The 72089-nt window shown below is 34.3% G+C and overlaps 1 protein-coding gene across 1 annotated transcript; it reads left to right on the plus strand.

Moving 5' to 3' along the window:
- The first annotated feature begins 13372 nt into the window (after positions 1-13372).
- LOC149787913 (uncharacterized) lies at positions 13373-52915 on the plus strand. The gene is made up of 3 exons (XM_089975684.1): positions 13373-13518; positions 49763-49848; positions 51292-52915. Exons 2-3 carry the CDS (start codon positions 49779-49781, stop codon positions 52761-52763), a joined length of 1542 nt encoding a protein of 513 aa, XP_089831810.1. The 5' UTR covers positions 13373-13518; positions 49763-49778; the 3' UTR covers positions 52764-52915.
- Positions 52916-72089: the final 19174 nt, after the last annotated feature.

Here is a 72089-nt window from a genome sequence, read left to right on the forward strand (position 1 = left end):
TCATGTTCTTATACATGATCGATAATACGTGGTAACATTAACAGTTAACTAATCGTGTTCTTATACATAATCGATAGAACGTGGTATCATTAACAGTTAACTAATCATGTTCTTATACATAATCGATAATACGTTGTAACATTAACAGATAACTAATCGTGTTCTTATACATGATCGATAATACGTGCTAACATTTACAGGTAACTAATCATGTTCTTGTGCATGATCAATAATACGTGGTAACATTAACAGTTAATCAATCATGTTCTTATACGTGATCGATAATACGTGGTAATATTTACAGGTAACTAATCATGTTCTTGTGCATGATCAATAATACGTGGTAACATTAACAGATAACTAATCGTGTTCATATACATGATCGATAATACGTGGTAACATTGAGAGTTAACTAATCATGTTCTTATACATGATCGATAATACGTGGTAACATTAACAGTGAACTAATCATGTTCTTATGCATGATCGATAATACCTGGTAACATTAACAGTCAACCAATCATGTTCTTGCACATAATCGATAATACGTGGTAAAATTAACAGTTAACCAATCATTTTCTTATACTTGATCGATAATACGTGGTAACATTTACAGGTAACTAATCATGTTCTTGTGCATGATCAATAATACGTGGCAACATTAACAGTTAATCAATCATGTTCTTATACGTGATCGATAATACGTGGTAACATTAACAGTTAACTAATCATGTTCTTATACATGATCGATAATACGTGGTAACATTAACAGTGAACTAATCATGTTATTATGCATGATCGATAATACCTGGTAACATTAACAGTTAACCAATCATGTTCTTGCACATAATCGATAATACGTGGTAAAATTAACAGTTAACCAATCATTTTCTTATACTTGATCGATAATACGTGGTAACATTTACAGGTAACTAATCATGTTCTTGTGCATGATCAATAATACGTGGTAACATTAACAGTTAATCAATCATGTTCTTATACGTGATCGATAATACGTGGTAACATTAACATTACGTGATAACATTAACAGTTACCTAATCATGTTCTTATACATGATCGATAATACCTGGTAACATTAACAGTTAACCCCGAGTGGCCGAGTGGTCTAAAGCACTCACCGTTCCGGATCACTGCCATCACACCTCTGTCTGCGCGGGTTCAAGTCCAAGGCTCGGCTAGCGTGGGTACGTGGGAAAGCCTGCCAGTAGCTTCTCGTGTGTCGGTGGTTCTTCTCTGGGTTTTCCAGGGTTCTTCCTCCACCAATGATAATGACCGCAATGTATAGCCTATCTTGTGCTGAAAAATGGCGTTAAACCCTAGAACAACAACAACAATTAACAGTTAACTAATCATGTTCTTATACATGATCGATAGAACGTGGTATCATTAACAGTTAACTAATCATGTTCTTATACATAATCGATAATACATTGTAACATTAACAGATAACTAATCGTGTTCTTATACATGATCGATAATACGTGGTAACATTAACGATACGTGGTAACATTGACAGTTAACTAATCATGTTCTTATACATGATCGATAATACGTGGTAACATTAACATTTAACTAACCATGTTCTTACACATAATCGATAATACGTTGTAACATTAACAGTTAACCAATCATGTTCTTATACATAATCGATAATACGTGGTAACATTAACAGTGAACTAATCATGTTCTTATACATGACAGATAATACGTGGTAACATTAACAGTTAACCAATCATGTTCTTGCACATAATCGATAATCTCGGTATCATGCTAATCAAACAAAAATTAGGTATATAAACAACGACATTGCATCTCGCTTTGCTTATGATTAGGACAATTTCACTGCAAATGTTATTTGGAACATTGCTTGTAATTTTTAATGTGCCTTTACCATACGGCTGGTTACGTATTGCATGTTCTAACTAATATTCGTCTCGTTGCATGTAACAGATCATTAATGCTGTTCGACTTATTAAATCTAACAAATTCTAACTGATGTTCGCATTGTTACATATAGCAAGTTTGACTACTGCTCGGCTTGTTACATTTAACAGGTCTTGGCTATCATTTGATGTGTTACATATAACAGGTGTTGACTGCTAATCGGCTTGTTACCTATAACAGGTCTTTATTAGACAGACTAATACATATAACAGGTCTTTACTATCAGGCTTGTTAGACATAACAGGTGTTGACTGCTAATCGGCTTGTTACCTATAACGGGTCTTTATTAGACAGACTAATACTTATAACAGGTCTTTACTATCAGGCTTGTTAGATATAACAGGTGTTGACTGCTAATTGGCTTATTACCTATAACAGGTCTTTATTAGGCAGACTGATACATATAACAGGTCTTTTCTATCAGGCTTGTTACATATAACAGGTCTTGACTGCTAATCGGCTTGTTACCTATAACAGGTCTTTATTAGGCAGACTGATACATATAACAGGTCTTTTCTATCAGGCTTGTTAGATATAACAGGTGTTGACTGCTAATCGGCTTGTTACCTATAACTGGTCTTTATTAGACAGACTAATACATATAACAGGTCTTTACTATCAGGCTTGTTAGATATAACAGGTCTTGACTGCTAATCGGCTTGTTACCTATAACAGGTCTTTATTAGGCAGACTGATACATATAACAGGTCTTTTCTATCAGGCTTGTTACATATAACAGGTCCTGACTGCTAATCGGCTTGTTACCTATAACAGGTCTTTACTACGCGGCTTGTTTCCTTTAACAATTCCTGACTGCTATTCGGCTTGTTACATATAACAGGTCTTGACTGAAATTAGAAACACGACTGGTCAGTGGCGCTTGACATTTAAAACCGCATTTTGAGATTCATTAGCTAATCATCACGGTCAGATATATCTCGTTGGTAACTGAATGTTACAATGTTATTAACATTGTTCTGTACGGCAAAACTATCCATCCAAATTTATGTACTTTGGTGCAAATGATACAAAAACAATTATTGTCTTTGAATCGACACATCTCAATTCAAATACGCATGATCGGAATTAATTTTTAAATCTGATTACACATCATGCATGACTGCATCCTTTTCTTGGCAAGACTAACTGTTGAGATGACTTGACTTATTATTACACACAAAGGTTGACCTCGCATGCATATCTAAAACAAATGTAGATTATGTCACGGCATGTATATTATTCCCACATTTGCAGCATATCTTGTCCCTAATCGTAAATCTATATCTGATACTTAGGTAACCTACAGTGTGCTAGTAATCTCCTCCATGTATTAAAGTTGAAGCTTATCAAAACACACCTTCTGACGATATTTCAATACATTATCCAAAACTGAGGCATAATGAAAAAGATTATACAATGTAACGCATCCATTCCAAACATTTAATTAGCAAGAGGTTTTTGTAAAATCTCATTGCGAGTAGCTATAACATTATTTTTCTTAATATACACACTTTTTAAAAAGTGTTCCATTAAATTACAGAAGGGCAGATGAGATTAGAAAAGTATTACTTTATTGAGCATCTACACCAGTCCACCAGCCACTGATATTGCTTTCACCGCTTCTGTGAGTTACATTTCATGATGTATGATCACCTAGTGATTATATAGAAAGTATTTGGTTGTATTTGCGCGTTTAAGAACCTCATTGCTTCAAAAGCAATGAGGTTTTTAAAAGCGCAAGTAAAGCCAAATAATTTCTACGTAATCACCAGGTGATCATACACCACGAAATGAAATTTTAGACCAGCAGTTTTCCTGTTTCACATTTGTATACCTCATCAGTATTCTTTTCCAAGCCGACGTGTGTATCTTACGGCATTCGAAACGAACCACTACCAAACACCTAATAAACAGAATTATTCCTATTCTAAATTACAACACACGTATATATTAGAACATCCAGAGAATTTCTTAAGTTAAGGAGTTCAGGAGGGCCCAATTTACAAAACTAATACGTTTCCTCCGAGATTTTTGGCTAATTCCTCAACTTGCGAAATATCCTCCCAATACCATCTCAGGATACTCAACAATTAATTACTACAATCACACGAAGCTATACATGAAAATGAAATACAGTAATAGGTCATACCCTATGTTGATTACAATATTTCAGGAACTTTTCCGGAAAGTGGGAGAGAGGAAAAAGCTTAAACCTTATAAAGCACAATAGCAAAATGTTTCTAAGAATAGGTCTGAGAAATGTTTTACGTCGACCACATGTATAGCCTACAAATTATCAAGAAAATTATATAAGGAGACTGATCCGGTGGCCAGGTGGTTAGAGCGTCCGCTTCGGATATCTGTGTGGTAGAAGAAGCTATCATAAACTTCGCCATGAAGACAGATTAAGACAACGATAACAATATCCCCTCCCATAAGTAAAACTACGATGGAATCTTACTAAATAAATCCACCTCCTCTTTTCAAAGGATAACAAGGCTTCTACCATGAGCCATTTCAACAGGATGGGCAGCGTTCGATTAGTGGCTATTGTAACATATTATCATCGATGTATTCCTTAAACAATAGGAGATAAGATAATATTGATCAAAGCTGACACCACCAAAACGACCAAGAGAAATAAATTTGAAATTATATGTGTCCACACGAGAGTAATTTGAAACAAACAAAGCCCAAAGAGCCAGAACATATCCACTGTTCTATGATAACAATCTTTCTTTTAAAAAAAAAACTACTGTAAATGTTTAGTCCTTACAATCTTTTGAAATAGTAAAACTGGATCTAAATAAAAGATAGCAATATAAAATTAAACTAATATCAAATACAGTTCTCCCTTTCTTTCCCTTATTTAACCAAACATAGATAATAAGAGTTCCCGAGAAAACGGAGGAGTACATAATTAGTACAAATGAATCATTTCATATCCATCAAGTAGAATAAGCGAACGCAAAGAGAACAACTTCCACATGCAGAGCGAAGATCATTTTCAACTTAATGAGAGAGTCAAGGGGCTATATAATGCTCTAATGGTTGCTGAAACTTGAACAGAACATGTTAAATCAGACACTGCAACGTATGATAACAAGACAGAAAACAAAGATAACGATATCTGCAAAAAAGGTTGGTGCAGACAAAAGTTGACTTGAAAAAAGAAACTGAAAAAGTTTTAAGATAAAAGAGCAGGTATAGCTGAATATTCAAAAGATCTCAAGCATAACTTTAAAGGAAGCATTTAAAATAGTCTCTTTAAGATTTTAGAAATTAGCACCCATCTAAAATGTAAAGCATTGGTGCCCAATTCAGACTGTCGCCACCCATATCTGTATCGACCTTTAAATTAATTTAAGCGTCATTTTCTAATACCAACCACTATCCTAATGTTTGAAATTATTTTTGCTAGTCTTAAGACGCGGAAGTGCATTAATTTTGAAATGTATTTGTGCTATTTTAATAACAATGAACCCGACATCCATATAAGATATAACACTCATGTATAGTACTAGAACAAACTCTGTTTTTAAATAAAATTATTCATCTTTTATAAGAAGAGTAACCAAGCAAATCGTGCTATAATAAATTTATAATGAAATCTATATAATAAAAAGACACAGAAAAGACAAACTAATAAGGCAAAATGGCTGTAATATATATATATATATATATATATATATATATATATATATATATATATATATATATATATATATATATATATATATATATATATATATATATATATATATATATACCTAAATTAAATAAGGTCTTTTGTAAACCTAGGCGAATAACAACTGCAGAGCGCCACCATACTGCATCATTATCTTATGTCAGTGAGGCGAGGCGTGTGTGGTTATTGACACAAATATCTCCATTGGCTATGAAAGTGTCAATCGTAGAACCGTACATCGTTAAAGGATTGTCTTTGTAATATTTACACACCAAAAAACGCTTAATTTTTCGAGTCCCTGTAATGTAAATGTACCTGCAGTCTGAAAAAAACCTAATAAGTATTACGTGCGTGACTCTTTGCGGAATTATATTCACATGCACTGTTTCTGATTAAATTTAATATACTTTACAGAGAGGACTCATACGATTACTAACATGTATATCTTGCTCATGCAGCTGAATCACACACACACACACACACACACACACACACACACACACATATATATATATATATATATATATATATATATATATATATATATATATATATATATATATATATCAGCGATCATTAGAGCGTGAATCGTACGATATTGACTCGTGATTTTAATAGCTATACATTGTAAACCGTTTCAGATTTATTTTTATTATAACCTAAATAATATTTTGATTGGTAATAAAAAGGTTTTGTTATACATCAAGCGCGAATATAGATTTTATTGAATCTCGTGTTGAATCTGGTATATTTTAAGTTTTTTTTTTATCAAACACCGTAAAAAAAGATGGATCACTTGCACGTTTATAATACATATTGTTATGCCGGTGTATCTGGTTTAAGATGAGCCAAGCAGCTCAAGTGACTGATCGGAAATGTTTGTGAAATTATAGTGTGACTAACATTATGAAATGAATTATATTACGATATAAAGTACTGTTGGTGTAAGCTGAATCTGGTAGTAGAACACAAATTTGTTCATAAAGCTTGTTAACATAAGTTATGACTAACAGGAAGCAGCAAGTAATTACATGTGATTTTCTAACTGAAAGTACTTTTAAATACAGATATACAGAACCGAAGCATGCACGTGCACGAGAATGCAGTGTGTCAAGCAACTAATTAGCAATAAAGACTAAAATACTCATGTATATCTTGTTATTTCTTATGTGCAGGGTTAACATGGTTAGTACTAAATCATGCAAGCTAATGGTGTTCAATATGTTCTAATTTATTCTTTATTCATTCATGGGGGGGGGAGATAACAAAAAAAAGAACCTAATCTGGGTTCAAGGTTTACTATTGTTGATGCAATATAGTCCTTGGTGCTCAATGTATCTAAGGTTTGGGTGCAGATGCACCCAGAACATGTGGTTCTGGTAAACAGTTTCAGGTTTGGGTGCAAGAGTGCACCATGATTTATACCCATCTTGGTACAATGGTTTGCTCACAAGCAGACGACAAAGTTCTATTTATTAAATTTCACACTAAACGTGAAATTCTATAAAAGGAATAAATTATCAATATAATGTTTGTTAATTTAGAATAATAAATTATAGGCGCACTGAATTGCAGCTGTATGTTATTCACCTTCTACTTAAATGACAAAATAAATAAGTTCAAAACACTTCATTTTACTAAGTCACAAAATAACACCCTGCTAGTGTTATTTTATGCAATGGAATTAGTTAAACAACTTTAAAATGTGTTTTACCATAGCCACATCTGATTTTAAGGTTGGTTGAGCCATTTTTGTATTTAGCGCCTAGGACAAAAACTGGAAAGTGACAAAGTTCGTGAACGCTGACCTCTTTTTATACCATTATTTTTGGCCAATCAGAATCTAGCACTTGCGATCATCGGGCAAGAAAGAATTACTGAGCAATCAAAATCAAGCATCAAATATTCTATGCTGAAAGTGACGTAATCGCATAAAAATGAAGACCCAACAACACGGGACACGCAAAAGAATTAATTCTACAGATTTCCACACGAATGATTAGAAATAAAATGAAACTAAACAAGGCATCGTACATTTAAGATGTAAGTAGACAAGCTATGTGATCAAAATGTCAAATCAGTTCAAAATACGTTTCTTCCAACATGCGTCGACAACACATCCTAGCGGTAATACACAACATGTGCTCCGGATGAATGAACGTTCAAATCATGTCTGCCGAAATAAGTCTACATATCTGTGAATTAAAACTCGGACATTTTAAGCATAAAAGGTACATATAACTAATATGGTCATTCCTAGTTGCATGAAATAGCTCACTTCATGAACAAGATATATATATATATATATATATATATATATATATATATATATATATATATATATATATATATATATATATATATATATATATATATATATTACCATGGTGCAGTGAGTGAACGGGAAATGCCATGCTGTAAACATGCTAAAGTTGACGCTATTGACTTAAACCAGATATACCGGCATAACAATATGTACAGTTAGTTTTGCATTGATGTCTTCAGAACAATCATAATTAGATATTTACTGTATGCTTTTGTTATCTAACAATTTTAACAATGCAAAACAGTTAGTATTTTACCTAGTATATATCATAATACAATTCAGTTACATGCAGTTTGCGTTTTTCTCTTCTTGATAATGTAATGTATTTATAGGTTGCTGCATTTGTATGGGAAAATATGAAAGAGTTTTGGGATGGAATACTGCACGACCTTGGGAGTGAGTATATCCTTCCGCCAAAACGAGTTCATATTTTCCCATACAAATGCAGTAACATTTTTATTATATGCTCATTTTTTTAATTCTACCTAAGGTTTAATTATATAAACAAAATAAACTACAAGAAACAACGTAAATGAATGAATGTCGTATTCCAAACTAAATAAACAAGCGCAGATTTGTCATTACACTATAACATCATTATTAATGCGCACATAACTCCGCCCAGATAAATTTGAACATAGTCGCGCGCTCGACATAACTTTCGAAAGAAAATGGCGTTTTGTCTACTTAAAATTGAAATTTGGAGTCATATTGTGTATGGATGCGCATTGCAACAAGTTTTCCATATGATCTGAAATGAATAGATTTTGGTATTTGTTTTGATTGTACGAAATTTCGTGATTATGAACTGGATTCATCGGTGCAAATTGTACATGAAATACATCGGATTGAAGCAGCGCGGGAGAAGCGTGTTTACATCTGCCAGCGTGTTTGTTCTGTCATTCACTATTTGAAACCATTATGTGGGAAACATATGAAGTGTTTCAATTGCAATTATCAAAAAAGATGCCATTGAATTTAATGTTTATTCATTTTGAGTGCAGTAAGGAGGATGTAATTGCACTTGAAATATAGTCGAAATTACAGTACAATTTCGAAATGTGTAATCAAGATTGAGAACTCATGACATGGCTTATGCAATTCGGATTTGCAGAACTAAGAAAGTACATTTTGAGGAATTTCAAAATGCATAACTGTAAGTATATTTATTACTAACTAAAGGAGACAGTTTATGACTTTATAAACTTACATACTAATTGTAGGTGCCAAACAATTTTATAAAATCTGGCATCTATCGCCAAAATCCGAAACATTGTATCAAAAAAGTTAACGCAGAATGTAGCAAAACAGCTGGTATGTGGCAGTCCACGAAACATCAGCTTTAGTTCATTCAGAAACAAATTTAATCAACCAAAACGTAAAGCGTCTGCTACACGAGAGTACATGATTTGTTTGCAAAGTAGTTCATAATACACCATTGGGCATACGTGTCCTGCGTGTGAGTGCAATATGAAGGTGTGTAATATTGTACAATACTTGACGATTCTGATATTGTAAAGCTAACGGAGAAAAGAATGAGCATATAATAATACTGGTTGATGAATATACACAATTATATTACCAATCCTAAAGGTAGTGGTACTTGCAAGTAATGATTAATCTAAAAGTAAGTGTTGCAGAGTTATCCTGTACAGATGTATAGATTCCAATACCTTTGTTGTCTACAATGGTAAACATGTATTCTGCATGTCTTGACAAGTGTCCAGGTGACATGCATACTACACCAACAATTTGGCTTTCCTGAGCAGTTTGTACATAAGGGGTGAATTTCAACCAAACAATATTTTGTTTTACTCTCAGGTTGACTGATACTGAAATTATGTTTTATATGTTCTTTTAAATATACAGCAATACAACCAGAATAACGTTTTGCACTAAAATCTGTATCTCTGATACTTATGTAACACGTTAAACCACTAATGTCGATTTTATAATGGATCCAGGTCTCGACCAGAGCAATATATATAAATCACTTATAAAATTAATAAATCCTTACAATCCAAATTAGACTGTTTACTAGAAAGTTTCCTTGTTAAACCTGAAACAGCCCAGATTCAAAACGTAATTTTATTTTTTGTCGGCACATTACTTATCACATGGGTAAAATGGCCTCGGCAGATCCCTACCTATCATGTATGCTTATTATAGCATGCAATGCATCATTACACTCATATTCAGTTATGTTTATAACCAGTCAGTCATATTTCAAGAAGACTACCTTTCGTTTTCTGAGTTCCTTAACGAGGAAGGGATACAGATATGTTCAAACTTGACGTACTCTTTCTGGGAAGTCTTCAGATGCTCGGATATGTGGTTGAGTTACTTAATCATTCTGATATTATTTGTCAGTTCCGGTTGCAATATTTACCTGATGAAATATAAAAAGAATGTATCCACAATAATATACATGACATATGTTTAACTACAAAATCACCGCTTCTTTGTGTGTCAATAACACGTACTGAGAACTAGACTGATTGGGTTATTTTGCTTAAAAGGATTTTGGTCATTTGCATTTCTCTCCGGCAACTTTCGTCATGCATGCAGCAATTCGATACTTTTTAACTATATATCTATTTATGCAAAACTTTTCGAAATTGTTCAGTATGGTATATCATTCCGAGGGCATGATTTTAGGGCGTTGTCTGTGACCATTACACAGTCCTCGTTCATCTGTTAGTACCAAACCAGTCCATTCTTGGATATGGAATCTTTTTATAGTTCAATTTTAAAGCAGATAAATCGGTAGTAAGCATAAGTTGGATAAAACCATTGTTCTGTAATCATTGTACCACTCCTTCTATGACCTTTATGTCTGACCTATGTAATCTTGACAAATGACGTAAATCCACACGCTTCATAGAGACTGACATTATTACATCTTTGGTGCGTGCGATCAAACTGAGGAAAATATTAAGAGAGATAGAGATGCACACGCATTGGCGTTTCATGAGAAAACGCACAGTCTTCCCATCAAAACTTCAAAATTCGTCGACGAAGCGTTACGTTTACTGGGTGTGCAAGTGATAGAATAGTTGTACTGGCCACGCAAATATTTAAGGGCTAACATTAGGTGAAAAGCCCAAAACGTATCGACTGTTTCTTCTAATTTATGCAAATTAATACAAAATTTAAATTAAATATTACCTCTTTTTCGATGTCAGATATCCCTACTCACTATTAATCCGCCTTTCTCTCTCTCTCTCTCTCTCTCTCTCTCTCACACACACACACACACACAAGCACACACTTTCACACACACACACACACAAGCAGTCACAAACATAAACAAACTAACGATAAGAAAAACACACAATAATAGTATTTATTTGTTCGTCCATTAATAGCATGTCAACACTTGTTTCCCCTTCTGCGATAGTGCAATAATATATTTCCGACATGATCATGCACTAACTAATTGCAGCAGTAATTTGTGAATGAAATTGTTTAATGTAACGTAAGTGTTCAGAGTTTTGTTACTTGACAACTTACTAAAAAAAATCTGAATTTCTGGGATGTTCTACTTCAGTCATTAGACCATACCTTTTTACCACTGGTCATTACCACATACATTCCAGCCATTGGACATTACACCATATTTTCTGGCCATATAACTTCAAATGAGCATGTCTAACTGATAGGAATGGTAATATTACATTCTGGTAATTGCTTATATTTTAAAAATATTTAATAACGGCAAGCAGAACAAACATTTCTTCTTAATTTATTAAATTTCTCCCGAAATTAAGTAGCTCGAATATATTATTAAAAGTTAGTTAGAAACAATAACTACAAATTTGTTTAATGAATAATATGACACGAAACAGGAATAAAGATGGGTTCGATGTGTGATTTGGGTATTAGAACCTGCAGTTATAACGTGTGAGACAGCATTAGTTGACGTCAAGTGTCCAAAATATTATCAGTTAGACACTTCGAGAGTCTTTATTTGTTAGACAACTAAATATAGAGTATCACAGTGTGTATGCACGTAGGAAAAGCATCACAATTGACAGCCGAATTTGGGTACCCCGAAGGTAAATATTATTTTACTTTATTTATTTATTTATTTATTTATTTATTTATTTATTTATTTATTTATTTATTTATTTTTATTTCGCAAAAGGGGAGTGAAAATTTTTTTACCAAAAATGTATTCATAGTACAGACTAAAAGTTTTACGATGTCAAATTTGGTTTACATGTAAATTTTTGGTACTGTGAATTCACTAGTTTTCGTAGGACACTAATAGTTTGGATATAATGGTTGCCTTAAGCCACGAATTATAAAAAAATAAAAAAAAACATGGAACCAAAATTTGGTTATAAAAGCAGCATTACCCTATATCCACCCCAAAATTCTGAAGGAAAACCTTTAACCTCGACAGAATGTAATCAATCGCAAAACGCAAAACCATGAAAATCGATACCCACAAGAAATGAATTCAAAGTATTTTTATTTTGGATACAGGAACTGTGGTATCTCAGCGGTTAGCCTTCAGGAATCATGACGGATATGTTGCGGGTTCGAATCCTACCACAGAATCAGCCTTATACAGTTCCAGTGGTGTGCACATGGGCAAGGGAGTTTACCGCAAAATGCATAGGAACTGTACTTGTGCGGTACACTACTTACTCGTTCTTGTACACTACTCGTATTTGGACTTAAATAATCTGAAAAGGAAACTCTATCATATTAAAAGATACAAGCAAATTTGAACTAAGTGGCATATACGATTTATATAACCAAAAAGAGAAGCTAGATTCATTTGTAATAAAATCTAATCTGGTAGAAAGTATATTTTACACTGTTATATATTATTATTAGTGAGTTTTGAATATCTACTACATATTTACGTCATCAACTCATTATACAAAATTATGCACTGATCATTTCAACGAGTCAAATATTTAAAACCTTCCATATATAAACACAAAATTACTACTGAACGTGCCATTTTTTCTGACAAATATCGATTGGCGTACGAGAATCACGTTTGCCAATATCTATTGCACAAAAGTATAACCGCAGCAGCTATCAAGAGCAATCCTGAATTTTAAATTATTCTTCAGATTTCAGGCCTGCACAGAGAGTCGAGAAAGGTCCCAGCAGCCCGTAAATTCTGTCTAATTTGCAATTATCTTCTATAGAAATGAGCTAGACATATTGTGCGAGTTAATGTCTGGAGTGTTTCATTTATGAAAATATATTGCAGGTTGTTTGATTCTTACTTTGATTCACAGGGTTTTGAAGTTGTTATAGCTGAGATTCGAAATCTTATTGGTTGACAATGGACACAAGCCACGCCTCCTATTAATCACCCACGTATGCCTTCTGGCTATAAGGCTAGATGAATAAAGGGTTGACAAAATTCAGCCTTATCTCTAGCGAAAAGAAGACCAAGATTTACCTCAGATGGCTCGACTCTGGAGAACAAACTAAATGAAAATTCGGGCAACATTTTGATTAGAAAGAAGACCGTTTTGCTAAAACTATATCACCAAGGAAAGAATACAAGGTAAGCGAATTTCACCTACTTTTTGCAATTTGTATGGTTATAAAGCATTATTGTAATAAAGTACGTCATTATAAGTATGACCACTTAGATATTTTGTGAAACGTCGTGTAACTAAAGCTCTGTACGGATTCTAAAAGGCCATAATAAAGTATATGGCCTTTTCTTTCGAATTCGAATCACGTATTGTGTCTGCTAAAACATTGATTTCCTCTTATCACGTAAATCTGGTATTTGGGTTATTTATATGAATCCCGACCTAAATTGAAAATTAACGAGTTTTCATTTCATCTTATCACTCAATACAGATCTCATATATTCATTACTGTAATTATCAACCAACATTACTCTAATAATTGTCACATATTATGTGACCTCTCTAGTGCTATCAGACATTGTACTATATTTGATGATTTATCAAATATTTCTGCGATTTTTCTTAATTAGAATAATTCAAAAAAGGGTCTAATTTTGCCTCCTAATCTAGCCCCTATTTGCTAATTTTGTCTTTCAATCTAATACAACTGTCTCCAACAGAATTTAAAAATTTAGCATCTGTTCCCATACAGTGATCCAATTCTATTCTTAAATGTTTGATTTGCCATTTGAAATAAGGTGAAATATATAAAGGAACAATGCTTAGATATTTTGGATAGGATGCACTTATATAAAGTCAAAAACTTTCAGCCAAATTATATTTTTTTAATTTTCTATAGAACGAAGCCCCAACATAACATGCTCACACAATCAAATTATAAAATCGTACTGTGTAAAATTACTGATAAACTTATTTCTTTGCAAAACCTAAACAAATACATTTATTTATATTAACTGCAAATCTGGGCGGGTTTTGTTTGGGCCTGTTGGTCGTGTATTGAAATGAAATAATGGGACCTTCTTTTGATCTTTCGCTTTCGTATTTTTTTATTCCACTGGCTAACTTAGAATAGCCGGCTATGGTCTGATAATAAAATTGTGAATTTTTATGTAAACTGTTCCTATTCTGAGGATGTATTTATAACTGAATGGGTTCCTAAACAATAATTCCATAATTGGGTCATGCCTTTTACACAAGGACAATTTCCGTGCTTTATAGATTATCTGTTCCTGCGTGTTTACCTTCTATTTTGTTTTTCAAATTCATTCGTAGTTTAGAGTCATGCAGGGTCATACATATTGTATATGTTCAAATAATAATCGTTATCCGTGTCAATCAGCATATGCTTTTAGATATCTTTGTTTTATTTTATACTGTGTTTCTTCTAGAGACTAATATTTTTTTACCATGCGTATGCTTTCAATTGTGTAGCTCTTTTTGTAATGTGTTTCATTTAGAACAACCATACACATGTGCAAATTAAACCTTTGACACCAAAATTATGAACGTGAGGTTAAAGTAAGACTATTTGGATTTGATCTTGCATGTTTGCCTAAGTTACCCCTTAGGAACTGTATGTCTTCCTGTCAAGATATTCATAATGATGCTAATAAAGTCAAAACCTCTGCAATCTACGGAAAATCCACAAATTAGCTCAAAAATACACATTTTATTGACTAATTAATAGTAACATAGACAATCATTCTTTCAAAGAAGTCATTTTCACAATATGTCAACACATCCTGTCCTGAAATTAGCTGAACCATACTAGAGGTATCGTAACAATGATGCAGTTAACACCGCACTTTATCTTACTACAAATACACCACCCACACAAAAACAACAACAACAAAAAATGGAAAAAGTATAGCTTGTTAATATCAAGTTCAAACTATTAACTCTTGAATGTCTAGACTCTGTAGATACAAAGATGGGTAGAAGTCGACGAAAGAATGTAAATTTTAAAATAAATATACAGTGAGCTGACATAGGATTCTGCAAATGTAGCAGTAATCTATTTACTACAAAGTACGTGTCTCCCAAACAAAGGACACGCAGAATGTACACAGAGTGAGATCGCTATTGTTAATTTCTGTCCTTTGCTTGTTCGTTATTCTTCCGGTCGGGGATGCTATTGTCTGAGCAAACATTGTTAAACGTGCTTCTGCTACGAGAACGTCGTTTCTTACTGTCGTTCCTGCGTGAATAGTTTGTTTGTATTAGAATACGTTTATTAAACACGAATCCACTCATCGTTCAACTGTCGTACTTTTGAAATATTCTCTTCATAAAGTGACACTGCCTGCATTATTTTGCCTATGAAATCTGCTTTATTTGGTTTCCATCTTAAAGGTTATGATCTAAGAGCCTTTTAGAACCATTAAAAGCTAACGGCTAAGAATGCTAAGGCATTAAAGTTTTCAAAGTTCTTTGCGCAATCTGGAAATAAGTAATTAATTCCACGCTTATAGTGTCTCAACTAAAAACGCTGTTCAGCAATGAAAGCTTTCCCTTTGCACACAGAAACTACATCAACGCTTGTTGAGAAAAGTAAAATGCGTGAGAGAGAAAAAAAGGAAAGAGAAATATCAGAAAATTATGGATAGACAATTCAGCAGATGGGTCCGAAATATGCTGACAAAACAAAAGCTTTACTATACAGAACATCATTATGTAAACGGAATGAAGATACCAATGATTCTTTTCATACTTACATGTTTAAAGGCTGACACGTCTTCCTATATTTTTGCATATAGTTTCGTGTTACTGTAGGTTTTTGATTTGATTCTTTGAACTAGTATCAGAACACATCATTTTAACCCACACTGAACTCTACTGTATGAAAAACTCTTTCACTAACCGACATGTTTGATGGTCTCTTAACATCGAGAATTATATAAACGTATGCGGTGAAACTAGCAGGCTTATTGTGAGGTATGTATCACGTGCAATATTATTCATTAGGTATTTGTTGAACAATAATAATGTATTTCCACCATACTGCAGTCGAGGTCCATGCGTTAACATACCTCTGCACCATTGTCGATAAAAATGCGCATCTGCCCTCTGGCAATTTACCATACAATTTTGGATGTTATTCCTACGCCATCTACAATAAGGACGGAAAATGTGTGTTTAGTGTCTAACAAAATAGTTCCTAACACTTGAAGCCTTTACTTTGTTTCTTGTGATGACTTCACAATGTCAGGTTTCGGAGGAAAGTAAATCTTGCATGAAATCGCAAATCTCATACGGCCTAACAAACGTGATCGGTTCTGAAAAACAACTAACATTTTAATTATCAGTGTTAAATTAGGCAACCTAGTCAATGTGCATTTTTCGGCTGTTCACTCGTTTGAATTATCATTAAGAGCGATGTCTTGTTTGCAAAATAAATATGATCATGTATAATCAACATTAATAATCACTTTTATCTAAACTTTTGTACACAATTTTCAATTTTCAATTTTAACAACGTGGGGATATTGTTATTTACGTTGCTATCGTGACATCCCAACATTACAGGTAGTAATTCGTTATGAAGTCAATCGATTATAAACAATATGGCTTGTAGCACATTTATTTAACTAAATTTAAACAAATCAGTTGTATAACCAGGTTTGTTTTCTGTGAACGATTGGCGTATCACAGATTTTATTACGCTTCATGATCACACAGGGTAGAGGACCAGAGACACAAAAACATGATTAGTGTTGGAAAAGAAGAGGGAAGGTAGAGGGGTGAAAACAAAACCAGAACGTTTAGTCTGGTTGCAATATACACATAAAACGATTTCGTCAGTGTTTACACTTTCATTCAGTTCTCTTGTTAGGCAGTTTATAGTAAGTCTAACAGATTAGACCATGAACGATGCTAGAGAGGGATCATACGTGCTGTTTTAGGGATCACGCATGTTTTTGTTTTCTTTTTTCAAAATATTGAAACTGTTAAAGAAGAATGGGAGACATCAGCGTTTAAAATAATTTAGTGTCTGTCTCCACAAATGTTTACGATATAGAAGAATATAATTTTGAGGAAACTTGTAAACAAAAATGTAAAATATCTTTAGTAACCGGCTTAAATAGGTTCTAACTTAGCTTGGAAACAAAATCGCAAAAACAATTGTACATGTCTGTAACGGTACAAACATGCAATCTTCATGTTAGCCTTACAATAATGAATCCTTTCTGGGGATGTGCAGTAAACGCTTTGTCATCATTTTATAGATAATGTTCAAATTGATTAAATAAGCTAGGTTTTATTTTGTCTGCTCTGCCTACACATGGAGTATAATTTGTTTTTTTTAAAGGTTGGTGTGTACTGTTTATTTCTGATGCTGAGATCTCAGCCTTCAATAGCCTGACAAAACGGGGTATTCTAGATTACTTGACTCCATTGAAGAAAATACTAAAACAAAGTATCAAATAATTTCAACAAAATACTATTCAGTATAATTATAATTTCGGCATTATGACATATATGTTGACTCTAAATGTAATAAGAAAGTAAGCTTGCCTATGAAAGATTTACTGATGCGTATCTAATGTAAGACATTCAAAAGTGGGATACAAATTGACATCTGTAACTCCTCAATAGCATTCATTTTTACAAAATAGAAGTAAAGTTTTAAAACTAAATGCCTTTCAGATGAAAATGCAAAGGAATCGGTAATTTATTTAACGTTTGCTTGCAATCTTGTGCGAACTGTTTGGAATGATTTATATACTTTCCTACAGATCACTTTTAGCTTAAAAATTGAAATAAAGCTAAATAATGTTATCCAAAGAGCAGTGAGTCAACATATTGTTATGACATCCTGGTAAGTATTGCAAAATAGTTCATTTCTATAATTAAAAATATAATATGACAATAACAAGTTAAGATTCGAATCCTTTCTCATGACCCTAGGAAAAATATTTGAAAATAAACTGAACTGAACAAAATAAATGGGACAAATGAATCTTTTCTTAGGAAATGATCCCCTTTTCACAAAAGCTTTCCTAATATCGGTTAATATTCCAAGTCTCAGATTAGAGCAGTATTTAGTTGAACTTGAGAATACAATGCAAAACATAATGAATCTCACCATTCCGTTCATATTGATGATTGCCATATATCCTTATTCTTCAGGATAAAGTATTTATTTTTAACACAGCAAAAGTTTCTGCACACCTGAAAATATATTATCAAAGTATTTATGCCTTAAGTCCTGTACATCGGTAATAACTCAGAAAGTTGCTTTCCGTGTTTTGTATTTTAAAACTCTACACGTGTACATTGTGCCACCATTATACATATGTCTGTAAGGTCTTGATCCGAAGGTAGTCCAGAATGTACCCTGTGTATCATTATCTTGTGTTTGGGGGGTCAATGTCCGTCGCATCCCAGGGGTCGTTGAATCATGCCAGGCGAGGTCTTCAACATACCCAAGGGATTCGGCAAAGGTTGATACCAGAAATATATGTATGTATGTATGTATGTATGTATGTATGTATGTATCCATGCATGCATGCTTTTGTAGGAGCATTTTTTTACATGAATGTGAGAAGAAAGAAACCTTTTAAATTGTCCAGTGCAACTTAACGTTTCCCCAGTGATGAAGCAGATTAGGTATATTGGTTTTGCTAAATTCTTAAATAACTAATATATATACTTTGACAAATCGCTCAACATAATATCTGTCGTTTCTGTGGAAAGAAAGTTGCTACAAGATGTTGTGAATATAAAATACTTGAAATTTCACAGATTCTTCGATTGATATGAAAATAAGAATACACACAAGTTAGCAAAAGACGAGGTGAAATTTCAAAATGTGCACATCGTTGTTGCGATCTTACTGCGTGAATGTGTTTTATTAGTGCATGAGAACACATTTTTCGTCTTTAGTTGTACAATTTATATCTACTCTGCGACAGAAGAACGTAAATGGCTTGCATGTTTTCAGCAAGAATACATGCAATACGGAAGGCAAAATAATTTGTTTCGTGTGCAGTCTGGAAAAAACATAAGTATGGCAATCTGCTAGATTATTGTGACCATTGAAATCATGGATATTGTCATATTGACACACACCGCCCGTCAATGACGCGCGGTCGTCCTTATGTAACAAACAAAGAGGCATTTATGTCCATCAGTACAGTACACTTGTTACAAGCGGCACGTCTTCAGAAAATTGTCAGTTGATGCTTCTTGACGAAATTTCAGAATATCGAAAACCGGGTGCATCATGTGTGATGACATGGAAACTTTGCATAGTTTTGTCTGCTTCCTTTTTCTCTTACATTTCCTAAAACCATCTTGAAAACACTGATAAAATTCTTTAAACCATTTTCGGTCAAACTATCAGAAAGTTTCCTTCTTCGACTTAAGTAAATTGATCTTCTACCGCTATATGAGCTTGATGGGGATATGTGGAGACGTTTGATTTTGGACCGGTAAAATCAAGTTATGATTCTATGTAAATTGCTGGAACAAAATGGATATTTCTAACCAGCAAAATGCGAAAGAAAACACATCAGAAGCACTGTATTCTTTTTATGGAGCTATAAATATATAATAGAATTGTTTTTATTTGCTGCTTGAAATCAAACATATAATTTCTGTCTTCCTTAAAATGTAGAGTAGAGCAATATCTTTCCAACACTTAAACATAAGGCATGTAATTATATTGATGTATCCTGATAGAGAGCAATTAACGGAAGACTAAACGGATTCAGTAGCGCATACGCTGTGTAAAATGGCTTTTTCAACTGAGTTAATAGGTCTGAGATACGGTATTCGCATCACGATTGCAGTATCAATGTTAAATCCACGCTAGGGCTATTTTCAAGTCTCTTTATTCGGTCCTTAATTTATTCGACTAGGAATCGTTCCAATTTATTGACGATTGGAAACCCGTGTTCAAAAACCACACTACATGGAACTGGTCTAGAGAGAATTATTATAATTGAGCCGCTCAGTTTTACTTTGAGAGCGCAGAATTCTGATTATCGCTACATATTTTCTTCATTTGTCAAGATTTAGCTATTTCGTGTGAACTGTAAGTGTGGATAGCGTATCTTCTTTAATATATATTGTTATACCTTTAAACTGAATCATCAAGTCAAAGCAGGAATGCGTAGAAAGCTCGGTGGGTTGTTAAGAACATTTTACGCTTACCTACACTAAGTTGATCGCAGAAAATATAACGGAAGACATGATTTTTTAAAATAGTTTTGTCTATTTGTCAAGCGTTAATGTATATATATATATATATATATATATATATATATATATATATATATATATATATATATATATATATAGGCATTGCTATAAATTCGGTTGAAGATGGGGTAAAAGATAATCATAATAAATTTAAATTGCTTTCATAATATACATCTTTGAGGAATTATAAATGTTACACTTAGTACCGCTGACAAATGGAAAACAAAAATTTAAAAATTAACGCAGAAATGAAATAAGCATCCATTATGGCATAACCCGTCACACGAACCCGAAATACGAGAATCATTTTTTTATCAGAACAATTAAAACTCCAATTAAAAAAAAAAATCATAGAAATATTTAAAACGAAATTACTTAAGAGAGTGTCCATGTAATGTGATGTCAGAGAGAGAGAGAGTATTAACTAGTCCATGATATGTGATGTCAGAGATGGAGTATTGACTAGTCCATGTTATGTGATGTCAGAGAGAGTATTGACTATTCCATGTCATGTGATGTCATAGAGAATATCGACTAGTCCATGTTATGTGATGCCACAGAGAGTATCGACTAGTCCATGTTATGTGATGTCACAGAGAGTATTGACTAGTCCATGTAATGTGATGTCAGAGAGAGTATTGACTAGTCCATGTTATGTGATGTCAGAGAGCGTATTGACTAGTCCATGTAATGTGATGTCAGAGAGAGTATTGACTAGTCCATGTAATGTGATGTCAGCGAGAGTACTGACTAGTCCATCTAATGTGATGTCAGAGAGAGTATTGACTAGTCCATGTAATGTCATGTCAGAGAGAAAATTGACTAGTCCATGTAATTAATGTCAGAGAGAGTATTGACTGGTCCATGTAATGTGATATCAGGGAGAGTATTGACTAGTCCATATAACGTGATGTCAGAGAGTATTGACTAGTTCATGTTATGTGATGTCAGAGAGAGTATTGACTAGTCCATGTAATGTAATGTCAGAGAGAGAGAGTATTGATTTGTCCGTGTAATGTGATCTCAGAGACAGGATTGACTAGTCCATGTAATTAATGTCAGAGTTTTGACTAGTCTATGTAATGTGATGTCATAGAAGGTATCGACAAGTTCATGTAATGTGATATCAGAGAATTCTGAGTTGTCAAAGTGATCTGACGTCAGAGAATACTGATTATTTAAAATTATGTGACTTTACGTATAAATGATTAGTTTGTGATGTGACGTCAAATAATTCTGATTCGTCAAATTGATGTGACTTTGCAGAATAATGATTAATAAAAGTGGTCTGACATCAGAAAATACAGATTAGTCAATGTGACGTGAATTATGAACTGCAATAAGTAGTTGACACCTAAAAGATGACAGTATCGGACATTGAAATACTGTTATTATATTCAAGATGATGGCTACAAAATTAAATATGGTCAACAACTAAATAGGAATCATACAATTACCCCTAGAGCTTTTTTTGTATATGCCACAAAGGTACAATTTCAAATATTATCAAAGATAACGAGACCAGACGTAACTAAAAGATAAATATAGATCGACATTTAAATATGAAACATAAAATTAAATTTATAGTCATATCTAAAACTCGATGTATAATTTTCTAATTACTATTTCTTATATCAAAATCGTATTTTTTGAAAGGTTTACATGTCAAATACATGTTTAGGTTTACATGTATAAAATCAAATACATGTCTAGGTTTACATATATAATGTCAAATACATGTCTAACACTAAATTAGATTACGTTGACTATTTTCTTTTCTCTTATGCTTCCTATACATTTCCATTTCTAAGAAATGAAGAGAGACTTACAACACACCAGTCATTGTACATTTATTATATGCTCATTTTTTTTCTCCGTTAACTTTAAATTGTCAGAATCGTTCAGTATTTTACGATATTGCACACCTTCATATTGCATTCACGTGCATAAAGGAACTAATTTCTATTGTAAACAAACATCGGACGCAGACGCTAGCACTTTTGATTTGTGAACAAATCATGTACACTCGCGTACTAGGTGCTTTACGTTTCAGTATATGAAATTGGTTTCTGAATGAAGCAAAGCAGATGTTATGTGGACTGCCACCTACCAGCTGCTTTGGCACATTCCGCGTGAACGTTTTTGATACAATGTTTCAGATTACAGTAGACGCCAGAAATGGTCCTTACAAATAACATGAAAGTGACAAGGCATAATCCGTCTTCTTTAGCTGGTAATAAGAATGGTGGAAAATATACTTACAGTTTTACATCCTGAATTTCCTCAAAATGTACTTTTTTTAGTTCTGCAAATCCGAATTACATGCGCCATGTCGTAGGGTCTCAATCTTGATTACACATATCGTAACTGTACTGTAATTTTGAATATAAGTGCAATTACATCCTCCTTACTGCACTCAAAATGAAAAAAGCATTACATTCCATATCGTCCTTCTGATAATTGCAATTAAAAGACTTCATAATTTTCCCACATCATGATTTTAAATATTCAATGACAGAAACAGAAACACATTTGCAGATGTCAACACGCTTCTCCCTAGCTTCTTCAATCCGATGTAGTTCATGTAGAATTGTCACATATTAATCCAGTCCATAATCACAAAATTTCGAAGAATAGACAAAAATACCAAAATCTTTTCATTCCAGATCAAATGGGAACGTTGTTGCAATGCGCATTCATTCACAATATGACTCCAAATTTCAGTTGTAATTAGAGACGCCATTTTCTTTCGAAAGTTATGTAGAGCGCGCGATTAAGTTCAAATTTATATCGGCGGAGTAATGTGCACAGCAATAATGTTGTTGTGTAATGATGAATCTGCGCTTGTGTATTTAGTTTGGAATACGGCATACATTCAGTTACTTTATTTCTTGTAGTGTATATTGTTAATATAATTAAGCATTAGGTAGTATAAGAAAATGAGCATAAAATAAAAATATTACTGCATTTGTATGGGAAAATATGAACTCGTTTTGTAGGATGGTTGTACTGCACTCCCAAGTTCGTGCTTTATTTACAGCCGAAAAACTCGTTTATATTTCCCCATACAAATGCAGTAACCTATAATTATTATATGCTCATTTCTTTCCCCGTTAATATTACATTGTCAGAATCGTGCAGTATTATCCGATATTGAACCAGCGCAACAATACTCATTCACATGCATAACACATGCATAAAGTAACTACTTTCCATTGTAAATAAACTATGGGTGCATACGTCAGTACTTTTGATTTGTACACAAATCATGTACACTCGCGTAAGATGCTCTTTACGTTGTGGTTGTTTAAATTTGTTTCTGAATGAACTAAAACAGATGTTTCGTGGACTGCCACATACCAGCTGCTTTGGCACATTCCGCGTTGATACAATGTTTCGGAGTTAGGCTAGCTACATTATATAAAAGACGCAAGATAAGGTCCTTACAAATAAATGCAAAGAACAAGTCATATACTCTCTTCTTTAGCTGGTGATAAGAATGGCAAAATAAAATATACTTACAGTTTTACATCCTGAATTACCTCAAAATGTATTTTCTTAATTCTGCAAATCCGAATTACACAAGCCATGTCATGGGTTCTCAGTCTGGATTACACATTTCGAAATTGTACTGTAATTTCAAAGATAAGTGCAATTACATCCTCCTTGCTGCACTCAGAATGAAATAAGAATTAAATTCCATAGCGTCTTTTTCATAATTGCAATTGAAAGACTTTATATTTTACCCACATTATGATTTCAAACATTCAATGACAGAAACAGAAACATATTTGTAGATGTCAACACGCTTCTCCCTAGCTTCTTCCATCTGATGTATTTCATGTGGAATTGTCACATACAACTCCAGTCCATAATCACGAAATTTCCTAGAATCGAGAAAAATACCAAAATCTATTAATTCCAGATCAAATGGAAAAGTTGTTGCAATGCACATTCATTCACAATATGACTCCAAATTTCAATTTTAACTAGACACGCCATTTTCTTTCGAAAGTTATGTCGAGCGCGCGACAAAGTTCAAATTTATCTGGGCGGAGTTATGTGCGCAGTAATAATGTTGATTTGTGTAATGATGAATATGCGCATGTGTATTTAGTTTGGCATGCGGCATACATTCATTTACGTTGTTTATTGTATTGTATTTTGTTTATATAATCAAGCCTTAGGTAAAATAAAAAAATGAGTATATAATAAAAAGGTTATTGCATTTGTATGGGAAAATATGAACTCGTTTTGTCTGAAGGATATACTGCACTCCCAAGGTCGTGAAGTATTCCATCCAAAAACTTGTTCCTATTTTCCCATTCAAATGCAGTAACCTTTAATTACAGCACACCATTCATTTTACATTTACAGCACACCAGTCATTTAATATTTACAGCACACCAGTCATTTAACATTTACAGCACACCAGTCATTTAACATATACATCACACCATTTATTTTACATTTACAGCAAACCAGTCATCTTACATTTACAGCACACCAGTCATTTTACATGTACAGCACACTAGTCATTTAACATTTACAGCACACTAGTCATTTAACATTTACAGCACACTAGTCATTTAACATTTACAGCACACTAGTCATTTAACATTTACAGCACACTAGTCATTTTACAGTTACAGCACACTAGTCATTTAACATTTACAGCACACTAGTCATTTTACAGTTACAGCACACTAGTCATTTAACGTTTACAGCACACTAGTCATTTTACAGTTACAGCACATTAGTCATTTAACATTTACAGCACACTAGTCATTTTACAGTTACAGCACACTAGTCATTTTATATTTACAGTATACCAGTCATCTTACATTTTAACAGAACATTGGTCATCGTATTTGTATAGGACACCAGTCAATTTACATTTACAGCACGTTATCTTAATTTTTACAACACACTAGTCGTCTCGACTGGAAGCGGGAGGTCGTGGGTTCGAACCCCGGCCGAGTGATACCAAAGACTTACAAAATGGTACTAAAAACTGCCTCGCTAGGCGCCCAGCATTAAGAGGTTAGTGTTAGGACTGGTCAGCCTGGTGTCAGGATAATGTTACTGGGTTGGACATCATGATAAATGTCTTCGGCATGATGCCCCAGTGCTAGACATCAATATAAACTGCCACACTGCAGACATCGTAGCGATATGACTGATTTTTTATATAAAAGCTACGTTAAAAATCCTAATCTCTCTTTCTCTCTCTCTCTCTCTCTCTCTCTCTCTCTCTCTCTCTCTCTCTCTCTCACACACACACACACACACACACACAAACACACACACACACACACATCTACATCTTTATGTTTCACAGCACACCAGTTATCTTACATTTACAGCACGTTCGTCATCTTACATTTACATCTCACTATCAATCTAACGTAAAGGACGTTAGTCAAGACTGCTATAATATATTAGTTGTGTACAGTAAATGGTAGTAACTATGTCAGCATGCAAAGTTGTGACACTAAAGATCTTGTAAAATTTGATATTACTGTAGCGGCTTTTATGCCTATACTTTCACAGGAAAGACATAAAAAGAAATGTTCTGTGTTATTCTATTTTCCTCATTTTCTTTCATACAGTATAATAAAGATAGATATAGAATCAGGCTCCTGTGCAACATTAGGGTTGAAGCGTTGTTTTGATTGTCCGATACATCTTGCATTATTTCGTCATTTAATTGTCAAAGCCATGATAACGTTATGGGGAAGGCTAGAAAATTGGACAGGGATCATGAAAACTCGACATTCGTTTCCCGTTGACATTTTTTTCCCTAGATATTGGCTGCCGTGTCAATTCTTCATTGAAATATCGGCTAAGGAAGTGTAGCAAATGCGTCACGAAGGCAATTACCGCATAATGTTATTATTTATTGATGTGAAGATAGAGCATAAACTCTTCCTAAAACGAATTGCGTAGCATCTGGAGATAAATTGTCAAGTCAGATGCATAGCTAACATTAATCTCAGGCTCATATCCGCCTCTAAAAATATGGACTTTGCCTTTCATGCGCTAGTACATTGCTTACGATGCAGTTATCACTGTGTCTTTCCTAAGGCATACGTGATTGAACGATCACTCGAAATGTGGATTAGTAGCTCACACTGTTATTGTGTTATTTTATCTACTCTTCATGCCTATTCACAGTGTAATCACATTTTACTAGTAACACAAAAAACCGTTTGTTGTGCTGCAATTAGTTGAGTCCCTCTGTATATTTCGATATCAAATAACTAGTATGTGTGCCTCTGTATACTTTCGATATCAAATAACTAGTATGTGTGCCTCTGTATACTTTCGATATCAAATAAATAGTATGTGTCACTCTGTATACTTTCGGTATCAAATAACTAGTATGTGTCCCTCTGTATACTTTAGATATAAAAAAGCTAGTATGTGCGCCTCTGTATACTTTAGATATCAAATAACTAGTATGTGTGCTTCTGTGTACTTTAGATATAAAAAAACTAGTATGTGTCCCTCTGTATACTTTCGATATCAGATAACTAGTATATGTGCCTCTGTATACTTTCGGTATCAAATAACTAGTATGTGTCCATCTGTATACTTTAGATATCAAAAAACTAGTATGTGTGCCTCTGTATACTTTAGATATCAAATAACTAGTAGGTGTGCCTCTGTATACTTTCGGTATCAAATAACTAGTTTGTGTGCCTCTGTATACTTTCGGTATCAAATAACTAGTATGTGTCCCTCTGTATACTTTCAATATCAAATAACTAACATGTGTGCCTCTATATACTTTCGGTATCAAATAACTAGTATGTGTCCCTCTGTATACTTTCGATATCAAATAACTAGTATGCACAAATAGAACAAATGTATCCTGGTCTGCAGGGAGTCGAATCAGTCCGGTCACATCAAACTGGAATGAAAGCAACACATTAAAGTCATTCGTTTAGTTATGCATTATCGTCATTTACAGATTATTATTATTATTATTATTATTATTATTATTATTATTATTATATCTGCAATACACCAATTCTTAACCTTGGTATTTTTTGCACTGACATAGTCGACTGGAATTATCCCCAAAAAATATCCGATCCAGACTAAGCTTCTGAATACCAATTAATGTTGAATTAGAAATATATGTTCCATAAATAGAAATACCAACGTTAAGTTACGGGCTGATTACCTTTAGATTTATTAGTGTGAACGTTCCGCTCGCGAGTACACTAGCAGACTTCAATTCAGCCAAGTGCCCAAGTTCTTTAAAAATGAATGGGTTTTCATCAAGTGGTTTTTTTATGTTGACTCTCAGGTTGGCAGCACTAGGTATGTATAGTGTTCAAGGATGAAAGTATAAGCAACAAAATATATAAACTGATTGAATTGTGAAATGACAAAGGATATACGTGTAACGCCCTCGCCAAGAATCGAAACCGGCAAGCATCCGGCCAGTTCTTTTACGTTTAATGTAATACGGAGAACATTCACGCGCGGACAGGACCACGAGCCCAAAAAAGCGTAACATTACCAGAACGCTATACCATCTGAGTTACCCTTACACTCCCAGCCCCTCTCATGGCATTTTGAAAATGTAGCCTTTGATCTCTCTCTCCCTCTCTCTCTCTCTCTCTCTCTCTCTCTCTCTCTCTCTCTCTCTTCGAACGTAAACAAAATATGGCTGCCGAGAAGAACGAAATTTGTTTTGATCTCTTTAAATATCAATTTTGTTTGCTTGATCATACACCAAAACATTGGTTTTGGGCTCTAGTATACTTTGTATTTTAAGACACACACATCCTTTTGCATATTAGAATTATTATGTATTTTAAATTAGGATTACAGTAATTTTCATTGCATATTAAATTTGATTCACACGACTCCATTCGCCAACAAGGTCTGAACGCACTGTTGAGATCTGCGTGGCGCTTTAAGACTTTTCATAGATAAGTTCAAAATATATATTATTTCACTACCATTATGATTTGTTGATAATCTGAATAGAATCGCATCCAGACTGACTGCAAAATACACAAACATGGATACGTCCAGCATTAGACCATAGTCAATCCATTTTCCTCGTCTCATTGTCTTCAGATTTAAAATAACATCCTATTTTGCGCAGCTATTTACTTCGCTTTGGCATTATGTGTAAGTAACGGCGTTAATGGTGTTTCTTTAAAAAGCGAAAGACACTACGCCTACACTAATAAATCAGAAGTAGAAAGGGCTCAGTGAAAAATGTTTTTCTAACCAGAATAGAGGTTACAGAAATAAACATGAATGTAGCTGCATTTCACAACTCATGAATATATAAAAGCTGATATTTGTTGTCGTTCTGTGTTGTTTATTTATAGAACCAACAAATGCGTGAAACAAATATGTGTATACGGGATACTTTAGCCGCGTGCGCGGCTCCTGGGCAGTTAAACTTTGTCTTACCACCCTTAAAGGGGATGAAAATTTGTTTTTGTAAATCTTTTATTTAAAAGATAACTTTAAAACTAGTTGATAATAATGTCAAAGACAAAAACCGCTCCGGTGGCCTAGTGGTTAGAGCGTCCGCTTCGGATGCGGGAGGTCGCGGGTTCGATCCCCGGCCTAGTCATACCAAAGACTTATAAAAATGGTACTAACAGCTGCCTCGCTTGGCGCTCAGCATCAAGAGGTTAGTGTAAAAACTGGTCGGCCTGGTGTCAGGATAATGTGACTGGATGGGACATCATGCTACATGTCTGTTGCATGATGCCCCCGTGCTAGACATCACTATAAACTGACACATTGCAGACATCGTAGCGATATGACTGAAAAATTCTTAAAGCTACGTTAAAAATCCAAATCACATCACAACACATCGAATCAAAGACAAAAACACATTTGTAATGTAAATAATAAATGTTCACATTTTAGTCACTATCATTTAGATATCAGACGACAAATCCGACTGTGCAAGACAAATTCTGCACAAGCACTCGTGAGGCTACAAACAACTGACCGACAATAAACTGTTAATTTTATTTGTTAAGTTCCATTAAAGATCATTTATTTACCTTCATTAAGTGGGTGTCACATAATTTATATGACTGAGTGACTTAGTAGCAAAAAAGTGTAACCTAATTCGTTACACTAGAATGCAGGAAAAAAAGAAACAGAATAAAGTGCTTATTTCAAAACAAACTTAATTGAACCTGAACGTTTACTGCGTGACATGGAGAGTCAAGTGCAGAATCCTTAGTCATGTCTGTGATGAATGATCTAAAATCTCAATAACATTTTGACAATTCTTGGCAAATATGAAACATATGTTTGACGCTAAAACTATGCATAGTTACGGATTAGGCAAAGCTATATATTTTGAGTCAATTAGAGAGTTTTGGTTCAAATATGTCGGTTTACAGTGCCTACCAAGACTCAGAACAGGATGCGGACGTGTTCACAAGTTGCGGAATTTAACTGTTGATGCGAGGAATTGATTCATATCTTTAAGAATTTCTCAGTAAAAGCTTAAAGCGATATAACTGCACATTTTACGTTGTGCTACTTGTTAAATTATTGTGACATGTTTAGCTTGGTATTCGTAGATATTTCACGTGGATATATATATATATATATATATATATATATATATATATATATATATATATATATATATATATATATATATATATATATATATATATATATATATATATATATATATATATATATATATATATATAAGATACAGATTAAGCTCTTTGTTTGGCTGGTCTGTTTTCTTGAGGTTGGATTACTCCTACAGAAACATGTTTAGAAATGTACTAAATACAATTCTTAATGCGTTATTCATGACCCAACCCCATATAAATATTGCTTCGCTTTACATATGCTTTTCGGTCACCATACACCATAATAAGCTTATAACATCAGAGCGTTGTAGTGTTTGACATCAGAGCGTTGTAGTGTTTGACATCACAGCGTTGTAGTGTTTGACATCACAGCGTTGTAGTGTTTGACATCACAGCGTTGTAGTGTTTGACAGTTCTTCTGTTATAGCTGAATAACTCTTGCATGAAGTGGCATAGAGGACAGAGGATTTATTCACGGTAGAACATCAACGTTCAAAGGCACAAGGGAATGTTATTTCAAGATTAACTGTAATTGACAAGGTTGTGTCTCTACATGCCATCAAAGATGGCTAACTCGATATGTATGTTCTTTAGTATAGTCCCACTGCGATGTATCGTATATACGTCATTTAATTAATGTAATTCTGGATACCCTTCTTTCAATACGTTCAATTAACAAGAAGTAAAATGAAGTCACGTCTGTGGTAATAAAACTCGCCTAGATGTTTCTACTTTTAAATAACAAAATTTAATGAACTACAGAAAACTTAGAGGTATGGTGTGAACGTATTGTTCTAATGTTTTAATTAAATATCAAATCCAAAAGACGGATATTGTGGCCAAACAAGGCAAATATAATTTTACAATCGATACATTTTTCGGACTTCGACTGTTAAGACCCTAAAACATAAAAGAGCGGTAATTGTACGATATTCATTATTTCCTTAATTTGTTCGTTTAGAAGTTATTATCATTCATTGCGTTCATATTTATGGCGGTAGTGGATAAAACACGTTATGAGGTATCTTTTTGTTGTAACTTTAACATCTTATTCAAGATCAAATTTCTAATTAGAAAACATTAGCGATAAAATTTGAAAATGAATTTTACCTTTTCATGAGCTTGACTGAAAATTATTAAGAATCAGAAACTAGATCTTAGCTAACGCATATGAAGTCATATTCAAATCTGCACAATAAAGTTATCAAGGGATTGTAATATATACACCGCGGAAGAGATAAACATATTTATCGAAATACTACATCATTTTTTAGGAGATAAAAGCATACGGAGAAAGACGGGAAACACATAAAGAAAGAATCAAACAAACTCGTGTGTTCCCGTTTTTCTCGTTTTGCTCTTCCCTAAAATATGATATTGTAGTTCGATCATATATATTGTAACGTCGCCCTCTTAGTAAGAGGGATGGTTTACTGAATTTGGCTGGCGTTATCTAGAAGATGACACCCCTCTATAGTATAGCTCGGTGGGAGTGGAATGTTGAATTTCAACAGAGAAAGAATATTGGAAAGAAATTATGCCCCCTTAGACAAAAAATAAATAAATAACAAATTTAATCAAAACAAATTAAATGTGGCGATTACTATTCAATCTAAATTATGTCAGCATAATTTAATAGCAGTGTCCAATTTGGATTTATTTCATCATAATAAGGAGTGGTGAAAAGAGCGCAATGTCAACGACTGATTGCATCACCTTCCTCCCGTGTATCAACGTTTTCTTATTTCCTCGAGCCTTTCTATTCTCTACTCTGCACCCGTTCTTGGACTTCCTAGTCCTTTATTCTGAACTCGTCACTCTTTTTTTCGGACTTTCGTCTTCGGACTGTCCCGTCTCTCCCCAGAACGCTCTTCCTTAATACTGTTTTTTTTTTTTAATAAAGTGTGCGTTCTAGCACTAAACCCTGTCATTTCTTATAAGACAGCCACCTAGTCCCCTTTCTTTGTTTAGCGACGAAAGCACTACTCGTTTGAGCCTTCCTCGGAGCCACTTCCTGGATTTTTAGACTAAAGAATTCCGACTATGGTCGTCACTTTAAATTTACAATACTTCTACAGTGTACGCCTTAATTTACTCTGGCCAATCGTAAGCAGCGGTTCCTAAATTATCCCAAGACAATCATTTCTTCCGTCAGATTTCAGACAGAATAGAATCATGAAGTACGGGGCATATCAATTTCCGTTTGAAAATGATAATTTGACCTGGGTTCGTATCAAGCGGTGATGGTTGGTAGCCCAAATGTTTACTTTCTCAGGACAGCGTAGCTATGCCCTGATCAAACTCATTAACTCGTAAACTATATCCTTTCAAGTTTTAACACTGACATGGGGGAGAAATGAAGAAAGGTCCAAGTGACTCTTTACAAAGACTTTTCTGGCTTAAATGTGATAAAAATTTAATGATCAGTGCATTCAGCTTTAAGGTTGAATGCAATTCAAACCTCGACACTTTACATACAGACATGCATATATATATATATATATATATATATATATATATATATATATATATATATATATATATATATAGATAGATAGATAGATAGATAGATAGATAGATAGAGAGAGAGAGAGAGAGAGAAAGAGAGAGAGAGAGAGAGGTGGATATGAACCGATGATGAAGATTAATTGTGCGTTTAATTCTGCATTGAAACTATTTGTGATATGCATTTTATGTTTTGAGGAATCTCTGCCCTATATTTAATTCAAACTATAAAATCATTGTGCGGTAACTGCTCTATCTTTTATTCAAGATATAATAACATTGTACGATAACTGCTCGATCTTTAACTCAAGATATAATGACATCGTGCTGTAAATGCTCTATATTTAATTTCAGATATAATACATTGTGCGGTAACTGTTCAATCTTTAATTCAACATATAAACATCGTGCGGTAATTGGTTTCGTGACGTATTTGTTACAGTCCTTTTAATCAATGAAAACTTTATCCCGAGGATATCTCACAACCAAACCACCATCAAAAGTATGTGGATAACAATGTTAATAATAATAATAATAAATAATAACAATAATAATAATATAAATAATAATAATAATAATATAAATAATAATAATAATTATTATTATTATTATTATTATTATTATTATTATTATTATTATTATTATTATCATTATTATTATTATTATTATTATCATTGGCACTGATTTTTTTAGGGTTTTTCCTTTCATTGTCTTTATACGCGGCAAATGGTATCATGGTCTAGTTGTCTTTGTTGTTGTTGTTTATGTTGCTGTTGTTGTCGTTGCTCTAATTGTCAAATTTTGATTCCCAAAACACCAGATGAACCAGTTTGGTAATAAAGAACAATTTAAATTGATATATTCAGATCATCCAAGCGAAAATACGACAGCGCATTTACAATTCAATCTTAATATGAAACGCGATTCTAATGAAACTATTTTATAATATTTGATCAGGGCCGGCGCCAGACCCTGCCAGACTATCTGGCGCTCTAGGCAAGGTTAGGTTCTGGCACCACCCCCCACCACCCGGAAAATATCAATTTCAAAATTTATAAACAATACAAAAAATTAAAAAATGCGCCCCCTGAAATCAGCGCCCTAGGCGGCTGCCTAGCTTGCCTATATGGTAGCGCCGGCCCTGTATTTGATACCTTACAATATATCTTTAGCATTTCCATCACTTTCTGCGTACTATTAAATTAATTGTTTTAGGACTATTCATAAGGCTTAAGAATCCACAAGACATTGGTTTAATCATGGCGGTCAGTTACTATCTATTTTTCATGCACGAAGTGTGACTTTGATAGGCCAGCAATAAAGACATTTTACCAGTTTTGTCTTGTATCATCAATTTTGTCGTACTCAAATCGGATTTCTACTTTGTTGTTACTTGAACTTGTACACGATGCATTATCAGTTTATATTATCAAAATGAAGGATATTATAATGGAGGTAACAAAAGGATTGTTTTACCAGTCAGAATTATCACTTACACTGATATGCCAGTAATGAATTTCTCATTAATACACCCATCCACAAAACTGTCAAAAAACTGATGATATGATACGCCAGAATGTTATCAAGTATCATCTGGTGCCCTGGGAAACACACACTACTGAAAGATACAATATGGGCCATGTTGCGTGTTACCAATGTACAGCACTGACCCTGACTAGCTGTATTGGAAATTTCAGCATGCAAATGTCATTTGCAATATTATGGTATAATTTTGGGAATTCTAGTTTTTGGCATCTTATATCGGCCACAGACATGAGAATGGATAGTATTATGATGTTAGTATTGATGCAATTTCTGTTACTTATAACTTAAAATAAAGAGTATCAGTTCTTTCACTACAGTGATGACAGTGATGACCGCATCCTTTAACATGTATGATTCATGAGGTTATTAATGTATTGTTACGAGTCTATGCTCTTAAAATAACAAACAGAAAAGAGTGAAAGACAACAAGCTCTGTAAAATTTAACAAATAATTTATTTCCTAGAATACAAAAGTGAAAATGAGAAGAAAGAACTTACGGTATTGCGAATTAAATCCTAAAATAATCCAAAAATCAGATTACACTACGATAACCTGAGTGAAAACAAATATTAAAACTAACAAACAATTAAATTAAATATACATAACAGTATAAATATGATTTCTTTAGCATAATATTTATAATACTTTAGCCAAAACTTTGGGTAAACCAGGTTTTCTTAGATCATTCTGACATATTTTCACATACAAACTTTTAAAACATTAACAGCGCACCTATCGTAATGAACTTGTTAAATGCACTAGAATCGTTGGGACAGTGAAATTTTAACTACCTAACTTCACCTATTCAAGTTTGTTTCCTTTTTTTGCAACATTCATTGGTGTCATGCGTAAGGACGATCATTAAAAACCACTATTGTATACTCTAGTTTGTACAATATGCCGTTACTTCTAGCTTATTTTATTTTTCATGTTAGCTGTTTGCTTTATACTTCTAACTGGATGGAATACATTTTCGTTAAACGTTCTAACATCCAATCAGCATGTCAAAATATGTCATAGGATCCATGAGTTAATCGTGTATTACTTGATTTACTGTAAAGAAAATACGTGCGTGTGTTTGTCTTTGCTCCAAAAATATTTCTAAATTAATTATTTGTTGCGATACGTATCTAATGAATGTATTTTTCTGATGTATTCTGTTTACATAGACGGTTGTACAACGGTCGTAAGATCCTGTCTTGTTATATGTTAAACTCCATTTTAGTAACATTAAATGCAATTCACTTCATTTTCCATCGCATCAAAGACAGCTTCTGTAAAATCACAGATGACAATGTAGCACTTGCAAAGAGAAGAAGATGGTAATTTTTCACAGCTAAATATTCGGTTGTTATGACCATCTTCTGTCTAATTCTGTAGTCCGCCTTTTCCTTCAGCACTCTAACCGGATGCACCATAACACTATTTGCAGCAGTCAAACATAGAAGCATAAAATACGCCTCTCTAAACAGATTGATATTGAATAATGCATATACAAATACACTGATCAAGTGAAGGCCAAGCTTTTATCAACTGATAGACATATCATTTAACCTAAACATCGCATGCAATTGACCGTTAGTCCATAAGAATGGCTAATTCCGCTTTCGTTGATGGAAGGGAGAAAAATTACTATGGCTTTAACCAAGTCAATTCGACTTTCTGCGGAAAGATCGCTGGAAACATGAGACAGTCTGTAGGAAATGTTGATTATTGGTGATGAATAGCCCCAATTTAGGCTATAAACACTTGATATTAGATCCTGCCATACAATAATGCAACTGACTATCTACACATATTCTCCGAGCTGCAAATTAATGACGTTCTCTGACCCCGTTCATAATACCGTTTTTTAATGTGGAACTTAAATATTCATTGCGCGTAGCATCAGTTTCCTCGATATACATGTGTGAATATCATTGTTTATACATATCTCAGAAGACTAGGAAGTTTGTTTAGTTTGGTTTTCTTTAAACTCGTCTTTTGTGACAGGTTTACATTCAACCATTTCTAACGAAGTCATTTATTTGTTTGATGCTGTTGTTGGGGTTATTTTCTAGTCAGTGGTTGCTCTATATCCTTTTATGAACAAAGATTTAACATAATTAGCTAATGTTTATTCCCCGAATTGACACATTTTATGCTTCCTCCTAGATTTACTAATGGTGCAGTAAAGTATCCAGCATATGACAACAATAACACCGATTTTAAAATTGATTAACCACTCTTTCCTTTTTTCTGGCACTGATATGTTTTTATTCACACATCTTTCTGTTCTTTCTTCTTCCTTCTCATATCCATCCTCATATCAAACGATTTGGCTAAATATATAAGGCAGTTGACTTTTACTATTTGAAAAGCAGCAACGATTACGAGTCCTCTTTCCTAATTAATCCATTACAAACATATCCATTAAGGAATAATTGTTCAAGCAAATGCAAAAGACATTAGAACCGTATCGTTTTAATGGAACTGCGTTGGAGTTAATATGTTGATAACAATGCCGCAATTAGAGACTACGCATCCTTATCTCTGGTAGTTAAAGACAACATTTTACAATTCGTAGTGGAATTAAATAAATGTGGCACACGAAAGAAACATGTATCTCTCTCTCTCTCTCTCTCTCTCTCTCTCTCTCTCTCTCTATATATATATATATATATATATATATATATATATATATATATATATATATATATATATATATATATATATATATGTATGTATGTATGTACGTATGTATGTATGTATGTATGTATGTGTGTATGTATGTATGTATGTATGTATGTATGCATGTATGTATGTATATGTGCTTGTGTGTGTAATACCGTAGGTGTTTGTATTATTTCCATCAATGCTTCGTTTTAGAGCTTTGTTTAAAAAATAATAATTATTTGTTTATTTATGGGTAGTATGTGGGAAACATTTTTCTCAAACCAATTAATTAGTTTGATTTCTAAAAATCTACGTCATAATGTACAGCAGGTGTCGGTAACATATGGCAAGCGTGCTAACGGTGGCACGCCAGACTCATTGGAAAGGCACTCGTTACGTGTTGTAGTTTTTGTTGTTGTTATTGTTGTTGTTGTTGGCTGTATCGCCATTTTTCCAGAACTAGATAAGTTATACATAACAACTAGCATACCTGGTGGAATAAGAACGCGGGGAAACCCTTGAAAGAACCACCGACCCATGAGAAGTTCCTGGCAAGCTTTTTCACGTACCGACGTTAGCCAAGCCCGAGACTCGAACCCAGGCAGACAAAAGCGAGATGACACTGAGGCCATTCTGATCACAACACAAAGACTTTCTCATTCATATCCTTTACCTCAAACAATAAATATCAGCAACGCCAACATTAAATTCACACAATCAGTACGAAACCTAGGTGTTACTCTGGACAGTACTCTCACATTGCACCAACATGTCATGAACATATGCAAGGCTGCATATCTTGAGCTGAGACGCATCAGCTCAATTCGCAAATATCTTTCAGTTGATGCCACTAAAACACTTGTGTGTTCATTAGTACTTTCAAGACTGGACTATTGTAACTCAATTCTTCTGTCTGGTTGATCTCAGTATCTACTCCAGAAACTTCAAACAGTTCAAAACGCAGCTGCTCGGATCATACTTAGAGTACCACGATTAGAGCACACCTCCCCGCAGCTCTGTACCCTACACTGGCTATCCATTCGATCCAGAATCAAACACTAACATTTGTTCTCTGTGCTACGTTTCACTGTCGCACTCTAGTCCAACATACCTATCCGATCTCACCCATGTGTAGACACTAGCAAGATACTTACGCTCCTCTTCTGACAATCGTATACTCATTATTCCCACTATGAAAACAAAGTCATATGGACAGGGTTCTTTTGCATACCAAGGCCCAGCATCGTGGAATGAATTGCCCACTGAACTTAGACACAAAGAGCCATTCAAGAGGGCTCTCAAAACTCACTTATTTCGACTGCAAGAACAAACTTAAAGACCTAATAATGTTTCCTACCTGAAATATTCTCAGCGTGTTTTTTATTTTTAATGTTTTTCTAATTTCATGGTGTTTGTTTTTGTAATAATATTATTACATGTTTTTTTTAATCTTATAGGTGTCGTCTAATGTTGTAAAGCGCTTAGAGCTTCTAAAGATTAGGCGCTATACAAAGTCATTATTATTATTATTATTATTATTATTATTGTCCTTTGTAGTTTTGTATTGTGTGTCTTGAAAACGATAATTAAACGGAAGGGACTATTATGACTTGGCAAGCAGCACTCTGGAATTGTTTGGACCTGGCACAGCAGTTCCAAACGGTTGCTGATGCCTCATTGCCTTATCTACGGAACTGTATGGCAACAGGAACTAGTTCTGTAAAAAGGACCCTCCCTAATTTCTTAGCATAAGGAATTCTCAGCATATCATAAGCTTAACGCATTATTCTTGGTCATTTCTCGTCAGAAATTCTGTGCATTGGGTGTGTAGCTCCTGTTTAGTAGTACCTGACATGAAATACCATTCTGCGCTTTATAAAGTTGTTCTGAGAAGTCATATAGTGTGAATCAAGAAATAAAGTAAACAGCAACATGCAAATGTGAAATTATAGTCTCTTGAATGAGCGGTCTATAGTTGACTCGATGAAAAATTAAGTGTGCTATCTGCGCGTTTAAAAAACCTTTAGTTGATAATAAATATTGTCAGTGGCGTCGCTAGGGGGATGCTGGGGGTGCGGACCGCACCGGGTGACACCATCTCAGAGGGGTGACACCAAAATGAAAAATTGCAAATTTTACAGAGCACACACTGCTCGGTCTAGTCGGATTTCATAAGCGGATAACCGATCACAGTTAAATACATGACTAGCAGGCACAGGGTGCCACCATGCAGTCTGCAGATCGTCTGGTGCTTATTTGAATGAGATTCAGACCTGGTCGGAGCAAAATTTGGAGTTATTTTAAGAAGAAGAAATCTATGGTGGAAGTCTGGAGGGGTGACACCATGAGTTTACCGCACTGGGTGACACCAATCCTAGCGACGCCGCTGAATATTGTCTTAAGCTTCTTTGAAATAGGGGAAATATCGACCTCAAGCCAGCCTCAGTATGGAAAATATCGACGTCAAGCCAGCCTCGTGCAGGTATTGTTAGATTTGGTTGGTATTTAGAGGCTGTAAGATGCTAGAAAATATCTTAATGTATACATGCATTCCAGATGTTAATGATATCTATATATGCCATGTCCATAGCCGTTATTGGAGATAGGACATGGCATATATTAAATGCAAATTTAATAACTAGAATTTTGTCACTAGGGTTGGTGTCACACAGTGCGGTAACTCGTGTTGTCACCCCCATAGACCTCCTTCCATAAAAGACCATACAGAATCCTTAGTAATGTCATTTGGGTGTCACCCTATCTGATGGTGTCACCCGGTGCGGTCCGCACCCACCACACCCCTTAGTGACGCCACTGCCTCATTCACATCATAAAGCAGGCCAGAATGCATTTGTGTAAATTATTCAAAATGTCAAAGTAAATACTTTAACAACAACAACAAAAACAAAAACAATGGAAAACAACATCTAGAAAACTAAATTTGCATCTTTCTTTGAGTATGTATAGTAAATACCAGAGTTTTGTGTATTACTGTCATGAAAGTGAATTTTCCCTTTTTCTTATACAATTGTATGATAATGTTGCTAGACACACTAGAAGGATGCATTAAACTGTTTTTGTGTTCATTACGACATTGCACGAATGGCACATTTTAATTAATGTTTATGAATACGATTAAAGTTTCTTTCACCTAAGAATCTATTAAATTTATTCATGTAATATTTTAGACTAAATTGAAATTTAAAAAAATTAATAAAAGAAAGACAACCGAAATGCGAAAATCGGTCTCACATTATTTTTAAATATCCATCAGGATTCTACTCATTAAAAAGCTACTTTTCCTGAGACATAACCGACACGCTGTTACAGATGCGCATATGATACAGTTTTAGATTGCTGGCTGCCAAAGTTGATGTCAACTAACATCGGTTGGGAGTACTGAACACTACAGTTATACAAGCACAACAGCGTAACATAACAATTATTTTTATTATGAAATAATTGATTAGGCTATAAAAAAAACATAAGTTGTAACACAAATTGATCCGGACACAATGTATCGCGTCACATTTTGTAGCTGAAAGGCACTGGATCCTGTTCGGAACCTTCGAGTTGCAGGAGATCCTGTTTTAGTCGGCTATCATGCTTAACACGATACGAGCACCCACATAAAGTAACTGTACTAACACCCGTATATGTTAGACACCCATCATCATACTACATTGTATTAAACCAACTTTCCTCGAGGCAAATTACTGGCTGTCAGAATTGATGTCTCTAAAGGACGGTTGGGAGAACAAAATACTACAGATACGCTTTTATTATGCGTAATGTAGAGAGTGAGTAGATGGATGGAACGAAAGTAAACGAACAACAAAATAAAAATTTGTCTTTCATTATGAGATAATTATCTGGGTAATCAACTTTTCATCAGTACAGTAACTTTATCCGGGTGCTTGTGTCGCGTCTCTTTTAGCAGCTTTAGAACATCTGACCAAGCTCGATCCTTCGGTCTCGCGAAATTCGATTTCTTTAGCTATTAAACCGACGCGATACAAGCACGTAAACGAAGTCACTGCAGGACTCACGGTACTAATTCAGTTTCCATAGTAAACCTATGCAAACACCATGATATTAAAAAAATCAATAACTTAACATTTTTGAGTTCTCATGATCAAATCTATATTTGTTAGTATAGATGAAACCTCGATGTCAGCTTCTGTGTAGATGAAAGGATATGATCCACGGTATTTTTTGGACCTGCATGTGCTTGAAACATGTGGTCTCAATTCCGCACCAAAAGGTCAGGTGATAATTTTTGTAATGAGTGGGCCAAACTCAAGACTGTTAAAGGACTGCAATTCCATCAATAAAACAATGTTTATATTTTTTTCCACTTACAACTAGGATAAGCTCCCAAAGATAATTTTTCCTAAAACATAACTTACATTATTAACCAATACTGGTCAGCCAAACCCATACATACTCTATTTTATGTTTACCTATTTCCAGGCTGGTTCCCATTTTTCCATATCATTAGTACCGTGTGCCCTGCAATGAATACCTGTATCAACAAAGCATGTTGAACTACAACTATCGCTAACTACCTGGTGGCTCTCTGTCGATATTATATACAGTTTGAAGAAGATGACGTTTACCTTGTTTCATGTTAGACAATACAATAAAACAAAACTATTGTATTTTTCATTTTCTGTGTAGACAATATATTCCAAATGTAGTAGAGGGCTATTTTGTCTATACAACTCTATCATATACAGTAAGAAGAGCCTTATAATTTTTAAGAGGCAACCGTTGGCTAATAAATTAGTTTAATTTTAGTCTTTTTCTACTGTTACTAAATTGTATATGTATACGCTGGTTGTAACATTTGTATGGAAGTCCACAACATGTTCTTTCTGTTAATCCATCCTATTACTATGACACAATTGTATGTTTTTATCTTCCATTAGTCTGCATTTTTTCTAACAATTGCGCAGAAAAAGTACTCTCCTCTTGAAAGCTGGCGTCTTTTTTACTAGCTCCTGATTATCACGAAGAAGTGACGTATTACTAGAACATTGCGTGTTTATTACTAGTCCCTGATTGTCACGTAGAAGTGACGTATCACTAGAACATTGCGTGTTTATTACTAGTCCCTGATTGTCACGTAGAAGTGACGTATCACTACAACATTGCGTGTTTATTACTAGTCCCTGATTATCACGTAGAAATGACGTATCACTAGAACATTGCGTGTTTATTACTAGTCCCTGATTGTCACGAAGAAGTGACGTATCTCTAGAACATTGCGTGTTTATTACTAGTCCCTGATTATCACGAAGAAGTGACGTATCACTAGAACATTGCGTGTTTATTACTAGTCCCTGATTATCACGAAGAAGTGACGTATCACTAGAACATTGCGTGTTTATTACTAGTCCCTGATTGTCACGTAGAAGTGACGTATCACTACAACATTGCGTGTTTATTACTAGTCCCTGATTATCACGTAGAAGTGACGTATCACTAGAACATTGCGTGTTTATTACTAGTCCCTGATTATCACGTAGAAGTGACGTATCACTACAACATTGCGTGTTTATTACTAGTCCCTGATTGTCACGTAGAAGTGACGTATCACTAGAACATTGCGTGTTTATTACTAGTCCCTGATTGTCACGTAGAAGTGACCTATCACTAGAACATTGCGTGTTTATTACTAGTCCCTGATTATCACGTAGAAGTGACGTATCACTAGAACATTGCGTGTTTATTACAAGTCCCTGATTGTCACGTAGAAGTGACGTATCACTACAACATTGCGTGTTTATTACTAGTCCCTGATTATCACGTAGAAGTGACGTATCACTAGAACATTGCGTGTTTATTACTAGTCCCTGATTATCACGTAGAAGTGACGTATCACTACAACATTGCGTGTTTATTACTAGTCCCTGATTATCACGAAGAAGTGACGTATCACTAGAACATTGCGTGTTTATTACTAGTCCCTGATTGTCACGTAGAAGTGACGTATCACTAGAACATTGCGTGTTTATTACTAGTCCCTGATTATCACGAAGTGACGTATCACTAGAACATTGCGTGTTTATTACTAGTCCCTGATTGTCACGTAGAAGTGACGTATCACTAGAACATTGCGTGTTTATTACTAGTCCCTGATTATCACGAAGTGACGTATCACTAGAACATTGCGTGTTTATTACTAGTCCCTGATTGTCACGTAGAAGTGACGTATCACTAGAACATTGCGTGTTTATTACTAGTCCCTGATTGTCACGTAGAAGTGACGTATCACTAGAACATAGTTGACATAATTATAACTAGTCCCTGATGATCACGTAGATTGGCTTATAACTAGAACATAGAACTCACAAACATGGAGATTATTACCACGGAAATATGAGATACGTTATGACATGATCAGTGGTCCTCTGTCTGATGCTACACATACAGCCTATTTCGTCAGCGTTGGGTCGAGAAAAAGTAAAACATACGATGACAATTACTAGAACTATTTTTTAAAAAATACTGTACGTTCAAACGCGCCATCTTGACGTAGTTTTAATAAATAAGCCACAATAAGAAAGTCAATACGCCCGAGTGAGTTTGATGTACAATAAGAAACAGCAGTTCTTTGAAATTGTACACTTGGATCCATCCACTTATTTATAAAACACCAAATCTCTTGATATAATATAATATTGTCATGCACACACACACACACACACACACACACACTGTTACGTGTTTAGGCTCAAAAAAACAGTAACACAGAAAGCGTGAAAACAACAAGCTTTTTAAATTTTAACAAGTAATTTAATTCTCTGGAAATTTCTGTAAAAATGAAAAAAGGAGAAGAACTTACGGTTTCAAGAATCAAATACAAAAATAATCTAAGAATAATCCACGAATTAAATTACAACAGTCCTAGTAATGAATGTTCTAATAATTTCAAATTCGAATCCTGATGTAAAATCCAAGATAGATGACGATAACGTATGCTGTAATCAGTACTGTGCTTATCTACAGTTCAGGTAGAAAAACTAATAATGGCACTTCGGTATTGGAAATCCAAATTAAACTTGTAAACAATGTCTTTCGAAAATCTGTGTGAGCACTTTTCAAATATTTCCAGAAAATAAAGAATTAATCCTTTTGAAATCCAAATTATCCGAAGATAATTAACTCAAAATCTGGCAACAACAAAGAAAACAACTTGATATCAAATGTAAAAGCCCAAAAACTGAGTGTAGGAGCAATAATTTATATCCAATGTATGGAGAGAAAAAATCCGGATGTAAGTGTGCCTTCTGTAAACGAGTGGTCACATTTATTTACCATATTAGCAGGTACGATAAAGTTATCTTACTTATAAATAATCTGAATAGGGCGGACGTAGAAACGTTCAATGTTATTTTCTGATCAGTTGGAAATGACTGGTTTTGTGATTATAGGTCAGGACATATAGCTTCACTTTTATGTTTAGTTATATCAAGTTATATTAAACACTAATTGAGGTGAGTAAATATTACATCAAGTTATATTAAACACTAATTGAGGCGAGTAAATATTACATCAAGTTATATTAAACACTGAGTCGGGTAAATATTATATCAATTAACCACTAATTGAGTCGAGTAACCCAGTAATCAGATAGTTTGAACATGTACAACTGATATCTGCAAATCTGATATTATCGGTTTTATGTTTCTTTCCTTTAATTTAGGGAAATGGCATTGGTTTATTTTGTATGGATGAGCGTCTTGTCAATCTATAAATCTTGAAGACTTAAAGGAAGTCACTTGAAAGAAAGACAGACAGCTCATGCTGAATACATTACAATGTTGACACCTACCTCTTGCATTTCCTTCGAATGCAGTGGTTTATAACTGATCATTGTCGAAAACCGATAGCTGCTCTATCAACTGTCGTTCTTCGTCACAATTTCCAAACCTGTCCCTTTGTGTCATTTTGTCCTGTAATCTGTGTGCCTGCTTTGTATTAATTCCGTTAACTTCTGCCACTTTGTGTCGTTATCTTTCTCTTACACGTTGTTTTTTGAAAACAATCATTGTACAGATTGTCATTAATATCGACAACAATTGTAGAGATCTCCCAGTGAACAAAGAGATTTCAGTCGGACAGGTTCTGATATCGTGTTTATTACCATTAGTTTGGTCCCCATCTTAGAAGTCTGTTCGTAATGGATTTATTAACTACAACAAGTACTCTCAGAGCTTACCAACCAACCCAGCAATTCAGGAGACGCTGTAGCCGTACATAAACCTTGATTAATACCATCTATTTTATGACAATTTAGACCTTTAACAACAAATATTTCTAAATTACAAATTACATAAAGTAACAAAAAGTAATGCCTTAATAATACGTACCCACATAATTTATTAATTTATGCCATGGAATTAGTGGTGTAACAAAACAGGAATCCATAAACAACATTTTTTATTGCTATTGCTTTGATGGGAACAAAATAACTGAACAGGAAATAAAATATCCTAACAACAGCAAACGTGAGCACGTTTCCATTACTGCTCCCATGTCTCAAATAAAAAGAAATACTCAAACAAATGTATGGGTTTGGTAACAAACATGAAATCAATTAAGGACACTGGAGCTCTACAGCTAAAAAGGAAACCCTTGAACTTAACATTTCAAGAAGTTCCGCTTCAACAAGGCACTTAGCTGTAATCGAAAAGGGCTGGATTTTTATTGGTAGTCTATTTAGATTAGCAGTAAGTAGAGGGCGTAATTACGTTCTACCTCTGTCTCTTTTAATACAAGAAGTAACTGAAAAAGAGAAAAGTCTAAATCGATATCTGTTTTCATAGCAACGTGTTAGTTGAGACTAAAGAAGCTCCAAAAGTTGTATACCTGTTCAACATCAATTTGTTTAATTATTTAAAATGAGACATGGGAAGTCTCTCAAACTCATAGACTTAGTGTAACTCAATAGACCGCCATGCCGTTGACAGTCAGAAGTACTTTAACATGTCGCCAAATATTTAATAGAAAAATAAAAAGACAACACTGCCATAATGTAACATACAAACTAACGCAAATAGTTATAAAAGGCACATTTTGTTAACTTTTGAAGAGACCATAGACGACACCTTTTCACAGAAAAAGCAAGCTCTTTAAGGCGTCGTTATACAGTTTTGTATTTCTCACAGAGTTATATGTTTGAAGATAAAACATTTCCCTGATTTCCCTCATTGGTTATCATTGCAATTTCAAAAATACATACATTAGGCATTCTTAAAATAACCTTTAATTCCCTTTTTGTTGGTGTTTAAATGATGGGTGTAATTATGGCTATAGCGTAAGCAGCTAGACTTTAGTTCAGATGTGCACCAATAAAAACACTGCTAGCTCTACTTAGTCAGTTTCACTTCTTTGACTTCCGAGATAAATTCTAAGAAAGAGACAATAAGTTTTATATGTTATATATTTTGTAATTTTAATTGCACTTTCAGAAGCTGGTATTGTCTAGTCTGGCAATATTCGTTTTTCATATTTTAATAATTGCTAAAGATAGTGTATCTTAGATTAATTCAGTCTGATTTTTTGAGCACATATTGGCAGCCATTTTCGTTAGTTGTGTGCTTAAATCATTTCAAATTTCCACAAGACAATATCCCCCCCCCAAAAAAAAACATGAACGTAAAATAAAAATATTCCAACATTATTTCCATTGTGCATGTTGAAAATGCATAGAACTTCCCAATGCACCTGTCGCACTCTTAGAAGTACATAATAGCTGCAGGACTCCCCCTAATGACTCGAAAGCTCACTAGAATGATGCACATTTTTCTTGGGCTTGTAATTGACTTTATTTTAGATCTTGGTAGGAATACACTCTGTTTGAGTCGTATCATCTTGAAGTGTGGCCTGATCAATCACAGCAATCAATAACCTATACCTGCTATGTTCTAGGACAAAATTATATACATGTGGAAAATGTGCAAATATTGCATACAGACCAGGTAATTTATTTGTTCGGGAACAGGTTTAGATTAGGTTATATCTATTTATTAATCCTCCATCTACGCCCTTACGTCGCTGGTTCAAGTATATTAATGTATTTTGATAAACCATTCGCATGCATACATATCCTTAAATCCTGTGTTTTGTATCGTGAAACAAGGTTTAACCATACCAGATAAACTCCTAAGCTCAAACGTTTAACTCATTTTCAAAAACGTATTCACCTCTGTTTATTTTATTATATCTCCAATATGTCTCAACGATTAAAATATCCCACCTTACATCAATTTGGATTCCGTCGGTGAAGGCAGCATTCACAATCATGACAGGAATGGTCAATTCCATGAAACGAGCAGGGATATACGTTAATTACAAAGCATAATCCAAAGCTAAACGTTTTGAATGGTGATCTGAAAGCGTCGTTTCTCAACATACTGTTACGTAGAGACGAGATCAGTATAATGCTACAGCTATGAAACTCAAACATGAGTATGTGATAGTCATTATTTTTAAGAATTGTGTCTTGTTCATCAAAATATCAATTCAATTAAAGTTTAAATGATCAAGTGAAATAGAGTCAAACTTGTCAACAACGGCCACCTATGAGAAAATTCAAAACCTGCCTTTCTACGCAGGTGACCCCTGTATATAGGTTCAACTGTTGAATTCATTTGTGGCAAATACCATTCATTAGCATTATAGTTTATTATTATTATTATTATTAGTAGTAGTAGTAGTAGTAGTAGTAGTAGTAATAGTAGTAGTAGTATCATCATCATCATCATCATCATCATCATTATTAGGACTGTTTGATGCACGCTATTCAACAAGATCATTGAATATACTTTTTGTTTGCTTATTAATCATCTGGCCACCGAACACGGAAGGCAGGTGACCATTACATACAGAACATGTATAAACGAAATTTAGCTGGGGGGGGGGGTAGAATGACTATCGTGAATGGGTGACCTCTGAGTAAAGGTATATGTGTGTGTACAGGTACAGACTTATAGAGTACATGCTATAGAATACTGCGTTGCTATCCAATACTATAAAGTGAATATTAAACAGAAAGTCAACAAAGGTAAACAACAAATGCATACAAAATGGATAAATATAAAAGTATGTGATCGAATTTAAGTGTAATTATATATATATATATATATATATATATATATATATATATATATATATATGCTTTGTAATTAACGTATATATATATATATATTGTTTTCTCATTACTAGACGTTCACATTTAATTGCACTTATGCATATACGGTTTACTCATAAGTACTTTGTCAGGGTCGGTGGTTTAGTTGTTAAAGCGTTTGCTTCGGATGTGGGAGGTCGCGGGTTTCAACCTAAGTCATACTAATGTCTTGTAAAAATGTTATTCAACATAAAAAGGTCGCTCAACATTAAGAGGTTAGTCTTAGAACTGTTCGGTCTGGTGTCAGGATAATGTGACTGGGTGGGACATCATGCTACATGTCTGCAGCATGAAACCCCAGTGCTAGACATCACTATAAACTGCCACACTGCAGATATCGTAGCGATATGGCTGAAAATGTGTTCAAGCTACGTTAAAAATCTAAACACACACACTCACACACACACACACACACACACACACACACACACACACACACACACACACACATATACACAAACAATCGCGCACACACAAGCACTTTTAGAACGAAATTTAAACGTCCTTCATTATATATTAGTCCACTGAAAGAATACAATTACCACCTTCAGTATCATATATAGCACCTGAATGATAATAGGCGGATGGCATATACCATATTTCCATACCATAGATGGTCAAGAATGATTAGTTTTTTCAGTGCGTCTTCAGCCATTTATAGAAACAACATTTATTCTTATTTAGCTTATGCCCATATCAGGGCACAAAGAGTAGTAAAACAAAGGAATTTTGTGTCTTTTATAGAGTTAATTAAGAATTATGACTGATATATTGCTTTCTCTCAGGTCGTCATGTAATGCATCGCTGTGACTCTTAATACGAAACTATGGTTTAATTTTGTAATGGGATATGTTATTGCCTTCCTTGCCACAAGCAAATTGATTGTTCATCTTTGTTGACAGTATGCAGTAAATCAGATAATGCCACTTAGGAAAACCTAGCTTAATTTTTTTTTAGATCTTTGATGATACACTTCGAGGTTTATAAACCTTTGTCAGGTGTACATGAAGAATGCATTTTAAATGACTACCTACATCCGCCATATTTAGATGACTGAATTGTTTTAGCACAGTATGAATTGTGTACGCCATTTTCTAAGTTTATGTGAAGCAGAATGACCTACTAATGAAAACTAAATTCTTTTGGATTAAAACTATTTAATTATGCAGTTTGCGTTATTAAAACAGACCAAAACGTAGTCAAATTTTGAAATTTTTCAGCAAATTGATATTAGATCGACATACGATGACGGTTTTTCGGAAGTCTTTATTTCCAAATCTAGCGAAGTGAACTGTATTGAATATAAAATTACGTATGTAACTGACAGTGTTATACCGTGTCCTCATCTGTAAAAGGTGAATGTAGTGTTTCAAAAGTGTGGTGAATTATTACGGCGTATTGAACAATGTCTCAAATTCTGACGTGCTTAAAACTGAGATAATGTAATTTTCCGCCACAAAGAATATCGATTTGATAGTTTTGTACACTGTCAAATGAGATATGCCATAATTAATATTTAGTCATGTGTTTCGAATGATCGCTTGATATCAGACGTAATATTCATAGGGTGTTTATGGGCTTTCAACGTTTTGGTAATCTCTCTTAATTTCAAACAACAATTTAAAAGCATTTGTTCTGCGTTTCAGGTGAAGTTCATTGAAAATGAAAATGCTGACGCATTTCGCTGTACCTCTTTTCCTGTTTTACCAATTTACCATCTGCATATCTACAGGTAAGTCAAAATCTCACCAGAATATGTTAACACGAAATATACTATATTAGACAGGGTTGATTGGCCACGGGTTATGACATTAAGATTAACACACACACACACACCAATACCAACACACACACACATGCATACGAACACACACACACACACACACACACACACACACACACACACACATATATATATATATATATATATATATATATATATATATATATATATATATATATATATATATATATATATATATATATATATATACACACACACACACGATCGATTATGTTTGAATTTTCATTTTATACAAAATTATATCCCGTGCTCATCAAGAATTGATATGGGTTCCTATTATATTATCTCAATTCGTATTAATTTAATCAGAACCAAATTAACGGCATATACTTAAGATATAAATTGACACTATTATCTTGCTCCTAAAAGAGACAGGAAACAACGTAGTAGTAGTAGTAGTAGCAGTAGTAGTAGTAGTAGTAGTAGCAGAGTATTAATATAATGAGGCTTTCTGGTTTATACATGCTTTGTTTTTTCATTTTATTTGAAAACAACTCGAAGAAGAAATATGTTATTGTTTTCAGTTGTTTATCATTTTAGCAAAGCTTTTGTTCAGCCTCTGTTCGTGTTCCTACTGAAATGAATTGTTATGAATTACATGAAATTACCGAATCCTATCAGCACTTGGTTTTATGAATTACTCCATGATCTGTTTTGTTGTTCGTTTCATATTAACAACATTTTTCTTCAGATATAATCAGATATGATGTAATTAATTTCATTCTATACATTTTTTAACAAATTGCGTTATCAGGAAGAGCATGTCTATGCGTTTGATTATATGCCGCTTTGTACGCATGCGCTTGAAAGCCCTGAATATTCTGTTTGATATTTTGAACAGATCCTATCTTAGTTTGGGCCATCAGATTGCCCTTTATGGTAATATTTTAGGTAATCCCCATTTTACATATAGACAAGCTCATGTTCTCATAAAATTATGTGGTACTGTTAAAGAGTTTTATTCTACCTTTAATTCGCCCAATTTATTTCACTTGTATCTGAACGTGAATGTGATACGTTAGATTCTTCATACGTATTCATTCTTAGTAAATAATTCCAACTAATGTTAAAGAAGTAGTAGAATTTACTTTCCCCTGATATCCTAATTATCATTCTTACAAACTTCTACCACAAACATTCATCTAGCTTACCTGCAGCTTGCATGATTGCTACGCCTCTTTTTAGTGTTTGCACAAGATACTATGGTTTTTATTTAACTTGTCAAAATGATATAATATGGTCATAAGATACCGCATTTCCTTATTGACACAGTAGTTTAATAATTTATATATGTGTAACCAAATTGCTAGCTTTAACAATCCGCCTGTCCTCCAGTCAAAGGTAATTTAACTATAATCCCTTTTTCACCAGGGTCTGACAGCTTTGTCCACGACACCCAAGCGATCCAATCTTCTGAACGCAATGGAGAGATAGAAGCTTTCAGCGATCTATTAGAAGCGACGGCGCATCAAACGCAAAGGCGATCTTACATCCCGCAATTCATTGGCAAGCGAAAAGCGCTGCAGGATGATAGCGATGCTCTAGATACGAAAGACATTTTGCAAAATACATCTGATGAGGAAGAAGAAGATTTCAATAACAAAATGTCCATATTTGAACTCCTGCAGAAATATCAACAACAACCTGTTAACGCGCTTAATGCTGCTTTAGATGAGACAAATAGACATCTTATTACTGCAAGGGATACGTCTTTACCTGGGGACGAAGATTTTGAAAGTATTGACGAGTTTAATGATGTAGAAACTGTTGGCAAACGTGGCTATCGACCAATGTTTGTAGGAAAGAGAGCATTTGCACCACCCTTTATCGGAAGACGTGCATACGCCCCTTTTTTCCTTGGACGGCGAACATATACACCATCTTTTGTTGGTAAAAAGTCATCGCCCATGTTCGGCAACAAGGAAAAGTATCGTGTAATGTTCGTGGGAAAACGGGAAGACGAAGAAACTCAGGAAGAAGAAGAAGAGGAAAAAAAGGCGTCACTTATGTTTGTCGGGAAAAAATACATACCAAATTTTATCGGTAAAAGATATATCCCACGCTTTGTTGGAAAAAGGCACTATATTCCACGTTTTATCGGAAAAAGACCTATCCCTAGTTTTGTAGGAAAAAGATACATTCCTCGTTTTGTCGGTAAAAGAAGTGTTCCTAGTTTTGTTGATGAGAGACGTGTACCCAACTTTGTTGGCAAAAGATATATTCCCAGTTTTATCGGGAGGAGGATGGTTCCCAGCTTTGTTGGTAAAAGATATATTCCCAGTTTCGTGGGTAAACGAAAAATTCCAATGTTTGTTGGAAAAAGAAAATTTCCCCTTTTTGTCGGCAAGCGTCAGCTGTCTCCATTTGATGAAAAGCAAGATTCTCCGCTTGTCGTTGGCAAGAAATCAGACGATATCTCAGCAGTGGAAAACATAGACACCAAAGGGAAGCTATCCACAGAAGTTAAAAGCCGACGGAGAAGATCGGTATTGGATGATGACCCTATGTTCCAGGAAGACAAGAAAGCATGGGGACGTTATTTTCCATGGGACACAATGTCAAAGATAAGTCCAGATAGCATTTACCACGTGTCCAAAAGATATGCTAAGCAATTCGCTGAACGCAACAATGTTTATGACTTGTCAGACATTCTGAAAGCACTCAAAGCACTTGACTATGCGCGCGGAGGATCCGTCATGGCCGCCAAAAGAATAAATCCTCCACTTTTCGTCGGGAAAAGGACGAATAACTTGGAACCATCTGCGATATACGAAACGAACAGGCGTTTTCTTTATTCCCCGTCCTCACAAGAAATTGACTTTCAAACCTTGTCTTATTTGTAATGGATTGATAAAACGGCCAAATTTAGCAAGAGAGGGAGAAAGTTTCGTTTTTAAAGGGAAATTGGTACTAACCTTTAAACTTTCACATGGATTACTCATTGTATGGAAAAGGCAAAATGTATTAAAGTAATAAAAATTATATTTAACATTTACTTCAGTTAGATGTCTATTTTTGCAATTGATATCATATATAAAAAACAACTTAAAACTAAAACTGCTGTCAATATTAGCCATCATCAATATGTCTTCTCAAAAAAAGCAAATTACATCGAATGGGCCACAAAACATACAAAAGATACGCTTATGTAAGATACGGACTGCGATAAAACAATGAAGTATAGTCAATCTGTAATCAAAATATCAAACATTCGTGAAATAAACTACAATGTTTGTTGACAAGGACTATTCTGGCGATCCATTTTATTCCACAGTGACGATAGAAATAACGTGTTTTCTATCAAACGAGATATTATCATAAATACAGATAATACATACTTATAATACATAAATATTGGTACAATATTCCAGCTATAAGACACAGATGACACAGTAGTTCCGTTTGTACAACTACGGGATAAATTGATCATGCATTCTTTGTTCAAGAAGATGGATTGACCCAAATATACAGTCAAATCCAAACGTAAGGAGACAATAAGATTTCGACCATGATAGATGAAAACATATGATGATATTCGCCAAACAACATTACTGATTTCATTTATGTCAGAGATTTCGATTCGAGCTTATATTTAAATTTGTTTTTTTATAAGGAAAGTGAATTGAAATGTGACGATATATTTAATATAATATAAGGTATGGTAAGGCAGTTTTGCTGCTCATTTGTTTTGTTTGTCTTGATTTTGTTCACTACCCCACATGCTCGCAACATATGTGAAATATGAATAAAAAGCACCTTAAGTCTGCAAGGTTTACAACATTTCAAGTATTTTATACCACAAAGAGATAAGCAGTCAATATTAAATAACTTTTCTTTTATCTTAGTCCCCTATACACGCAACGTGAATATTCACATAATCATCTCATGTACAATGTACGCTTTTGCAATACCCCACTTATAAAATATATGAATTCTTCACTTAATACTTACATTAAATGTTAATTTATGACTTTTGCTTCAAACAACCTTTAAAGTGAGAAATATTTGTCAAATACATAATGATACAAGGACAAGGATGTCAACGATTTAACGGTTGATCGAAAACAATTGGTCGTTCCATTTCTAGGATTGTCAGTTATCGAAAACAGTTGGTCGTTCCATTTCTAGGATTGTCAGTTGATCAAAAACAGTTGGTCGTTCCATTTCTAGGATTGTCAGTTGATCGAAACAGTTGGTCATTCCTTTTCTTGGATGTCAGTTGAAAGTCTGAGTATAACCTCTCGTGATCAATCAATAAATCAATCATTAAATTAATCAATCAATCTGGCGGACATCCAGATAAATAAGAACACTAATCACATTACAGACCGAAGCAAGTATCTTTTTGTGCTGATTTCTCTATATATTTTCATACGTTGTTGTTCACATTAACCTAAAATCTAATTACAATATAAATTTACATATCTTATAACCCATTTTCTTCAACATATTATGCTAGTGATATTTATCAATTACATGTTTTTTCTATTTCATACAATGTGAATTTAAACAATTGTCAGGAAGCCTCTTTTACTGTACCTACCAAGCCATTGTTTATCGGAAAGAATGGACTGAAGCGTTGGCCATTTCTTGTAGCTACTATCTAGAGGCCAGGTTATTAAAGTTGTATCGCGAAAAATATTCTTTAATATGTAAATGATATAATTATTATTTTAGATTACTATTGGTGGTTCTTAGCGACTTGTATATGACAAGACAAATATGGACAATATGTTGGTTGTTTTTTTTTCTTTTTTTATAGAGCTTTTCAGACTATAGTAGCAGTTTCTAGTTTCCTAGAATAGCCACTAAAGGCCTCTCTGTTTCCAGATACCTAATCTAATTTAATAACAAAGGATAAAAGGTGTCCTATTCGATTGCTAATTACATTTTTAGCAATTATAATGCAGTTATTCTCCATTACGTAATGAATATGAAATATGTATGTCATTTCATGTAACAAAAAGAGGGGATGTATAATGCATGCTGTATTAGAAGCCATTGACTTATTTATTTCTATCAAGTAAACAATCAATTAAATGTATAACAATGGACGTATTTATTGTACTATGGGCGTGGCTCTTTGGGTTTGCGTATCTGTGTGTATAGTACGTATTGTCCAGTAAAGAAATCCTGTGCGAAATGAAGGGAAACCTTTTTATCCTATCCGTGCCGATTTTCAACTAGTGTATAATTATATGTGTATATTTTTTATTAAATGTTCTTAAATGATACAACTTTTATCATCACGGTCGGTATATCACTTTTAGAAGTACATTCTCTTTCCATTGAGGAGGTCTTTCTGCCCTAATGTATGTTCTTCAGACCTACATTCCCATGTTTAGACGTGTTTTATTGTTTCTTTTTATTTTTCTTCTCCCGATCTTCTTCACGATGAAAAAGAGCCTAAACTGTTTCAAAAGAGTAGACCTGACCAGTTTACAGTTATGTAATCAATGAAAAGACCTAGTCAAGAATACAAATAAAACAAAACCAAACAGTAAAAAGCAAGTTTCAAGTATTAACGATTTTAAAATTTGTTTTCCATATGAATCCGGAAAATTGTCATTGAGTAAACTTGTATGACTAGTTACTATTTCGATATATTCATATGCTGTGTCACACATTTAATATAATATAGTATACCTGTTACACTCCACTACCAACGACATACATTTTGTACGAAAACTCTTGATTGTGTATAGGAATAAGATTGTTTTCTGTCATCACAAACATAATCAAGTTTGAAAACTATGGCGAGATCTGTCATTGATTGGCGTCAATTGCAATCCGAAATTAAATGTCAATCAAACTTTGGATACAGCGTCTTTTACCGAAAATGACTGCAGGTGCGCCAACACACAAAATTCATGTCTGAACGCATAAAGAAAAAGACAAAACCGTTACAAGTAAACACACACGCAATAAAATATATGGTTTACTGTTGTAACGCTCTGAAGACTGTTGGAGCTTTCGTCATCTTTCTATAGTGCGCCTACCCCATCAACTTTCACATACAGATGGCAGTGGATGTTTGTAAGAAAGGATGAAATTTGATTGCAATCTGCAGTATAAATATATTAAAGCCGTGCAGTTGGTATTTATAAGTTTCCTTTAATTCCAAAGGATGGAAATGGAACGGGGAAAAGGTTAACGTTGGCTAGGATTGGAATAGGTTCCTACGAAGTCCTAGATTATTTATTTGAGACTGCCATATACGAAACGAAATCAAGATACTGCGACAATATTCTAAACGGCAATAATAATAAAAGGTCTTTTTTATTAAATAAAATAATGAGAATGACATTATATAATCATTAAACACATGAAATATGTCAACATAAGTTGATGGGTAATTCGTATTGTATTAGGATCATTTATAGAGATAGCAATGTGTGTGTGTGTGTGTGTGTGTGTGTGTGTGTGTGTGTGTGTGTGTGTTTGTGCGAACAACGGATATATAAAGGCACTTTGGTGTACTACATTGTTATTAAAATATATGTAACTGTGAAAGCCCCAACATTTTGTAAATGTCTCATGTTAAATCCATTCATGTGTAAGGATATGTATTTTAATTTCGTGATGAATTTTTTAATATTATGATTTTCATAATTTGTCAAAATATCTATATTTTTTGTAGATTTGTTTAGTTCAAATATGAAAGTGTTTTCTTGTCGTCATATTCACTTTTATGATGGCACATACCTCCATGCAGGATGAAATTGGGCAGCTGAGCGATCCAAATAATGGTGGAAATAATGCATCCCTACAAAGCTATATCTGTCCAGCTGCGATTATTTAAATTGGATTGTTGATGTTCACGCATTCCGTCGTTAAGTAACGTGCTTCAAGGAAGCAAAGGCACTTTTTTGAGTCAATATTCTCTTCTCTGAAAGCATCAGTTTAAAAGCGCACACTGAAAGATGGATCAAGGAATGAAATTGTTATTTCGGAATTCTTGTGTATCTTCAATGGATGATAGCTGTTGCAACAAGCCAAGGGTCTAAACTTAGCAGGTTTTAAGTCTGCATCAAGAGAGAGAGTAGAAAAAAGACGAAAAAGTTGCATGGGTTTGATTTGAGGTCGTTGATTCCTCTATATTTCCAGAGACCTCAGTCCGATAGTTATTGTCAATGAGGGGTTCTTTAAAACGACACTAATATCACCAAAAACCTTTACTTTAATCAAACCAATGCTCACATATCAAAGAGATTCCAATTGCATACATGTGTTTACTTCTCACTGGTATGATTATCTGTATGCCATTCTTATCCGTCGATCGATATTTCATGCCACATACCTCAAAAAAGCTCTTGTTGCCAAATATACCGAATTATTCCTATATCTGATTATTAAGCACTTAATAAACTTTCTGGACATATCAAACCCAGGCGCATATTGGAAAATAGGCTTGAATACGAGGAAAGGTACCGAAATCAAGACAATCCTTATTATCCGAATACCGGCAGTATTGAATGCGCGAAGACATACTCAAAGAAATAAACAAACGCAGTTTTATCAGCTTTCTCGCCGCTGCTCTTTCGTATATAAGTTTTAAACAGAATACAATCGAATAACAGAATTCCGTTTCCGTTTGTAGATGATATAGAACCACATCACGGATCACCCTTTCTTCTTACGGCTGTGAAATCATACACTGACGAGGCCAGATATCAGCCAACGGAACAGGAAATACTTCCAAATATTTCCGATCTCCAAGATATTTATGGTGCCGACATCGAACTGGATTCAAGACGTAGCAGGCGGGCACTTTTTGGAAGCATTAAAAAGCGGTACGCAGAGTTTCCTGGGAAACGCAGTCCAATGAGATCTCAACTTTATACACCCTATTTGGAACCTTCCAAACGTTATTCAGAGTTTTTGGGGAAGCGATGGTCTGAATTTGTGGGAAAGCGAAGAGAACCCATAAAATCGAAACGATTGGAAGAATTTCTAGGAAAGAGAGATTATGAAGATTTGTATATTTAACAAAATATTTATGAATTCATCTGCACGATGAATTTATTGGACCAGGTAAATGCAGTTAATGAATTTAATGTAGAGCAATTAATTATTACTAAATTTGAAAATATTCCTCATAAGATAATAAAGAAATAACTGTTCATCATATAAATCGTGAACAGTAAAAATCATGTACAAATTAATAAAACATGTTTCGCTTGAATATTCATAACTTCGAGTTAGTACATGCTATTCTTAATCAAAATAAACTATTTTCAGTTATGTTGTTCTGCAAATATTCAATAAATAATCTATACGGATTATTGTCGTTGTTATGACAACTGAACCAAATATACATCTTAAAGACATTTTCTATATGTAAATATTATCATAATATCTCATGAAAATTTATTTTAGATCTGAACTCGGATTATATTTTGTGACACACACTCACACACACATAGTATTATCAACCAGGTTCCAAAATAATAATTTGTCGTATCCTGAGAATCGAACCTATGTCCACGAGTTTATTACACGCATCAAGTTGGTGGTACAAACCAACCTCATTAGTCTCTCAACTATCGCATATCGTCCCAAATGGATGAAACTGCGTTGCGTGATGAATATAGACATTCATGTGTAGCAGACACATTGGCTTATCGACTATGAATATAGACATTCATGCGTAGCAGACACACTCACTTATCGACTATGAATATAGGCATTCATGCGTAGCGGACAGACTCACTTATCGACTATGAATATAGACAATCATGCGTAGAAGACACATTCGTTTATCGACTACGAATACAGGCATCCATTAGTATCAGATACACTCTCTTATCGCCCCTCTACATATTCAATTACACTTGACTCAGCTGTCGAATGTTCAGTATCTAGCCTTTAATGATGATATTAATTATGCGTGTCATTTCACTTCAATATCAATACTTATTGGTTCCATATGCGGTTGTATCTGCTAAAAGCACTAATTTGTATCATCTTTTGTTTGGTAATCTGTGCATGGTCGAGAGAACATACGGCTGGTGCGATGGGTACCCACGGATAATACATAATTGTTAATGTACACTATATTATACATATATGGGCACTGATGGCACCAATCGCAAACGCCGTGTGTTCTCTCGACCATGTACACATTACCAAACAAAGAATGATACAAATTAGTGCGTAGCAGATACAACCGCATATCGAACCAATAAGTATGCCTCATCTAAGTAAACAGTGATTCAGGAGTCCTACGACAGAAATCAAGGTATATAGAGGTTATTATTGAGAAAGAAAAACATACACCAAACAGAGCGAAAAGTACTATTGCAGGATCCGACAGGATAATGGTAGATACCATTAACATACTTTTAGTGTACGAATAAGTATAGATAGGGTAAGAAAGGGTGTCTTACGTTTATTTGTGTTTTCCCACGTATTATAAATAATTTTATGTAACCATAACATAGTCAAACACGAAAACTATATTTAATTAGCTGAATGCATCGTGGACGGTCAATATATGCCACTGAAGATCATTTTCTAGTAATTCCCCACAGTAACTGTAGTGAAGTTATTGCTGCTCTGCTAGGTTGAGACAGGTACTATTTTCAGGTAATTAGTGCGGAAAGTACAGAAAGTAAATTTCATAAATCACACTGGTCAATTACTGCGCTCGGAATCACATCAAGCCTTACATTTTAAAAAAATGCAATACAATAATGCGCAGTGAAGAATGTCTTTTCGTTCAATTTATGCAGCCTCTTCAGCCACATGCACACCCACAGACCTATCGATCCCCTCAGACACTGGATGAATAAAGTGGTTCTTGTCGACTCGATGGAGGAACTCGTGCGGTCTGTTCTACCAAGCACAAGTTAAATATAAATTAGATATACCCATTTAATGTATGAACGAAAAAAGAAGAAAAACTTGTGAAAATAACTTTTTCAAGAGATAGGGAATGTGGTATAAATGGGTTATAAGGATTGAATTATAGTGTTTAAAATTCAGTTATTGAGTAAGTAATCAAGTCAAATATGAGAATATATTATATTATTTCCCAATAATTCTCCAGAATTCAATCGAGATATTTATCTTGCACTTATTCTTCCAAACGCCAAGCAGAGTCGACATCCTGTTGGGAAACAATAAAAGATGAAGAAAAAAGCATAAAAGATATTTTAATTATATTGTCGTCACCGTCGCGTTGAGATAACAAGCACATAATAAAAGCCTTTGCGCAGAATAGTTAGCAAGTGCAATAAGTGGCCAGGAATTGGAATATATATATATATATATATATATATATATATATATATATATATATATATATATATATATATATATATATATATATATGCTTAACCGGACCTAACCGCATTATTTATTATCATTATTTCTTATTCAGTATCAGTACAAAACAAATTATTGCAATTTCGGAAAGATCACTGCAGATAACTGCATCTAATTAAACAATGTATTAATTATCTGTTCCCACCATCATCGCCATACTGAAATCACTCACTATATAATGTCACTTTATTGCCGAGTCCAACTTGCCTATTACAAGAATAACAATTTTGAATGTAACATAAACTTGTGAAAGCCCTAAGGTAAAGTAATAAGGCCCAAGGTACAGTACCAAAAAATCAAGGTACAATAACAAAGCCCCAGGGTACAGACCAAATAATAAAGGTACAATACTAAGGCCCTAAGGGAAAGTAACAAGGCCCAAGGTACAGTACCAAAATATCAAGGTACAGTAATAAGGCCGCAAGGTACTGCAACAAGGCCCAATGTACAGCAACAAGGTCCAATGTACAGCAACAAGGCCCCAATGTACAGTAACAAGGCCCCAATGTACAGTAACAAGGCCCAGGGTACAGTAACAAGGCCCAAGGTACAGTACCAAAATATCAAGGTACAATAACAAGGCCCTAAGGTACAGACAAAAGAATCAAGGTACAATGCTAAGACCCTAAGGGAAAGTAACAATGCCCAAGGTACAGTACCAAAATATCAAGGTACAGTAATAAGGTCCCAATGTACAGTAACAAGGCCCAGGGTACAGTAACAAGACTCCAAGGTACAATAACAAGACCCATGGTGCAATAACAAGGCCCCAAAGTATAGTAACAATTAAATTCTAAATACTGCGGGTCAAATTTCTTCTAGATATTTTTAGGTGATCGGAGTGATTAAGTATCAGCACCTTGAATATTATCAATTTTTTGGCCTAGTGGTTAGAGCGTCAGCCTTGGATGCGGAAGGTCAGGGGTTCGAACCCTGATCGAGTCATACCAAAGACGAATAAAAATGGTACTAGCAGCTGCCTCGCTTGACGCTCAACATTGAGGCCATTGCTATGACTGGTCGGACTGGTATCAGGATAATGTGACTGGGTGGGACATGATGCTACATGTCTGCTGCATGATGCCCTAGTATTATACATCAGTCTAAACTGTCACACTGGAGACATCGAAGCGGTGACTGGAAAATTGTTATAGCTAAGTTAAAAATTTAACACACACATGCACATACACATTTTTACTGCGCTACCCTCCAGAACGATTTTCGAGTTTCTTCAGCCCGTTTACACGTCTCTAACAGAGTGGGTGCGTTATTGTAAAGATAAGCTGCAAGGATTAACTATAAGTATCACTCTTGATCGAGAAATAATAACTTGAAAACGACTTTTCCCAACTTTCATTTCATTATCTGGAATAATTTTGGCCCCTACATCTATACTTTTAAAGAAGAACAACCTTATCTTATAATACAAACTTTGTGGGAGGAAATACAAAGCTGCATCACGTCTCAATTATACATGTTCGTGACACATTGTAAAATCGAAAAGATAAGAATTTCCATACGCTAAGTAGAACTAACACACAGTCTGTGTAACACATTTGTACAAAATGGATTACACCGTTTGAAAAAGCGAAATTTTAAAAACGACAATTTACGTCTCCGTCCGGATTCAAATCTTCTGACACAGTTGTAAATCGAAAGCTTTAAACATTATAGTTCAAATATTATGGTATAGAAGATAATTGGTACACCAACGAATATGTATAGGTTACTGCATTTGTATAGGAAAATATGAATGAGTTTTTTTTTTCTTCTTCGGATTTTGGGAGTGAAGGATTCATCCTAGAAAACAATTTCATATTTTCCCATACAAATGCAGTAACATTTTTATTATCTACGCATTTTTATTCTACGTAAGGTTTAATTATACAAAATACACTAAAATAAACAAAACAATTGAACTTATGCTGTATTAAAAAATAAATACACATCCGTAGATTCACCAATACAGAATAAAAAATATATTAAGGTGTGCATGGTACCGCCCAACGACCACTGAACTTCGTCGCGCGCTCGACAGTAGTCTTAAAAAGAATTGTCGTTTTGGTCTACCTAAAATTGAAATTTAGAGTCATATTGTGAATGAATACGCATTGCAACAGCTTTTTCCATTTGGGTGTGAAATGGACGGATTTTGTTTTAATGCTAAGCCAACATAATTCTGCTTTTCTGATTGTGATGGAGTTAATTTTTGGGTCAATGAAATTAATGAAATTTCAGTTGAAAATGTAGTCGAAATTCCAGGACAGTTTCGATGTTTATCACACTTTGTAGCACACGCCAATCGGATTTGAAGAACTAAGAAAGTACATTTTGAGGAAATACAAGATGCAAACATGTAAGTATTTTTATTACCATTCTTTTTACCAGCTAAGGAAGACATATGTTTATACCCAGTCACTTTCATCTCTCTGTTGGACGGACCACAGCTATGACCTGCATGATACAGTGTGTGTCTTCTATCGCTAGCATAGCATTGAACAAAAATAGTTACACGAGAAAATTGCAAAGAAACTGTTGCTTGACAGTCCATTTAGCCAATTTAAATATGGCTTATAGGTTCTGAAGCTCTTAGTTTTCTACCAAAACCTTCAGTTGCATTTTTCTCGAATCTAGTATTTTGACATCCGTGTAAAATGGCACGTCTCTGATAGATTCGCGATAGCCGTTGGCCTCAATATGCTTTTCTATGCTATTTGTTATAGATCTAAGTATGGACCATTCTATTTATTAAAAGTTATGAATATTTCTCTTAAATAACTGTTTCAATTATCAGAACGGTATTTTCAATTACTACGTGTCTCACGTCTGATGTTGACATTGCCAATATTACATTCATTTGTGTGTTTGTTTGAAAGTTTCTTTTCTTACTCAGTGAACTTGTCCACATCGTTAACTTTTCATTTGTACTTTCAAATGGACAAAACAGATTGTTTTTTTCATTCACAAACAAATCTAATCAACCCAAATCTAAATCGTATACTACCTGAGTGTATGCGGTTTGTATACAAAGTAGTTGTCGTGCGTTTTCGAGCAATATCAAGGTGTTCAGTATCGTAATATACTGCATGATTTTTACAATGTAAAGTTAATGGAGACAAAAATGAGCATATAATAATATAAACTTTTGAACATGGAGAAATCTAGTATTATGATCAGCTACACGATAAGACCTACAAACTATATGTTGCCTTTTACCTGTGTCCGCATGTAAAAATAGTAGAACAACATACTCTTCCTATATCACAAACATACTTCGGGAAGTTAAATCTATCAGATATAAAAAAAAGTGTGTATCATCACAGACAGTGTAGATAACAGTATGTATCCGACCCTGATAAAGCAATAAGCCAGATAGACTAAAATATGCTTATCGATAGAGCTTTCTTCTACTGGTTTCATTGTTTCTTCCTACATATTATATTTAAAACGTCTCTCATATAATTTGCGTTCTCAGAATTAATACTGATCTTTCCTTTCAAATACATTAAACTGATCTTTTCTTTCAAATGTATTAAACTGGTTTTTTTCTTCAAATGCTTGTAACTGATCTTTCCTTTCAAATGCATTAAACTGCTTTTTTGCTTTCAAATGCATTAAATAGATCTGCTCTTTCTATTTCATCTGATTTCAAATGATTTACATACAAACATACAGACATACAGATACATACACACATAAACACACATACACACAAACACACACATTTATATATATATATATATATATATATATATATATATATATATATATATATATATATATATATATATATATATATATATATATATATATATATATATATTTATTTATTTATTTATTTATTTATTTATTTATTTATATATAATGCTAAACGTTCAGCGTGCGCACGATATGATGGCACAGTATATATTTAGATATAGTAGAGACGGAGTTGTCAAAAACGTCCCTATCTAAGATAAAACAAAACATAGCAAACTCTTTATAATGTTGTAGGCTTGTGTCTGCTAATTACAGAAAGTTGCCATATCAACATCTCAATATAAAATTATTAGACGTTTCTATGGTAACTTTGAAAATCAATAGGAAGAAATATTGTCACAAAGCCATTAATGATGAGAATCACTCAAACACGGTAAACCGCAATTCTATTAGAGAAAAACAGTGTATTGGTCTTTTTTATCTTAAATCTTCGTCTGTCAATAGCTGGAAAAAAATATTTTTTTCTGATATGCCGCAACGGAAAGTAACGAAACAGCAGTTGAGTAAAAAGTACAGTTGCATGTACCACTGTAATAAAGAACTCCGGTATACCGGTAATATCTCACACCTCTGATAGCACTCATGTTAGCTTATATCTATCATAAATCATTTTAATTGTATGTGTCGAAGTGCTTCTCGTGAGATAAATAAGATACTATATACGAAAACATCTTGCAAGTATTTCATGGAAGGGTGTCTTTTAACGTTTTTTAAACTTTGACGCCTCATTGTAATTTTAAAACTTTGCCGTTGCATACAAATTTGTAATGCACCCGTTCGACATATATCAGAAGGCAGACATTTTGTGCCCATTATTGTTTTATGCCTAAGACACGAAAGCATCTTTTAAAAAAGAATCATAATATTTGCCCTATAAAGATTTCACTTGCACAACAATATGTACATCTCTGTTGTTTTATCTATTCCAGCGATAATGTCAAAACCATTTGAACTTTGGGAAACGTTATTGTTAACAACTGTTGCCTCTATAAAATAATTATTTTTCCTTGGAAATGTATTACTAAGTACTCTTCTGTATGAAAATTAGGTGAACAGATTCTATTTGAGAACTGGCGTCGATATTAGATCCGCGTACAGATCTTTGAAAAGTACGTTTCTATAAGTTATTTTGTTACTTAGAGTTGCTATCGAGTTTAAGTGAGAACATTTACCTACAGACTAATGTATCTCTTTGAAAATGAGGCAACGTTAAAAGGTGTTCTTCGAGACATCAAGTCTTCAGCTGAAAAGACTCATTTTTACATTCCAAGACTCTTTCTCATCTACCTTGAAAACTACAGATGGTTATATATTGGAAGGGATAAAGATTTAATGATATACAACACGAAGTCAGATTTTGTATTGCAGATCAAAACAAGTCACCTTTCGTTCTTTGATATAAAGACCGCTCCGATGGCCAAGTCGTTAGAGCGCCCGCCTCGAATGCGGGAGGTGGCGTGTTCGAACCCTGGCTCAGTCATACCAGAGACTTATCCAAATAGCACTAACAGGTGCCTTGCTTGGCGCTCAGCATTAAGAAGGTAGTGTTAGGACTGGTTGGCCTGGCGTCAGGATAATATGACTGGGTGGGCCATCATGCTACATGTCTGCGGGATGATGCCTCAATGATAGACTGAACAATATATTTTTAAATCTACGTTAAAAATTCCAAACAAACACACTTTGTTAAAATTCAGAATATTGTTAAGAAATTTCGATCAACTGGAGGAATCAAACCTTACAATCGACGGTAAATTTCTCGAGGCTGTTGAATTCTGTTCCTGCCAATTGGGATGGATAGGAACTTGAATTCGGACATCTTGAAAATGTAGTTTATGAGACAGTTATTTCAACTCGTACCAGTTTGGACAACCAGTTTAATCAAAGAGTTATCCAAATTTATAAAACGGAAATGAAAAGGGGGATAGAAAAATAAGAAACACACAATTACAAGACTGTATGATTCATTGCAGGTTGAATCTCGCAGTTTGAGCTGGAAAACGATCTTCCAGTAGCGATTCCAGAGTCAAGGAGGAAGAAGGAAGTATTGGATAATTTAGGACACGGTTCTCTGGTTTGGTAAACTGCTATATGGAATGCATGAAAAATATTCGGCTGCCTTCAAAGCCATCACTGATATTGTTACAACGCTATGGTTTTACACTAAGTAACAGAAAGAAGCGAAACCGACAAGTTTTGTAAAACTTACAATATAATTTCCTTGTTCAAGTTATAAATAAAACTTTAAGAAGAACTTAAAGTATTTTGAGTTAAATCCAAACTAATCCTAAATGTTAAATAACACGTCCAAACGAATAGAACGTTGCGAGTTAATTCCATATCTTGAATGTACTAGATGTACCAATAGCCTTGAATGTGTTTAAGTGTCGATAGTCTTGATGTATCACAATTGCATTATCCAAAACTCCTTTTAATGAATTCACAATATCTCCAAAAAGTACTTAGCCCTAACAGTCATATGAGCTCTTTGTAATTCCAATAAATAATTTAAATAAGTGATTCCTAAATTAAAACTAAGCACAAGATTAAATATTTCTTCAGACTGAACATAACAAAAGAGCATTATAAATAATTGGAATGGAATTGTTCGCAACTCTCTTTATACCTATCTTCATGACACTATGTCGCCATTCATCACTAGGTGACAAGTGTCACAATACATCCCCACGTGACCTTTCACATTACATCCCCATCTGACATATGTCGCAACACTTCAACCATCTAATCAAACATTATTTCAAACTGTACACAGTTTCATTTTCTAAAATAAATCCGAATAGATACCCTAACTATAGTTCATCATCTTAAAAAAGAATCTACTTTCATGGGCAAAATAGCTATGTAATATATTGTTTATAAATTATCATTACAATGTACAGTCATTAACAAAGTTTGAATACACACTACCAATACACATAACAATACGCGTTTAAACTGCGGGCAATATGAAGAATACTGGAAGTCCAAACTTGAAAGAAGAACTCTTTTGTGCTATGGCAGAGAAAGTGTCAAAGAAATTCTTTAAAATCTCCTTTTGAATGTAGAAAAATAAAGTAAATCGCTCCTGACATACGATTCAAGAATCAAAACTTTTTCATAGTTTGAAATATTTAGTGCAAAAGAAGTTGCACTGATGGTATATTGTATGCTATCTCCTGGCCATATTTAAACGGAGACTGACAACAAAGACGTGACACTTAAGTTTGCCGTTGCTGGATATCGATTCTTAGGTGTATTGGAAAGAAACTATAGTAGTATACTGTGAAATAAATTCAACGTTCATTCGGTTTGACTCAGTTTTGTATAAAAGTCCTTTAGAAAAGTAACTTCACGATTATTTTTATTGGCTCATATCTGATGCCCGACAGGATAATTTTCACCAAACTTACATAATTTTAGGCACGGGTGCTTCATTTAATCTATTTTAGTTCCTTATTTCCCATCACTGAAACCACTGAATGTAGGCCAATACTTTATTTCGTTGAGTTTTGAGAGAGAGATAGCCCTTGTTAGAGCACGAGATCAGCTGTCGTTTCATCTTCCTGAGTTAAATAATCTGTGTGTGTGTGTGTGTGTGTGTGTGTGTGTAAGAGAGAGATTTCGATTTTAAACGTAGCTTTAATAATTTTCAGCCATACCTTTACGATGTCTTCTTTGTGGCAGTTTCTAGTGATGTCTATCACTGGGGCATCATGTCGCAGACATGTAACATTATGTCCCACCTAATCATATTCGCCTGACACCAGGCTGACCATTCATACAACTATTTTCCTAATGCTAAGCGCCAAGCTAGGCAACTGCAAGTACCATTTGTAAAGTCTTTCGTGCGTCCTGCCTCACCAGACGCGGACGCTCCAACCACTTAAGCCACCAGAGCGGTACGTTAAAGACTCCAAGGCTCGGCTAGCGTGGATAAGTGGGAAAGCCTGCCAGTAGCTTCTCGTGGGTCGGTGGTTCTTCCCTGGGTTTTCCAGGGTTCTTCCTCCACCACTTATACTGACCGCCATGTATAGCCTATCTTGTGCTGAAAAATGGCGTTAAACCCTAGAACAACAACAACAAAGACTGTGGAAGCATCAGCGTCAGTGACATCATTAAGCGAGAGAGAGAGAGAGAGAGCTGTTAGAACAAGAGATCAGCTCTTGTAAAAAGAATTTACTATATAACATGTACTATTTCAAATCTGTATAATTTCAACATTTTTCGACGATTGTCATAAGTATTTTAAACAAATAAGACAAGTACAAATCACAATGCAAAATAGTTGATTTGAGTGCTATTGAAAAGGCGGAGTATTAGTAAGTTTAGGAGTCTAATGTACTCTGAATGCCAAAGACGTCATGATGCTTATGTTAGGCTGGTTTATTATTACCTTTCAACTGATCCACACAACGCTGTATCTAAAACAAACATTCTTTTATGGTAATATGGCGCAAGAAAATCAATGTATTTATGATAACTGACAGACTCTAAGTGCCGATCAGCGAGGGCTAATGTATATTACAGCTCCTAACCCTGAACAGCAGGATAAATCAGTTGTCAGCATAAATTATTAATTGTTTTGTTATCCACCAAATGCAACAGAATAATCATCACAACCATGTAAGAAAGGATGGAGGCGACAACCCGGAAATTATTATTAGCATCAGAATTAAACATAACCTTACGGGGAAAATAGTAATAGTATGAGAATTGTTGTAGTCTTTACATAATTGTGAACATTATAACGTATTCCCTCATTATAACACTCTCCATGGGAGCCATTGATCACACCGCGTAATAATGATAGTCTTATAATGAGGTACATCATCTATATAGTTCTACAACTGAATAATGAAATTGGTCAATGACCACGCCCGCCTTATAACAAGAATCATGTTTCAATTAAGTTCCTAATAGTGAGGAAGTGTTGTATTGTATTATGCAAATTATGATGATAACAGATTTCATCAATGTTAAGGACATATCAGCTTATTTGTCCAGAATATATGTTTGAATTATATGTTATGGACCGAATGACGGAGAGTGTATGAACCCAATGCTGATTATAGTGTTAAATCACAGAATCTAATCAACTGTACTAATTTCTTCCTTGACAGAGCAATGCACTTTATCTACGAAAGAAAAACATTTCTAAACACTTGCAAATGTTCGCTGTTAAGTTGACGTTCTTGGAGGAGCTCTTTAGGCCTCTCTAAATTTCTGGGTTATGTTAATCATAGATTTACATTTCCATGGAAATAATTCCCTGTCTACTTTACATTATTAAATAACATGACTTCGGTTACAAATTTGTAGCAACAGAAGTGTTAACAATGAAGTGAGCAAATGTTTAAATGTAAAAATATCGAGTAAAATTTCGTGATTTATTAATCATCTTACAGTGCGAAGTCTGATGCAGCATCAAATATTTGTAGTAGTCATCAACTGTTATACATTGAATTCTTCATAAAAAAAAAAAGCATTTGAAACCAGATCTTACAGCCTTAGGCCAATTCACAGAGAAAAGTGTTATAATGTTCAAGTCAGGTTTATATGATATTAGTCCCCAAAGTATTTAACTAGACCTTACTTTAGCTGTAGCCAGGTGGGTAGCCAATGATGTGCTGGAAAATGACATTAAACCATAACATAAAAACAAATTTAGCTGCAGATGACAACAATTAGTTTGGAAGCGAATTATAAGAAAGAAACGGTGCTGGAAAAAGGGATAGGAGAAATAAGCAAATATGACGCAAAACGGTGGAAAAGAAACAAAGAGGATATATTGTGATGCATTATAATGCAAAAACAATGCATAGCAATATTGGCATAGACATAACAATATCGACACACACATACACACCGATAAATGTTAATTTCAGCAGGCTTCTACAATAACATCAATAATATAAGGATAAGCGGCGGTATATATTTTCAGTCAGAAATTAAATAAAATACCTGCGTCCGTCTTGCACTGACATCACTAACAATTGATTGATGACAACACTACGTTGCATTAATATCTACACGAAATGGACTTTGTTTATAATCTTTTCAACTCAACAACACTAAGAGGAGTCAAGTGAATGCGGTTATAATCATTCGGTATATGATATTTAATACACTCTTTTATTTCCTTTTAATTGATTTACCTTTACATTTGTTCACGTTCTTCGTGTGACAGAAAGAGAATTAAATTTGTAACTGTTTCTATTATTGTTTTTACCGTATTCACATCTTTTGATGTTTATGAACCTTCTGTAGCATGTAAGGACAGTAGATTGGTACCTTTATGGCCATAGTCACGTTACCAAGAGTTGTAAGCAAAGGGTTGACGACTTTTATGGCCATTTTCACGTTGCTAAAAGTTGTAAGCAAATAGTTGACGCCTTTTATAGCCATTTTCATGTTACCAAGAGTTGTAAGCAAACGGTTGACGACTTTTATAGCCATTTCATGTTACCAAGACTTGTAAGCAAACGGTCGATGCCTTTTGTTGCCATTTTCATGTTGCCAAGAGTTGTAAGCAAACGGTTGAGGACTTTTATAGCCATTTTCATGTTACCAAGAGTTGTAAGCAAACAGTTGACGCCTTTTATAGCCGTAAGCAAACAGTTGACGCCTTTTATAGCCATTTTCATGTTACCAAGAGTTGCAAGCAAACGGTTGACGACTTTTATAGCCATTTCATGTTACCAAGAGTTGTAAGCAAACGGTTGATGCCTTTTGTTGCCATTTTCATGTTACGAAGAGTAAGCAAACGATTGACGACTTTCATAGCCATTTTCATGTTACCAAGAGTTGTAAGCAAACCTTTGACGCCTTTTATAGCCATTTTCATGTTACCAAGAGTTGTAAGCAAACAGTTGACGCCTTTTATAGCCGTAAGCAAACAGTTGACGCCTTTTATAGCCATTTTCATGTTACCAAGAGTTGCAAGCAAACGGTTGACGACTTTTATAGCCATTTCATGTTACCAAGAGTTGTAAGAAAACGGTTGATGCCTTTTGTTGCCATTTTCATGTTACGAAGAGTAAGCAAACGATTGACGACTTTCATAGCCATTTTCATGTTACCAAGAGTTGTAAGCAAACCTTTGACGCCTTTTATAGCCATTTTCATGTTACCAAGAGTTGTAAGCAAACGGTTGACGACTTTTATGGCTATTTTCATGTTACCAAGAGTTGTAAGCAAACGGTTGACGCCTTGTATGTGTAAGCAAAACGTTAACGATATTTATGGCCATTTTCACATTAGCAAGATTTGTAAGCAAACGGTTGACGCGGAAGCAGGATAAATACTCAAACCATCAGTTTAATCTTACATTTCTACGTTTATAAACAATCCAGACACGCTCCACTGAGTGCTGATAGCAAGGAACTCAATTCGAAAGGGTAAAAATCACACCCCTTTGGCAGTTCTATGATGAGTGTCCTCTTTTTCTTTCCAATTAATTAAAATCACCATGCCATACGCCGTTTTTGACAACGTAAATATCCATGAAACCCAAACCGTGCAAGTTTAAAAGTTTAGATTAATTAATATGGAAAAATTGAAAGCCATTTTGTCTTCAAATTTGAAAAGTCTCTTAACTGCATTTGTAAATTTGTATACCTTGTGCAACAGAAAAGATCAGAAAATAACCAATGTACGTGGAATTATGAGAATATTGCATTCTATCACTTATGTTATTAGTTATAATGTGGTCTGCATATTTTATCTATTTTTAATGGTAATTGATCTCACTAAATCAAATCAATATTATATTAAATACCCAATAGAATTATCCTGTTTATCCTGTGTAGTAAAACATGTCTACATCCAGCGGCTATAAATTCCACTTGCAATTTAGTGCTAAATAAAATATATGTTCTGTTCTATTCTGTCCAAAATAATTTTAACTTGTAATTAATGGTTCATATCTAATCAATAAATGTTGGTGATTATAAAGTGCATTCATTAATAGCTTGTTGTCTTTTCAAGGAAACTTTCCATCTGCAAAATTCCAGTTTACAGGAAGACACATTTTTGTCATATTTCCATTTATACATAAAGATAAAAACTGAAGTCAGCTATCC

This window comes from Sinohyriopsis cumingii, chromosome 11 (assembly GCF_028554795.1).
Source record: "Sinohyriopsis cumingii isolate HCF-2022 chromosome 11, ASM2855479v2, whole genome shotgun sequence".
Lineage (NCBI taxonomy): Eukaryota > Metazoa > Mollusca > Bivalvia > Unionida > Unionidae > Sinohyriopsis > Sinohyriopsis cumingii.

Coding starts and splice junctions, on each gene's coding strand:
- LOC149787913 (XM_089975684.1), top strand. CDS start 49,779: ATGAAAATGCTGACGCATTTCGCTGTACCTCTTTTCCTGTTTTACCAA. Junction 49,849..51,291: donor TACCATCTGCATATCTACAG/GTAAGTCAAAAT, acceptor CTTTTTCACCAG/GGTCTGACAGCTTTGTCCAC.